Genomic DNA, 72,089 nt, shown 5'->3' with positions numbered 1-72,089 from the left:
CCAGCAAAGCAGTTTATGACCCGGGTCGACAGCATCACTTGTTCATTGTAAACTGTCCGGAAAAAGAAATGTTGATGTCGCGTTGTTTGATGTGCTGGAGTTGTGTGATTCATTCCTGAGATTTTGCTTAGTTTTGTTCTTTTAAATATGTTTATTTTCATTAGTATATTATTTTCTAATGTGTGGTGGTGCTTTTATGTATAGACAGATAACGTAGTTTTACAAACAAGCTAACGTTACAACCATTGTAACGTAACGTTAACGTTAAACAGGTCAATCATATTGTGGCACAAAAGAAAATGTAAAGATGGACCATAAAATATAGGTTATTTGCTTGCTGTTACCTCTAAATTTAACGTTGGAGTAACAGCCACATAACGTCACAGTTGGTTTCTATTAAAGACAACTCATAAGAATTTTTGAGTATAACGTAACTTTGGATCCTCTGGTTCAAGCGGTTACTATACAGGTTAACAGGTCTTTAACAATTATACAGTAGATCCCTGAGGTTTAAGAGGAGACCCCCACCCACATAGACAATCAAACGCATCATCTTCAACCATTATTCTTTTGTCTTTCAGCCATCCAGGGACCAGGGCAGCGTGTTAAGTTCAGGGGCTAGCTGGCCTGCTCTACCCCCTGTGAAGGGTGGCTGCTGGGATGCTACGGAAGAGCAGCAGCAATGGTGGCGGTGGGACTAAACATACCCAGGGTCTGCCACGACATCTCTCCAAGCCCCACACAGGATCTCTGTCTGCTGGATCCACCAAGACCTGGGATATGGGCCGCAGTTCTAAGATCCCAAATCTTCTGAGCAGCATGGGGCTAACCTCTCACCTGGTGGGGGCACCAGGAGTGGATCCGGAGTATGTAATGCATCTGGTGAATGATGTACGGGGGTTCGCTGATGTGCTGCTCAACCTCAAGGAGGCATTCCAGTGTGAAGGTGAGTCCATATAGAGCTGTAATGCAGAAGTGAATTTGAACACCATAAAATAACACAATTGAAGAAAGAAAACCCACCTTAGGATACGTGTTACCCAATAGCAATGTTGCATGTTCAGTGTAATCTATGGGTTATATACAGATAACAGTATCATTTCAAAAACATTGTGTGCGTCACTTTCCACTTTCTTACTTTTACTTAGGTTGGGATTTCTTACATATCTTAGACTTTCAACAAACCACACATAGTGTGGGGAATGTGTTGCATTCAGGGGATGGTTGAGAGAGCATTATCCATAACATAAGAGAATAAAGGTTAGAGCCTGCTGTAGATAGCTACAATTCTTTGCCAGCAAATTCCATTGTAGATACAATGGAAATGTATTGACAAGATGTCTGTCTTTGTTTGGCCAGTTGTCTACAGGAATCACAGTTGCTAAACACATCAACTGCTTTTTAAACAGTGTTTTACAGTAAACAATTTTCTTTGACTCCTAGGTAGTGCATCACACCAACACTGTCCCTGTTTTGCTTTGATGTCTTCTGTGCTAACACCCACAAAATATATAATTGCACTCATGGCACTGTAAAGGATTAAACATCCAGGAAGGCTCTGTGTGTTTTTGTGATATTACAGATAGCCCAAAGTTTGCCACTATGACAGACAACAAGTGTGGAGTGTCAGTATAGTGTGATAACAGCCTTACCGCTAACATGCTGAAGAGCTTGCAGTGTTGTTAACGTCTTTAAAACCACACACACACACACACACACACACACACACACACACACACACACGCCACAAGCACAGCAGACACCAGGGCAGACATACACAGTAGCATATACTGTATACCAATAGTAACTTACTGTATATTATGAATTACCTTTTCATTATTAGTTAATTTGGGTATTTCTTTTCTTTATGAATCATTTACAGTTTTCATAAATTGTCAAAGAAATGTGAAAGGATTGCACAGCATCATGAAAAGACCGGAATTTGCTCTTTGGTGTCTGTATTACTCTTTGTATTGTTTCATTGTTTCATTGAGAGAGGAATTTCCTTCTCTGGAATCAATAATGTGAGACTTCCACTGTTACAACTACTACTACTCCTGCTGTTAAAAGATACACACACACACACACACACACACACACACACACACACACACACACACACACACACACACACACACACACACACACACACACACACACACACACACAAGCTGAGGTCCAACTGCAGGTCTGGTAGTGGGAGTGAGTCGTTTAGCCATTCCTCTGGCTGGAGGAGTGAGGCCTCTGTGAGTAAGCCTTGGCTTGCGTCTTGCTGAGTGTTGCTCCGAGCCATCACAGAAACATTTGGGATATTTTCCTGCTAACAGCTCTTATTGAGCAGGTGGGAATGAAATCATACCATATGACCCTATAATGTCATTCAGCTATTTGTCATTTGAATTAGTGGTTTATTTTTGTTATTCTTTTCTCAGAGATACTGATGGTTTGGTGGAACAACTCATACAAGATGCTGCTACTATCATGTGGTCCAGTCAAATTAAACATTGAGTCATTTTCATTACTAATTGGTAACGAAGACTGGCGGACGATGGTCACAGTTTGAATCAAATCTTAGTTAACAACCCTCCGGGTTTTAAATGTACACTGTGATCTGAGACTGACACTAACGGTAAACCAAATATGGAACATCAACTGCTTTCCTTTAAGCTAGCAAACAAAGACATGTACTTTATCATCTCTGAGCTGAAACGTGATTTAGAGAGACTGACCAATAGCCCCATATGCTGTACATTCTGAGCATTGTGATCCTCCTGGCTCTTGTTTGCTGGCACTGGAGCAATCCTGGCTGTTGTCTCTTGAAGACAGACACGGATTGTCACCTTTTTTAAATGTTTTTTTTTTTTTCTTTAGCAGGGAGTTTTTTATGACCATGTTCACATGACACAGGTCTTCATATAGCCTTATGAAAAAATATTCCAATAACCTAAATGTTTTTGTCAGATTTAAAGTCCTCTATGACATTCTACATAATGATTTCATCATCTACATCTTGCCCAGTGTTTGTGCACATTAATGACTGCGTTTTTCGGTTTTAGGATTGCTGCCCACAGTGTTTAGCTTTTTGCTTAAAAAGATAAACAGCCTGACAGCAACAGGTCTCCATGTGGTTGAGGAAAGCTGCAGGAACAAGGCAGTGAGGGGAAGAGGTTAGCGAGGCACATGCCAGCTCTCGTGTTATTCTTTTTCATAATTGGAAAGGTCTGTCACCTGAGTACTGTGTGAAACCGGCACAATGCTTTTTGTTTTTTTTGCTGAAAGACTTGCGCCTGTTGGGATCTGGCAGATTTGCATTTCCCTCAGTGTGTGCCTCATAGCTCCTTTTTTATACAGAGAAAACTGAGAGGGTTTAGCTTGGAAGATGCTTATTTTTCCTCTCAGGACACCCACCAGTTTGTAGCTAGAGGCACATGTTTGGCTGACGGAGACCCACAGGGGAACTCCATCAGTCACTTTAAGCTTGAGTTAACTAGACCCACCACATTCGCACCGCCAACTTCACACTTATAGATTCCCCAGGGTTAGATTGGGGCATAGATTTACACTTTCTCTCATAACCGGGCCCTCAGTCACAGTGCTTGCAAGAATTGTTGCCCAACAATAGTCAAGCTGTCAAATAATGTAACCCAAGAAAACAATGTCAGGGTGTATGAGTTTTGACTGAGTCGGTGACCCCTGTCCCCATCCCCATGCTGTCCCAAGATGATCTTTGTCCACTCGCGCGTTCCAACACGCACCGTTGATCAATGACACATCAGCATTTCATCTGCCATATAATAAAAGAGAAATGCAATACAAATGTCAGAATATTTTCTTCATTTTTGAAATTTTCATTTCTGTATGGCTTTGCAGAAGGCAAGCTTGGTTAATGGTTTTAATCAGGAGGAAAAAGGAGTCCTCTACACACAGCCGACCTGCTGTCCCCCTCCCATCCCCCCACTCTTCTGCATACTCTGCATTCCTTTAGAACAAATGTTCACTTGTAGCTATAGTGCCTTCAATAATAGACTAATGGTAGGTGTGAGGCAGATTGACTATGAAAACTCTCCTAAAAATAATTCAGCTTAGATTTGTTGTCATAAATGCAACTCACCAGAGGCTGTATAGTCAAGGTTGTCTTTCATTTAAAATCTTCAGGTTGGGAAAAGTAGAAATTTGATACCTATTTCTATGAAAGTCATGAAAATATCTTGAGGGAGCAATTGCAGTCCTTGTAACAGATTAAACATGCCAGTATATTTCTGAGTCAACAATGAAGAATCATTTCACAAAATGCTACTGTTACGCAAGCTTGTGTACTAAGCACAAGCCCTGTTTCTTCATCATTTTACATCCTTCTGTTGCTTTTATTCATATGAACACACAGGATAACAGATCAAGTGTACATTGCAGAAATGTCTCCTATTTTACAAACAAAACACACTGTGTGGATAGTGTACAGGCCAACAGGCCTGAACAGGAAGAGGTTTTGACTTTAAATGGCTTTTGTTACAACAACAACAACAACAGACACCGTAATTCTCTGATAAGATCTGGCTGTTCTCCAACCACAACTGCATTGTTCTGTGTTTCACAGTACCAGTCTGTATCTGTGTTGTTGTCAGAAGGGCAGACTGTTTTTTTTAGAGCAGTAAACAATAAAATATTCAAGTGTTTGGTAGTATTTTACAAGGACTTTCTTACCTTGCTACTGATTGTAATATAGTTTATTCATTGATGTGTTTTTCTTTATGCTCAAAAAGGTTTGTATTGCAGTTATACGATAACTGGAAAAGTTGTGAGGTCAATTGAAAATGATAAAATCTATGCCCCTTTAGTAGGCTTATTAGAGTGAACGGATACTGAGGATTTGGTGGCCCAGCAAGATATCAAATGTAGACCTGTGGAGACGCATGAACCAGGAGCAAATCCACATTGAAATCAAATCCAGAAAGTGGGGATGGATCGGTCATACACTTAGGAAGGATCCGAGGAACATAGCAAGACAAGCTCTGGACTATAATTCCCAAGGCAAGAGGAAGCTAGGGAGACCTAAATCCAACTGGAGGCGGTCCACGCTTGATGAACTGACCAAGACAGGGACCTCCTGGCAAGAAGTAAAGACCCTAGCGCAGAGGAGAGTGAGTCAGAGATCCATGGTGGACGCCCTATGCTCCCAAGGGGGCCAAGAGGATTAAATGAAAAAAAAATTTGAGCATTATATTCCTTGAACCATTATATTGAGTGAACCTTTTCTTAAAGAATGAGGCCAATTTTCAAAAGTTAACCAATTTAGAACCCTGTTTACTGACCATAAAAGTCTTTTAAAAAACATATCCAGCAAAGCTACCACTAATCTACTTCTATCTCCCCTTCTTAGACAAGTGCCCCCCTGTGCCAACTGAAGTGGACACTTGCGGGTGGTGCCTTCAATTGAGAGAAGAGCTACATTCTAGTACATAATGGTTTAATGGCCTGCTGCTCTTGGGAGAAAGAAAGGAGAGATTTGTTGGGCAGTAACTTTCCCCTGTGATGCTGAAGGATGTTTTTGTGCAAGCTTGTGGTTGGGGTGTGTTTCCTGGGGTGGGATTTATGGTTATAGGCTCTGGATGTTTGTGTAGGAGATTGGTCATGGCGAGGGGTGGATTGGCCAGTGGAGCTCCTGCTAGCAGGGGGGACGTCACTGCTGGCGATTGGGCCGACCTGCTGAAATTTACTGCTGTGGATCAGGCCTGAGCAGAGAAGGGGCTGAGGCTTGTGGTGCTGTTTTGTGAGTGAGTCATTTTTTATTTATTTATTTATTTTTTGTAGAATACCAAAAACGACTAATGTTATGCTTACTCAGCTTTGAATTGAGAGACGCAACAAAAACACAATTATGCTTCTCCCAACACGTTCTTAGATCCCACATTTCACACGTCTCATAACGTTAGTAATTCTGTTGCCCAATGTAGTAGTCTCCAACACAAGTTCCCATACTGTAGTTGTAGTAAGTAACATTATTCCCTTCAGGCATTACAACATTACAGTTGGAACTGAAACAATTAGTTGATCAATCGATTTGTCTCAGCTTCCTGTGTATTGGTTATCCAGCTGTGATGGACTGGATTCAAGAATCCAGTGTTGTCGTGCACCTGCTGTCCCCCAAACATGTAATGAAGAAGTGTCCAAGAATTAGCCTGACGTGAAGCTCCGACCTCACAGAGTGTAGTTCACTAATAGCAGGTAGCTGTTTATGGAGTGCCTGCGGTTTACTGTCTGTGTGATGTCTAGGGCCCACTTTGTCTCCAAACAAGGCATGGGAAAGACAGAGAGGCACCCAGCAATGCTGCGTTTGTTTGGACAGGGCGGAATGGAGATGGTTTCCTGACCAAACAGTTCCACCTGTCGCAGATCAGGTTGCAGACAGCTCAACAATGCAGGCAGAGTGTGTTACAGTGAGTGTATAATGTTTTCTGGCCTTGTGCTTTGTGATTGAAGAGACTTGTGGATAATCTGAGTGTAGTTTATTTGGTCCAGGGCTCTCTGTGCGATGGACAAAAAGTGGCCATTTTCATTTGTAGGGGAGCATTTGGGGTGATGACTGAGTCACCACAGAGAACAATGTGTCACCATCCTGGAATGACGGAGATGAATACACACCTAAAAGAACCTGAAAATCATCTGTTGCTGCTGGTGTAAATCCGTCACCCTCCCTACTGCCAGAGAAGAAGAATAGGAGGAGGAGGAGGGATGCTGATGGAGAAACGTGGCCTCCTTGGCCTTTCAGTAAAGCCCTGCGGCTGTTTCCCAAGCAGCAATGTGTCACCAAGGCTTGATTCATGTCGAGCAAATCACGTCCAGACAGGCCAGTTGATTGCCTGTTGTTATCAGTGGGGGGAGTAGAGGCTGTAACCTCTGTCAGGCAACCTGAAGATTTGGATTAGATTAGTCATTCTCTGCACCAGACACACAATGAGCTTTGTTAGACACAGTGGGACTCCCACACACAACAAAATAATGGGAGACATTCATTTTAAAAGGCAAATGTTGAGCTACTCTATTGGGTTAAATTGAGTCTTAAAACCGCTTAAAAGTGATACTCCAAACACGTGTTATGAGTATTTAGCAATATTTTTGGGTTTCCAACATAATCCGGCACAGATTGACAGCAGATGAATGGATTATTCTGGATGAGAGTTTGCGAAGTTTCTCTTGACATTTATATGCCTTCTTTTGAAAACTGGTCATTTACAATCCTTCCAATCCAAGACCTTTCAAGTCTACAGGGGCTAAATAGTGATAGATTTTGGATGGCACTTGTTGTTGTAAAGTAAAGTAAAGTAAAGCACCCCAGTAGCAGAGATGTTTCAAACTTTATGTTTTGGTCGTATTGTGCATGTTGCATTGCAAACTAGTAAGTAAATGATAAATACTTGAGATGTTGGAGGGCCAGGGTAATAAGTCTTGTGGCATGGTCTCGTTGTAGTTGTCATGGAACACTGATGAAAACCTTTATTAGTGTTAGTATATTATTAGTATAGAAACCTTTTTAAGTTGCCAGACGGGTGACTGTTTTGTTATGCCACATTTCATTAACATCATTCAGTGTCTGCACAGTCAGCGTTAAACCCACTTACCATAATTAGATTTTCATCATTCAGTTGTGTATCAAAAAAGGGACTAGAAGCATGACTAGCATGATTGTCAGGTACATGTGATAAATCTGTTGCAACATCCCAGGTGAAACAATTAATTGAATAATTTTGGTGTTTTTCAAGCAAAATGCCAAACATTTGACCATTCCATTGTCTTAAATGTAAACATTTGCTGCTTTTCAGCAGTTTCTTTTGTGTTTTTTTTGTTAATATTATTGCGTATTGTTAGGCAGCAGTCTCAAACTTATATAATACTTAAACTATTTTTCATTGTGACTTTATTTTCCCAAAAGGTAGGGTTTTGATCTTGTAGAGAATAGATGAAGCAGACTGAGCGTGAAGTGTGTCCGGGACATCAGCTCATCCCACCACTGTAAAGAAAGACAAGGTAGCCTTGAGCTGCATTGGCGTTGGGCGGGGTGTCCTCCTGTAAACAATATGGCCCAGCTCCATGCCTCAGTGCTGATCTCTCTACCGAAACAATGGCGTGGCCCCTACAAAATTAGCTGCGAAGTTGTAGTGTGCTTTTTGACACCATTGTTGTGACAAAACCACTCACCACTGATTTTGACCAGCTTTCTCTCAGCTGTCTCATGCTGCAGGGAGCACACATCCCCTCACACAATTCAAAGGGCAGCAATGGTGGTGATCAGTATGAGCTGTCACACAAAATTTGACCTTGTTTTGATAACATTATTTCCATTTCTGATTGTTGAATACAATTCTTTTGTTTGAATTTTTAAGCTGGGTTTTTAGGGTGAAGAATTAATGATCTAAGTCGCCTAATTGAACACAAACTGTGCTGACATATACATGCACAATGTGGAAGTTAAGCCTTGTGCACACTTGTATTTGATTAAAAAAAAGTAATGTACGTTTTAACCCTCATGAAATCAGTTTTTTATTACCTTCGAATAATTTCTTTTCAAATTTTTGGGCAATTATCAATCATTTTAGCTTTTTTAGTGTGGACGTTTTTTTGCCTTAGACCCCAATCTAAAGTCATGGTCCAATTTTGCTTCGTATAACAGCAGAAAAGTGCATGCTTAGCCCAAATAGGCCTATGTTACAACTAAAACTAGTAAAGCATTTTAAATGTGTTTGACAGCTCTGCATAAAAAATACAGTCTGCATGAAGTATAGGGAATTCTTTCCCAGTACTTTTGAGGTGTTGTGCAAAATGTTGCTCTAGTTGATGCATGATAGATAATGTTTTCTAACCCCCAAGGTAGCTCTGCTCTCATTAGTGTGGACATGGTCTTTGTTCCTTGAATCTCGCTGTCAGTGTGTATATAATTAATTGAAATTGCTGGCTGCTATTTGTTTGTTTGTGCCACTCTATTACAGTGTTTTAATTATGCACAGTGGAGCATTTTACGACAGCTGGCAGTGGGTAACCGTAAACAAAGGATACAGCTAATACCAATACATGAAGAAAAAAAGAAAATGCCCTGATTGTCTTTGGTTCCAATCCAGCACATTGGCTCAGGACATCCTTCTGTCTTTGTTGCCGCAACATCACAGCTATTGTTAATTTTTCACAACTTGTATCCCCTTCGCTTCTCTGTGGAACATATTAGTCCAATTAAGTCCTTTTTCTTTTCAGAGAAAAGGGAAAATGGTGATCATAACCAACGTGCTGGGATTTCATAGAAGCACTTTCATTAATGCTCCACTTCTGTCGTGCTAAGTGGAGATTCTCAGGTGTGAACCTCATTAGGACTGGCTTTCATACGCTAATGAAAAAAACCACAGATGTCTTGGATATGAACATCTTCAAACACCACTAAGCTAACCAAAAATACCCTAATGTCCACAATTGATGAGAAGGAAGGTTAAAAGGAAGGGGAGGGTGCTTAATGAAAGCCCATTGTCAGTGTTTGGTAGGGTTGGGTTCCTCTCGCTTTGGGGCAGGATAGAAGGTGAGTCCCCCCTTCTCTACAGGACACATTGTCTATAATCCTGGGGGGGGGGAGTAGGATAGGGGACAGGGATTGGTTAGTTTCTAATCAGCGAGATAGACCCCGAATTCCTCTTGTGTCCTTTAATTTTGTGTATATTTTGAAAGTGTCTTTAAGTCTTCTTTGTGTTGTGTTCCCTAGTGATTCATTGTCAAAGTCTTTTCTTTCCTAGTGTCTATATTCATGTATATCTCTCTGTCATTCTTGTGAAATAGTGTCACAGGTGGCCAGGGCTTAGGCTATGTCTTAGTTGTAGATTATGTCTCTTCTACCATGTTTTACACCAGCCAATTAAATTTGTGTGTGTGTGTGTGTTTTTTTTTGAATAAGAGAGGCAGTCAAATGGGTAACACACCCAGTCTCTCATTTTCACACCCTCTGTAATTCCTTTCAACGTTCCAATAAATTCTGCCTCTCATCTCATGCTACTGCCTGGTGGGGTGGCCTTGATCAAAAACAGATGACTTTTTTTGTTTCCAGCTGGTGTTCCTACTACATCCAAAACAGTGAGTTGGATATGAACTCACCTATTGTCTAGTGCCAACTTGCATAGCAGTGTTTCCCACAGATTAGAAAGCAATCTGTGGTGGGGGGGGGGGGGGTTGTCGGTCGGTCGGTCGCCCTGTGCCAGACTGGGGGGGGGGATACTTTTCGCGGAAAATACTTTTTCAATACTCATCTGGATTGAAGCAGCAAACATTCAGTAAGTATGTTTTGTAATGAGTAAAAACATTACAAAACATTATTTATAATAAGTTAGCGCAAACTTGCGACTAGTTAACTTTCTAAAGCAGGCGCAATCGCAAGAGTCGAGTCGGGACTCCAATATTAACACACTAACAACTTTGTATTCAGAATATAAAATATATTTATAGCACTTTTTAATGTGTAATTGTGTAAAGGTGTTTGCGAGATACCAACCTTTCGTGAACTTGTGAATTTCGCCAGCCGTCTATTCCATAGACAGTGTTTTTATGGAGACAGATGCTAAGTGCACGGGGGGGATTTCCTAGATCAAAAGGAAATGCAGCTGAACGAATGCCGTGTGTTTTTAATGGCGTTTAAAAAAATAATAATTTTATAACGAAACGCAATGTGCAGTGGCAGGTGTTGATTGTGTGGCGCACCACCACAATATAGTCTATGTGTGGGAAACACTGCATAGCCTGGAGCTAATTAGCCTGCATCAGAGCGAGAGACGGACTATCTTCCTCTCTTGCTTGGACTAGATTCAAGTTTTACTGTTTTTCGTTTTAGCTTTTATTTTACCTAAAGAGCTTAATTGTCTGTTAAACACACTGCAACACTGATTTGAAAAGTGCTGTAGGAATGCTCTGAAAAAAAAAAAAATGAAAAAAATGAATACAGAGGACCTATAAAGTTGTAAAGAGGATTCATTAAAACACATAAATACAGAAGTATGGTGTACTACCCCTCACTGTTTTGGGTGGTTCTACAGGAAAGGCATGCTTTTCATAGCAGAATGCGATATGGTTTGCAAAATAAAGGGATGCATGAAATCTAAAAGCATTTTGCACATTCTGTTCCTCCTCAAGTGTCATTTTTTTGAAACCTCACTGGTAACGGAGAAAAAGGCAAGATCTTCCTGAAGGTTTTTTTGCCGCTCACATGGTCTGCTGATTGCTGCAGATAAAGTATGCTTGCATAATAGCTACCATGTGTGCCGCTTCAGTCAATTCTCTTAACATTTTATTTCTTCATCCTAATTTAGTATTGTCATACATAAACTCAGACTCTGCACCGCAGTTGTATTTATTCAGTGCTTAAGCAGTAAAAAGTTGAATAAATAAAGATGACATTTAGCGGTAACACTTAACCCTACCAGGACTCTAAGATGTTAAAAGACACAGTGGCTTTTATGTTTACTTGGATGTTTCTCTAAAGTACAAGTTTTGACTTTGTCTCAAGTTGTGACCACAAAAGACCAAAAAGCACGTCATCATTTCTGTATGCATCAACTCCACCTGTGTGAGAATGTTATAACCGTCCGTGACTGACAGTGTGACCTGTTTACATAGACGAGCCCTTTCCGTTGTGCGTGTTGTCACAGTCTGCCTGGAGGAAGCAGAAAAGAAGTTTCTTCACCGTAGTTTTATGCTGCAGCCACTGTATTAGTCACTGTCTCTCAACCACAACCATCTGCCACTTCATCTGGAGTCACAACCATGTACACAGATCAAACAAAACATAATATGTACTGTATTGATTGCCCTTTGGGAAATTGGTTTGATTAGACAAAAGATTACATCAAAGTTCCATAGTTTCAAAATGAAAAAAGTAGGCCTATTTGCCACGTAATGTGTTTGGCTAAGACAAAAAAAATGCCAGGAATGAATTTGACACTGGCTAACCTGTGACTCAAAATGTAGTGTGATGGTGGTGACTTTGACTAATAGATCAAAATGTGTGATTGCAAACTGTGCATGGTAGTTGGGTTTCGGATTTAATTGAGCTTTTGTTAGCCTTGTCAAGGTCTTCATACTTGCATGACTTAACCTGGCTAACATATGCGCATTCTCTCTTTTTTTTTTTTTTACCAGAGAATCTGGAAGGTCTTCAGGAGGTGGTGCAGGAACGTTTGGCAGAGTTACTCCGCGTCCTCAAGGCTGTCATCAGCAAACACCAGACCCTCAACTCAGTGGACATCCTAGGAGCCGCTGGCACGGTCATTGCCAGGGTCAAAGGTCAGTAATAACTCACTGGCATGCATGGACGAACACAGACATACAGGTAAAAACACTCAGGTGCCTAGATGATGCTCAAATATCTTGGCATGAAATGTCATTGTTGCATTACTGGTTCAGGCTAAGGGTCACGTAGTGAGTCTTTCAGACTAGTGTGGGAAATACCCTGCAATAATATTTCATTGCTCTGTTCTTGTTTAGAGTTGACTTAGAGATTTGTTTCTAAAAGGTCACCTGAATGAATACAAACAAAAGGACTAATGAGATCTGCTAGAAATGTGTGATCCACTGCAAGAGTATTTCTTCATTTGACTTGCACACAAGAATCTCTACATGACTGTAATTTGCATTCCATATGTCAGCGACTGTAGAGGCCCCTTGGCAGTCTGCTGGTTATTCAAGCACATCCACGCGTCTTCATTCTTTTCCCCATTTCATGAGGTGTGTAGTTGTCTGACAGCTCACCTGCCCTATCTCGATATCTGAGTTGTCACCTACTCCTTAAGAATGCATGTCTGCATTTGTAGTCCATGGAGTAGTGCTTTGACAATGTTTAGAATGCAAAGCGGAAACAAAAGAGATCCAGTCATGGATCAGCCAAAGGAATTATTGGCATTTTTTAGACTAACTTTAATAACAGGACAGACAGTGACGGATTGGAAAATGACACCATGGTAACACGCAGATTCTTACTAATAACTGAAGGTTTCTATCAATTATATGCATTCATAAAACGAGTTTGAAGACGACAGTTTCTACAAAGCCCAGTAAAACCCCAGTGGTATACTAAAGGGGTTTCCTAAAATTCCAAAATGTTCCTAGTACTATAAAATTACTTTTTGACGGTACAAATAGTGATGCACCAATCCAATACACCAGAACAAAAACTGCAGGACACTGCAATAAAAGTGTCAACCTTCGTAACTTATTGAAATTCTTTCCCTGCACTCTGTCCTCCTTTGCCTAGGGAAGATGCCTGAAGCTGACAGAGTGTATTTGTCTGTTTCTGTGCAGATAAACCTATTTGTAGATATATTTTATTTAAGAAAACCATGTTTTGGAACAAAAACAGCCACACCCGGTGGAAGATCCGGGTAACACTCTTAGAATGATGGTGATACTGTACAGTCAGTATGGCAGAGCAGCGTGCCATCGTTGCTATTTAATAAGGAAAGCCCTGTTATTGAATCTTGCCGTAAATACAGTAGTTGCATATCTAGTTGACAAGTGGAAACTTGGAAATGTGCCTGTCCAATAAGGGGTGCCAACGCACACCCCGGCTGGACCGTCCCTAATGGCCAGTAGGTAACTCAATACGCAGTCAGTGGAGGATTGAAAAGGAAGAGGCTGAAAGAGGAATGAATCAGTGAGACATCAGAGATGAGGACTCAAAGGTTTGGATGATAACAGGCCTTGTGCGTCTCCGTGCCTTCAGAGTGTGTCGTCTCCTCACTCATGTTGTTCTTTGATGTTCATGACACCTGGGGCATTTGGACAGCTGCCAGAGTTTACCGGAAAGAAGTCCTCCTCCCGCCGTCTCCAAACACATGGTTGTCGAACTAGTCTGAAATGCCAGGTATCCACTCAAACTATTCTCCTACTATTGTTTTTTTTTTTTTCCCCCACTCTTTTAAATTAACCAGAAAATGTAGAGAACATGTTCAGCTCCACTCAGCTGTATGATACGATTTCATGTTAGACAGAGACAGCTATTGTTATATTGCCCGTACTTCCTCTCTCTTGTTTATGTCATCAAAGATATGATCATTTCAAAGACATTGGTTCAAACCAGACCCAGACTAGGTTTCTTTCCCTGGTCACATTTTGAGAGTGTTACTTTTCCTCTCCTCCTACTGAGGAACTGCAGGGCAGTCTTGTATGCCACAGGCACTTTTCTTTCTCTATGCAGATGAACCTATTTTAGATTTATTTAATCTAAGAAAAGCATGTTCATAATAGACACTCTTTTCTTGGGTTATTGTCTTTTTAGTAATTCTATTTTAGTATATTTAATGTCCTATCCCACCAGATAAATCAAGTTATGTCAAGCCAGAACTATCAGAAAATTATCAGACATGCTTTTAACTCACTAAAGACATTTTTTAGGGGCTAATTGTCCCAGTTACGGCTCAACTGTGACAAAACAATGGCCCCTGTACTTGAATGATGCAGTTTCCATATTTCAATCGTGACAAGGGGGCAGAGCTCTGGAATCATTGTTATGAGACCCACAGGATGTCCTGAGGAAGAAGTCAGCGCAGAGTTGTACGCTAGCATTCAGGGCCAGGGAGGTGCACGGCAGGGAGGCTTGCACCTCGCCGTCTCCCCCTTTTGAGTCTCCCTGGATTGTGGGGTTGCTTCTCCATCCCAGGATGCCATGACCTTTTTATGCTTCGTCATAGGTTGGAAAGTTACAATTACCCAACCACCACTGACATGGATTGAATTTGGTCTCATGAAGAGAAAATGGAAGCACAAAAGCTAGAAAGCAGACTGGAAACTGGAACTATTTAGAGCTTTTTTTTCTGGCCCCAGTTACTAGGCAATGATGCGAGTTTAACAGAGAAAAAAAGGTAAGTTTTGTCAAAGTTTTGTTTCAGAACTGATGTCACAGAACTCAAGCTGTGTGAGTGTTTCCTGTTGCGGGCAGACAGGAAGTACTCCGCTTAGTCGGATTTCACTGTGTCTTTGGTTCCTCTGATTGCTCTCTGCAAATGTCTTCTTGCTAAGTAAACCGTTCCCTGACAAGGAAAGCTCTGTGCACACATTCTCAAAGATTTGTCATGCTTGGATGGCCTTACGGTTCTGAAATAGGTGGACGTCTTGCTGTCAATAGATCTCAAAGTACAGAATGTGTATGATTGATTGCTTTTTTTGTGCATGATCAACATGGAAGATGGCCTACGGATTATAACACACTGGAACAAAGGGAAGAAAATTTGGGATTTTTTTTTTAATCTTACAAAACATCCTTGAAGATCCTTGAAGCTGTACAGAAGAAGGCATTACTCATTCGGTTGGAAGACATGATCTGTACACAGTTGTGGTTTTCATAGTGTTTTTAAAACTCTTGATCCTGTGTAACCGCTCAGGGGCTTTTTGTGTGTCGTCGAGGAGAATGTCAACATTTACTTGAAACATCTTGTAGAGGCGATTAAACCACTCCCCCACACAGTTAACTATGGGCTCTATTACTCAGCTCTATTCTTGTAGAAAGAAAAGAAGAAAAAAAAACAATGCATTGAAGCAAATGACATGCATGGTTTTTAATCCATTTTGGTCTTTTGTCCATGAGTTAATTATATTGGTGGGACCTCATCATCCAGCAAATACAGGCTTAGATGTGTTAATACATTTGTTGAATGATTGAGTTAAGATAAGCTGGTCTGTAATACAATATATATATTTTTTTATTTTTATCTTTTTTTTTTTGTTGTTGGCATTTTCAGCCTTTATTTTTGACAGACAGCTGAAGAAATGAAAGGGGAGAGAGAGGGGGGAATGACATGCAGCAAAGGGCCGCAGGTCGGAGTCGAACCCGGGCCCGCTGCGTCGAGGAGTAAACCTCTATATAAGGGTGCCCGCTTTACCAGCTGAGCTATCCGGTCGCCCGTCTGTAATATAATTTAATTTTGGCTATGTTCTTGTGTATTTTATCTCTCTCCACAGGCCTTAACTTCAAGGAAGTGAACCCAGAAAACACAAAAGCTATATTTGGCGAGATACACACATCCATTGACACTTTGGCATTCACATTCGGCAATGTGTGAGTACAATGTTTGTATACCTTTTCAACACCACTAGATTTGTATTACTTTTTGTGTGTAAGAAAAGCAGAGCTGACTTCAGTCAATCTTTAATCTTAAATCTTGAATTAATTGTCCTATGTTTTTGAATTGTAGATCTTCTTTTTGTTTTGCTTTTTGAGTTACCAACATACTTTGCAGTTGCATTTCTCAAAGCTGAATAGATTGCAATTTTGACCATGTCAAACTGTAATTTTGACATACATCTACACATCTTCCCCTCAGAGTTTCTGACTTCCTTATGGGAGATGTGGACAGCGGCTCAGGGTTGGGGATCCCCCAGACCAGGAGAAGCAGGGTGAGACACCATCTTTCTTTTTCCAGTTTTTTTTTAATTTTTTTATCAAAGCTTTGTTTTCAAACATGACAGTTTTCAAAAGGGTGCACTTAAAGCAGTAATTTTACTACGGCTCCATTTAAAAAAAAAAAAAAAACATAAAGACTTTCTGTACTTAATTGGGGTGTTGAAAACCCAGCTGCTTCTGATGTCTAACTTTGATTGCATGCATCCTTATAATCTGAAATGTCTTTTTCACAGTCTTTTGACAATGTCTCTGTGGTTCCTGAGGAATATGTTTCAGAGAAAAGTGACCTAGTGGGTAAGTGTTATTCACATTCGGTCATATACCTCTGAGCAACGTGGGTGCAAAATAAATGAATCCTGAATTGTAATAGGTATTAATGTCTGCTCTACAAGGCATTTAACGGTTGCTTTTTAGCCCAGGGCAGTCCATAGTGTCAGCTTGTGAGTAAGCTGAGTGATTTAAGCCCCAGACTCAAATTTCGACTTGAATGCCTGAGGTAGACCCGCCCTAAGCCTCTGCTTCCACCCCTGTTATTTCTGCTGCTTTTTTTTTAAACTAGCTGCTCGTTTTCCTCTCTCTGTCCACATATCTGGCATTCCTTGCCTGTTTAGGAGTAGTTCCATGTGGGATGGGAAACGCATGGGGTTTGTGGCTTTGGAGAGGTGCACCACAGTGTAACCAATAAAACGAAAATCATGATGTTGGACTATTTGATAAGATGCCTGGCACTGTCACATCCTCCTACACTGTCAACGTTAACCTAAATGTGTTTTTTCATTTACCCCCCCCACACTCGTCTGTTGGGATAGCAGAACTGAGACACAGCAATCCAACACTTTGTCATTTTCTTGATACTATGTGATTCTACTTTGTTTTGATGTGTGTGTCTCCTCTGCTGTCTCTCCAGGCCCAGAGGTGGCGTTGGCACGGGAGGAAGAAGTTGACTTGACCCTGCTAAAGAATGAAAGCGGGGTGGAGTCTGCTCTGCTCTACGCCAAGACCTGGTCCAAGTATATCAAAGACCTTCTGGCCTGGATGGATAAACGACTGGCTATGGGTGAGCCATTGAGACTATTGACAGTGCACTGGGTTGCAAAACAGAGGGTTACTGCTTCGGGACATTATACTAGATGTAGGGAAAGGATGTGATGATTGATAACTTCTGAACTGAAATTTTCTGCAAAAAATGTACCCCATCTTGTATTAGAGTGCAGTTTAAAAAAGACAAAGAGAGTTATGATTGAGAGATGTCGATTTTATTTCCTTGAAAATGAGTTTGTTATTTTAAAAATGTGACAAGGGGGGGCCTTGTATAAGCTGAAGCTTCTGACCCTACCCTTTGGTTACGACCAATAAAAAAAATTCATTCATTCATTCATATCTGTAACTTGTATTGGACCCAGGACTGAAGCAACGTTTTGCAAAAAGACCCCTGAGTCATTAAAAGCCTTTTGACTGTTAATTGAGGTTGTGTTATGTTTGTTTTGGACCAGAATTACATATGTATTTAGTTGAAATACACAGCACATGTTTTTATCCCCAAAAATACCCAATCATTCTTTGACAGTGATTACAGACATGAATAATTCCTCATCGTTTTGTATAACTATTTGTCTTTCAGATATTGAGTATGCCAAAAGTTATGCCAAAATGGCGGAGTCTGCTAAGACACTGGCCAGTCAACAGGTAACAGAAAAGCATTTTTATATTAATTAATGTATTTATAGTGTGTAATTCATATAGAATTGTTAACCTCATGTCTTAAAATAAATACTCTAATGTAATAGTTTTTCCGTCATTTATTTCTTCATTTTTCTAAGGACTACATGCCATTCAGTGATATCTACGTTTCAACATTCAAGAACGACATTGAATACAAACAGCTATTTATTCAAACTGCACTGGCTCTTCAGACCAATAAATTCATACAGGTAAGAGTGACAAGAAGAAGTAGACTGTAGTCCACATAGGGCACTTGCGTCTGTTACCTTATCTGACTTTAAACCAGTTGGTTTCTGACAAGGAAAAATAATGATCTTGGATTCATGTCAGCATTTCACAGGCGCTGACATGTCTCATGGAGCAGAGGCATGATGAAGACACATTTAGAGTGCACATAAATAACAGACCTATAGTGAAATACTCTGACTGGGGAAAAAAGACTGCAGGACTGTGCCTCCTGTGCAAAATGTAGCACTCTTAAAGTACAACAAGGCCCAATTTTTAACACAATGACACATTCAAGTCAGTAATTTCTTCAATTTGTTATCTTTATTTGTAATTCTTGTTATCGCAATATTCTCTAGCCCAAGACTTCTCGCACTTTAAGTCAGAAAACCTTCCTGTGATGCTCTAGTCAGTAGTAAAAACTTTTAAAATTGTGTATCTCAGTGTAATTGTTAAACCTCCATCTTTTTTCAGCCTCTTCTGGCCCGTAAAAATGAACTTGACAAGTTGAGGAAAGACATCAAGGAGCAGTGGCAGAGGGAGCAAAAGAAAATGGTACCTAATGAGTTCCTGTTTCAACACACACTCAAGAAAAATGCAACCTGTCTTCCTTTGTGCATTACAGACAAAGCAGCAATCCACAGTACATATAGTTACAATGTTGTCAGCCAGCCAGGAGATTGTCAGATACGTAAATGTCAGTGTAGCTAAATTCATGGAATACAATTCGGCAAAAGCACAAAATAGATTTTAAATTTTCATCATCAGTGATATATAAGAATATGCTTTTTGGATGGTAATAACAAACAAGTTTTTTTTCAGTTTTGCTCTCTTGGCACTGTCTGTTTCACACACATGCAAGACTAATCAACCACAAAGGCATGCCCGATTATATTTATACCAACCCTCTGCACACCTATGTCACATTTTAATCACATGGGCTTTTGTGGTTCATCTTGTGTGGTTTTGGCAGCAAGAGGCGGATGCAACCTTGCGTAAGGCACGAGTGCTGAAGGCCCAGAGGAGAGAGGAGTACCAGAAAGCCCACTCATCTACCAACCGCTCCCAGGAGGAGCAGTCTAATGCTGCTAACAAACAGCTTGAGAAGAAGAGAAAGCTGGAGGAAGAGGCTCTGCAGAAGGTAGGCAGGGGAGAAGTTAGGGGGAAATAATTGGTATGATAAATAGCATCTTATAATGATTCCTAAACATTGTTCAGCCTACTCAGAGCACCTGATAGGTGCGGTTTACCACACCTGGGCAATTTATATTGGCATGTGTCTCTAAAACCATTAGTTGTCCAAATCTGTCTTTGCAGCAGTGCATTGTAGTTGAATTCCTGCACGCTTACTGTACTTATCATTTCATACACATGCTCATACCATTCTCTGTATCCATTGTTGTGGTCAGGCGGAGGAGGCCCAGGACCAGTACCAGAGCTGTATGGCTGACGCAGGCGTCAGGAGGATGGATCTGACCAACGTCAAGAGCACCATCCTCACACAGATCCGAGAGATGGTCTTCCAGTGTGACCTCACACTTAAAGCTGTGAGTGGACAGTACATTATTAGGATATTAGCAGTCAGCTAACAAGCCAGGAAACTGGATTGTTCAATAACATTTAGTTATTATGCAAAGCACTTTGAATTGCCTTGTTGCTGAAATGGCTATATAAATAAAGCTGCCTTGCCTTAGTTTTTTTTTTTTACATAAATATTTTATATGTACAATGCATTATAAATTGTAAACAAATTAGTAGCCCCACAACCAAAAATGTAAAGACAACATTAAAACTTCAATTTCAATTTAATTAAGATATTTTGATACAAGGACTAACACTAAACAACATCACCAAATTTATGTTTTAAATGGTTTGTTAACATGATATACAGCAGCCCTATATTTAAAATCAGAATCGGTTAAGAAACACAAATTGCTGATTTTTTGATTACTCAAAATCTTCCATAATGAATTAGAATATACGTACTTAATTTATATGATCAAAAATGATTGATGTCAGGCTGGTAGCCTCATGTGCTACTTGTACTACGTGCTGTGCTTCTTTTGGGCTACAATTATGTTTTTAATTACATGAATTTTAAGATTGCATAGAAAGTCAAGTTAAAAAAAATGTGCTTGGTTTAACTAAGTTATAGGCTGACAAAACCAAACCAAGCCATTTGACATACACTGTACGTATTGTTTTGATTGGAGTGGTCAAATTGTGTCCACAGAATTGAGAAAACCGATGATTCATCTTTTATTAAATAATCTGTCACTCTTTAGGTGACAGTAAACTGGTTTCAGATGCAGCAGGCGCAGACTGTATCGCTCCCTGCCCACTACCAGGCACTGAGTGAGAGTGCCAAGTTGTACGAACCGGGTGAATGCTACGCTGAGTTCGTCCGGAACCTGCCCAAAAATCTGCCTAAAGAGCGTATGCACTTAGACTCCACCTCCTCTGACAATACCAGGTATCAAGGAATGTGTATATATACAATAAGACACTAGGAATGGTCTCTGTATTCAGGAATAATGTTGATGAAAGTGTTTGTTTGTTTGGCTTTATTAATTTTTGCAAAACAGGACATCGGCCCCTATAAAGTCAGACTTCTTACTCACTTTTGTGCAAGTATTTTCAGTGATTAGCTTATGAAATCTGCATGCTACACTCCTATGTTTTATTATATATAATATACATTTATCCTATGTACTTGTAGTTTAAACACAGTCACCGGGCCATCACAGGGCAGGTTGTTGCACATTTGGCTATAATATGAAACAGTCAATGTTAAATAAGTCCAGCTGAGGTTAAAGTTTCAGGATTAAAGGTTGTTTTCGATTGAACTTCAGCTTTAGAGAGTATTACAAAATATCTTTAAGTAACTCCTTCCTATTCCGAAGTTCTTCATAGCCTAGATCAGCAAAGGTACCAGTGAGTCAGAGAGAGAGAGAGGCAAGGAGAGACAGAATGCACGTTGAATTTGTTGCCCTTCCTCAGGAAATATCTGTGGCGCAGGCTGAATGCAGCAGGGGAGATTGTGAGCGTGAGAGTTTGGCTCTGGGTTAGAGCTGTCCCAAAAAATCTACTTAGTGTCAAAGCAGTGTCAGAATCAGCTTCCCCCACACATACACCCTCGTTACCACTAAGAAAGTAAACAATGCTTCACTTTGTTAGTACCAAGTTAATAGTAGGAATAATGATGATGTAGCTCTATAAGGTACAGTAAAGCTTAAATCACGTCAAGTGTTGACAATGATTGAAAAAAAATGCCTTTGTTGCTTAGCATGTCAGTTTAGTGCTTGAGACAAGTTTGTACTTCCACTAATGTGAAGCCACCGAAGTGTTTGACGTGGCATTATATGTTGCAGTGGTCTTCTGGCTGGGTTAATTTCAGTTTCTGTTCCTGATCCTTTCTTTCGGTCTTAGTTATGCCCATGCGCAACTTTCATTTCTGGAAATTCTTTGAAGTTTCTCATGACAAATAATTGTTGACGTCTTGACTTTTATAAACATCTGTTAGCAATTATGAAATTAGAAAAACCTCGGGTCTCCAGACAGCTTAGGTCAGCCTGTAATATACAAAAATGTACGCCCTCATACAAGGCACGTTTTCTCCAATGAAATAAAATGGCTTGCTAAATACAGCTGGGTCCTACAGGTGTGTGTAGTAAAGAGATAATATAATGCACTAAAGAACACGCTTGTTTTATTTATACCACTCTGCTCCAAGTAGTTAAAAATGCATGGTTTCTTGGTGGTGGGTGTTAAACAGATAACGTGCCAGAAAATGAATGCCCAAAGTCTCAGTGCCTGGAGAAGTAATGGTTGAGTCACTGGTGTTGATCTACAATCTTTTCAAATACACACTGTGTAATACAACAATACTGAGCTTTGGGACAAAATAAATCTTTCTTAATGGTAAAGTCTTCACACGTAACCTTAAACACTGACTTTATTTCCCCAGGTTTGTGTTCAACAAAAGGTCAGTGGGCAGCACTCATTCCTCCCATGGCAACCTGTCGCAGGCATCAATCACCTCCGGTGATGTGCTGAGTGGAGACGAAGCGGAGAGTCCCCTACACCGGGCTGCAAAGATCAGCGAGCCGAGGTCCAGCAGCAGCAGTACGGACATACAAGGTGCTCACTCAGTTATAAAGGGCACTATTGTGAATTCAAGTGATCACAAGCCAAACAATGTATTTTTCTATGAGCCTTTCAGGGACTTGTTCTGAGTCATGGAAATGCACCAGGACTAAAATCAAAACAGTTGTGTGCTTCTTACTCGTCATGAGTCTATAATATCTGTCTCTCTGAAAATAACTGAAACTGACGCTAAAAATATCACTAAACAGGAAGCTGCCATTCATCTGTATTTCTTTGTTATTCTGTCTGTGTGTGACTGGTGGTCTGTATGTTTTCTTGCAGCGCTGAGAAGCCAGGTCACGCTGAGAGCCTGGGCCTCCAGTAGTCAGGGGAGCCAGAGCGGGATGTGCAGTGACTCGGAGAGTGCGGGAGGCAGCAGCGAGTCGAGGTCCATGGACTCCCCCACCGCCAGTCCAGGTAAGAGGATTTTCCATTAAACTTTTTATTTATTTATAAATGATCTTGAGTCTAATTTGCACATGCAAATGGACATTTGTGCAGATGAAGCTCACAAAATCATATTGGAAAAACACCCAAATCATCCCACTTAAAAGATGATAAAAACATATTTTAAGTAAGATGATAAAGACAGTAAGAAGATAAAAACAGAAAAGAGAAATTAGCTTAGGTTCTGTATTCAAATCACAAAGCTAAAGTAGGATGAAGGCGCTCATAATGTATTTCTTCTTATTATAATCTTTTTAGTGCAAGTTCCTCATTGCACACCAGACCCACGCACTACTCATCACTTAGTGCACTTCCCTCTGCAGCTGAAACTACTTGCCACACTGTGCAAAGCTATGACTTATTCAACACTAAATGTACTGATGTATAGCACTATAGCTTATCTGTTCTCAGCAGTGCACTGGGAAATGGTCCTTCTACCAATCTGTGATAAAACTTTACAGTTACAATTAGTCACTGAACATTGTTATGTAGAAAGTCATGACTTTTATATATATATATATATATATATATATGTGTGTGCAGGTGACTTCAAACGACGGCTGCCGAGGACTCCCTCCACTGGGACCATGTCTTCTGCCGATGACCTGGATGAGAGAGAGCCACCATCACCATCAGACAATGGTGTGTGTGTGTGTGTGTGTGTGTGTGTCTGTGTGTCTTTACGACTGTGTCTGTGTGTCTTTACGACTGTGTCTGTGTGTCCCTTTCTCCTCAGGCAGATGCATGCTAATGTGTATACCAATTTTGGGCGTGTATCCGCAGTCACAGCCACTCAGCTTACACTTCCTGTATCTATGTGGAGAAAGCAGAAAACCAGTTCTTCTATTCAACCAATTTTATTTAACTTTGTTTTTTGATTTTGTGAATTGATATGCAATTGTGTGCATAAGGAAGTACAATTATGCATAAAATATCAGCTCCCTGTATTTTTATAGCAGAATATGAGTTAAAGTAATTGTATATGCCTAAAGGTATTCTGTTATTTCATCGTGTGATTAAGTGCCCATGTTTATTTTATCCCAATTATCATATCTTTATTTGATCTTTTCTGTTGTGACTTTTTTTCACACTTCTACAGTTTCTGAATTGGGCTATGAATTAATGTGTTAACAACCAGGAAATGAAAACTACTCCAAGCTACCGTTTAGTGACGTGACATCAACAAGACCTGTCACTTCTCTAATTGTCCTCACAGAGGTTCAGTTTTAGTCACCTGTCTAGTAAGTTCCCTCATCAGTGCCTCTGATTTTCAGGTCTGGCAGAGATGGTGACCGAGACAGCCAGCTCTCCGGGTCCCTTCCGAAATGCTCAGATGTCCAAAGCTGCTCAAACCCATAAACTGAGAAAACTACGAGCCCCATCTAAGTGCAGAGAGTGTGATAGTTTGGTGGTTTTCCACGGAGCTGAGTGTGAGGAGGTACAGTACATATTCTCTTTCTTAAGCTAGGCAAATGATAATGGTGTTGTGTGTTGATATGCCGAATAGATTGGCAGGACATTCATCTTGTTCATGATGCATAAGCTGGTTAATTTTATATCAGCCCAAGCATCTCGAACATTGCAGCAATTTCAAATAACCATTTAACTACCTTAAAGAAGTATGTAGTAGAGATGGTAAATGTAAGAAGACATAGCCACTATGTGTTGCCAGTTGGCAGTCGACTTGTATTTCAAGAAAAAAACATGGCGCAAAGACCAAAAACTGATTAAATGATAAATGTTGTTTTTGTAAGAATTTGTTTAATCTAATTTTTTAAAAGTAATTATCAATCAGCCACTTCATCTGTTCATGTCTCCTTTTCTTTGCCAGTGCTCCCTGGCCTGCCATAAAAAGTGTCTGGAGACGCTTGCTATCCAATGTGGCCATAAAAAGCTGCAAGGTAGACTACAACTGTTTGGTATTGACTTTACCCAAGCAGCAAAGAACAGCCCAGATGGTATCCCTTTTATCATCAAAAAATGCACGTCTGAGATTGAGGGGCGAGCCCTTAATATCAAGGTAAACTTACACAGTGTATTTGTTTATGTTTATCTCTTGATATCTTGGATTGAAGTGCTTTTTCAAGCCATACACGTTGAAGATATTTTATTATCTTACCTGGATATGTCAGGATTATCCGTTATAGTAAAAATGTACCAATCTGTGTACCTGTTTATGCTTCGCAGGGGATTTATAGAGTGAATGGTGCGAAATCCCGCGTCGAGAAGCTCTGTCAGGCGTTTGAAAACGGGAAGGACTTGGTTGAGCTGTCTGATCTTTCACCTCATGACATCAGCAATGTCCTTAAACTCTACCTGAGACAGGTGGGTCTTACATTTTTACTGAACAGTTAAACGGCTGTTTAAAATTAGTGGGCAAATCATTACATATTGTGGTATGTAGCATTGCACAAGTTACATTCTTTTTTAAAAAAATGGGTTATTTTAACAAAGCAGTTGGTCAAAGATGCTGCTTAAACTTGGGATGTAGCTGTTGACCTTTTGGCTTTTACTCTTACATTTGTACTTTGAAACAATCATTTTATTAATTATACATTCACTGATGGTTTCTTAACACAACAGTTCCCACTGCTAAGAACACAAAACACATCACGGTTTCCCTTCTGTGTACAGTTACCAGAGCCATTGATCCTGTATCGATACTACAACGACATTATCGGCTTGGCCAAAGAGTGCCAAAGAGTGACTGCGGAGGAGGCTGATAAACCTCAGAGCACCCATGCAGTAGAGAAAGGTGGGACAAGCATCCAGCTCAACAGAGTCATTTTCAAGATCCGAGACCTTCTCCACCAACTGCCTACTACCAACTACAGGACTCTGCGCTTCCTTATAGCACACCTAAACAGGTAAGGGCTCTAAACAAACACCCGGAGCTAGTCCATTGTAAGGATTTCTGTCTGTCGCTCTCTGCACAAATGTACTGATGCACAAACTTTTTCATAACACACAAAGGGAAACAGAGACTTCCTTTTAGCACAGAGGAAGTATTACAAAATGCTTAAAACTCATGCTCTATTCATAGTCTGGTTTTCAAAACTGTCACCAGCACTAATATTTTTAGATTGAAGATTCTTTGCTTGGGTCTCTAATATTTACATTTGATGATTTCCATTGTATTTGCTAGACTAATTGCAGATGCTTTAAGATCATCACATGTCACAAAAGTGCTTTGGATTGTTAGCAGCTTGTTCGGTGAAACCTTTACTCACATCTTGCCATGGAAACACTGACCAGCTAATTTTAAAATGTTATAAAGGGGACAATATTGGTCTGCAGAATGTCAATCTATCTGTGATTCTAAGTCAATGTACTGTCCCTTACAACCCAGATAAAATACTCAAACAATACCTTAAATATGTCTTTTATAAATTTAAACTGATCAATACTCTTTACTACCTCAGAGTGACTGAGCAGGCAGAGGAGAACAAGATGACTGCGAGTAACCTGGGCATTATCTTTGGCCCCACACTGATCAAGCCACGTCAGACAGACGCTGAGGTGTCCCTGTCCTCCCTGGTAGACTACCCCTACCAGGCCCTTATGGTGGAGCTGCTGGTGCAACACTTCCAAGCAGTCTTTGATGCATCACTTCTGTCTGGCTCTGACATCACCACAACTGGCCAGGCGTCCCCCAGACTCACCCCTCAAGAGAAGGTGCAGCGGCTCAGCAGACACTCCACCTCCCTGATGGACATCAAAGAGGTGAAGAGGGATTTAAGGTTGCGATTAATGCTGCTCTCATATCATATTGTACAGAATGTGAGCAGTCAAGTGGGAAAAATGTTTTATTTTAAAAGTTTTATACAGCCTTTTGTGGCTCCACAGTGAGCCGCACAAAGTCTGATAAATTGCCTCAAGTGATGTCACTTGAGTCAGCGTTGGTTGGGGCAGAGGACTACAGGTTAAATGAAATGAAAAGCAATCCAGGGGCATGGAGTTAGAAATAAGTGAGGATACCAGACCTCTGTAGCCCGCTCCTCATATCTGTTGATGTCAGCTGATACTAGCATAACACACCTGAATCTCTGAACGAACTGTTGGAAGTCGAGTAGTATTGTAGGGTTATGTAGGCGCCAGGTTTGGACTAGGAAGATGAATCCATGGAATGAAAAAGGTGACATCTCTGGTTGTGCTGCATAAAGGTTGATTCTTTTTCCAAACTGTCCATCGTGAGTCCGACAGTGTTTATAGGAGTTAGCACGGCTAAATCGGAGTACTGTTTTGAGAAATATAAAATGAAATATGTATGTTATTGTTGTGATACGAAATGTAATTATTGGCATTTACATTATTCAAGCAATGTTAACTTAATTGAATACTGATTATTATGCGATTCAGAGATTGTAATCTAATTGTTTATCGTGTCCCTCCAGGGAGCCAAAGTGTACAAAAGCTACTCCTCAATAATCCCGTCCTCGCACATCATGGATGAAGTTCAGGAGGTCCAGCCAGGAACAGAAGGGACAGAGGTCTCAGCCCAGGACAGACTCAACGGGATGCAGACATCTAGTGAAGGAGAAGTTCAGAGGTCAACCTTAGTGTTTGGCCGTCCCAGCACCACCATCCCCTCCACCACCGCTGTGGCACCAAAGGTCCAGCTACGCAGCCAGCGCACCAGACATGTGTCTCGACCGATCAGCATGCCGCTTGAACGCCTGCCCACCCCCGCCCAGATCAGCGAGAGGAATTACTGTAACACTGCTGCTAAAGTTGATGTAAGCTCTGTTGAGCGGGACCCCGTGTCTGAAACTATACAGGAGATACCAGAGCCAGAAAAGGCTCGCCAAAGTAGCTCGTCAAGGGTTAGCACCTACTACATCACTCCTTTCATTGACACGCAGTCAATGCAGAGGAGAACGTGGGACAGGAAGTACAAGCACTATGACGTTACACCTAGGACTGCTATGATTGTGGCCAACCTGCCATCCGCCAGCTCTGGAGTACAACCTGTGAAGGCAACGTTGCCTGTCACTGTAACCACTGCCTCTGTGGTCCCTACCACAAGTATTGTGAGCACCATATTCTCCAACAACCCCTACACAGTGCCAGTCAAGCCTGGCTGGACTTCTAAAAGGGAAAATGACACAGATCATTCGCTTAGTAAGTCTAGCAGCTCTCCAAACCTTCCACTAACGCTCAGGGCACCGAGAACTCTGCAGCCTCCTCCTGGAACTTTCTACAAGCCCCCTGTTTCCATTAACAGCAGAGCTAGGACGCTTCCAAACTGGACTACAACTGTTAGCACCGTCACCACCACCACCACCACCTCATCACTCACCCCCACAAACCCTGCCCAGGTAGTTACCCAGTCCCCTGCCCTTACAAGCCCCCCACAGACATGGCTCCAGACACAGGACTCCACTGACAGCGCCATTGACCCCGGGGGCTCGACCTCGGCTACCCTTTCGCCCCCACAGTCCCCCCCCCCTAGCAGCCCTGACGACCTCAGCCCCAGTGAGACTAAACCCGTCTACCAAAGACTGCGACCTCGGCGGCTGCAGGAGCTTGAACACAGAGAGGCCCATTTTGTCTGACGCCAAAAAAACATATTATATCTGTAAATATTAATGTATCTGTGCCATAGTGTATACTGGGGAAAACATTTGTTTTTATCATACAAATTGAGAGTGGGGAAAAAATGTAGGCCTGTAAAAAATAAACCATGAAAGTGTTATAAGTACTAATATATTGTATTTTACATGTTCATGTCAAAATGTCAACCGTGGTTGGTCTCTCAAGCATTCAAAACAAGCAAATACTACAAATATGATGCCAACATTGAATGTTCAGTGTCCTTTAAATAACAAATACATGAATTGTGTATTTTTATGTCAAAGAATATTTGCCAACCGCATCTGTCTGTAAAGAATTATAAATCTATCATTCTCGTTTGAAATGAACCTTTAAGTTCATGTACAATGTTTTATTTGTAATGAAATTATATTTTATTGTAATCACACAATGCACTTAAACGTAGGTTCAAATTCTATTGTTGCCTTTAATGTTCAAATTTGCTTAATTTTGTATCTTATTCCACAAAGAACTGATGGAAGTATTTTTAACATGAGGTTTTCAATTTTAAGAGTTCAACATTTTTACCTTAAAATTTGTCCTTTGTTGCCTGTGTTTGGTACATCTTTTCTCAGTATGTAAACCTTATGTATCTGTTTACGTTTTTTATATTCATTTATACATACTGCATGTTTGTCAGTAATTTTGTCTCATCGCATAGTTGTGACTATACAGAAGGAAAAAAGGCATGTAACAGTGCTTTCTGCAAATTAAAAAAGCATTTTAAACTGTAACTTCTGTTCCAGTTGAGTTGTTTTTTTAGCTTTCTGTTCAGTGCCTCAGAGAAACGGTGAACCCAGAGAACCATTATAAGTGTGATTACCTTATGTGTGTTATTTATGCTATGGATCAAATCACTGTCCCTTTTTTAAATGACAGTCTTTTGTGTATTTCAAACATGTATACAATCAGATTCGTGGTTGTATTGGACAAATTGGAGAAAGAGAGTGGAATGGTGGCAGATACTGTATAGGGCTGCAACTGCTGATTATTTTCATTATCTATTAATTTCTCAATTGATTTTTCTTGTCTCTAAAATGACAGAGTATTATGAAATAATCCATCACAATTTCCTAGCGCATAAAGAAAAATTACATGTTTTATGTGACCAACAGTCCAAAACCCAAAGATAACGAATTTGCAGAGAAAAGCCGAACATTCTCACATTTAAGAATCTGGAAACTAGGAAGATTTTTGGGGTTCTCTAATCCTAATCACATCCTCAGTCCGTTAACACAGTAAACACATTAATGAAGTAAACAGCGATGCATAACTCGTATTCTTTCGGATGTTTCATACACAAATGTTTTAACAGTGGCGATGTGGTGTATTGTTTAGGGTCCTTGTCACAGATCGGCATTGCAAATTGAACATGAAGCTCGACTTGAATCGCCTTCTTTTGACTGAAAGTACTGCCAAACAACACTTTTTCTGCTCACGAGTTCCATTTTCACTTTCTCATAGCCTACTGCATTGAACGGTCCACCTACGCAAACACCTTCCCGCAGTCAACGGCGGCGTCATTACGTCGACCAGCGTAGCGCAGGTAGTGCAAGCTGTACAAGGTTCGGTGGAAAAAAATTCTAAGGTTCGGCAGAAACTGAACCCCGTCAAAAAGCCCAATATTCGGCCGAATCCGAATCCTGGATTCGGTGCAGCCCTGCTGGAAACAGAATATTTTGCTTGACAAATTACTCAAGCAATGGACTATTAAATTAGTTGCCAATAGTTTTCTGCTCATTAACTAATCGTTTCAGCGCTATTCTAATGTTTGTTCAGTGCCTCAGAGAACCTGAGTTGCAATATATCTGAAACCTTTTGGGATATTGTTTTCTGTAGCCCTGTAGACATACATTCATGTATTATTTAGTATTGATACTTCCTGTGACATTGCATCATATTGTTTATTTTACCATGGATGCAGTCAGAGGTTTTGCTATAATTGGCTGTATTTGACAAATCAGAGAAAAGACACATTGGAGTTATGTGACGTGGTATACACCAAGCTCCCTTAGCCACTGGGTTTGTGCAGGGTTAAGCCTCGAGAATGCAGTTTTAGAGTAAGCTGTGTCTGTTGTACACACAGTTCACAGCAGGTCCAAGTGGTTGTAATGTCCAACTGTCAAGGTTTCAATTCTCCCAACCTAATCACCTGCTACACCATGTTGAGCTGCTCAGAGGAGTGAGTCATTTTAGACGTGTGAAACAAAAACGTCTTATCTCTGAGGCTGGTATCTCTTATGTAACTATGTCAAATCTCTTGTGTAGATTTATTTTGTAGGTATTTAGTTAAAAGCCTTTCTTGCAGAGTGACAATAACTGTGCAGGTAAATCTTGATCATGGACACTTTGACAATCATTTTAACTTCTCGCTGTAACCCCTCTCCACCACAGGACCGCCTTTTCTCTCCACAAGTATCCCTCTTTTCCTCTCTGATATCCCCCTAATTCTCCCTCAAAATGGATGACTGTTGTCTTTTTTTCTGCCTGCCCATGTTGAGCTGGGAGATTAGCGCAATCAGATTAGGAGTGCTGCTGACCTGCTGCAGGCAGAGGAGAGAGAGTGGGCAGCTTGGAGTTATACAGAGCTCTTTCTACCTTGCTCAATGTTTTCCACTACTTCAGCTTGTTTGTGAACCTGTTTCCCTAGATGTCGTACGACTTTTATATCATTCCATAAGAGGTAAGAATCAACTGCTTATGTTCCTTTGTTGACAAAATAGGATGTGCTCTTAAGATCTTGTAAGAGCTGACAGACGTGGTTGCTAATTACTGTTTTTCTAATGCCTAGATTCTAATATACTGTAATGGTTTTAAAAACAGATCCTTGTGGATGCTAAAATATTTCTACGTTTCTGCTAATCTTGTGTAATTACTGTTTGAGTAATAAGGTGATTTCAGAGAAGTCAGACATAATCATAGCATTTACTGTCTCATTATAGTCTTACAGTCTTTGTCTTCTTGTTTTTCTAGACAAGTATTTATGTCCCTGCATCCTTAGCCTGCGGTAATCTAGTGGACATGTCACTCCGAACAAATTACTTTTCATGTCCGACATTCTCATCTGATTGGCATTTGAGTGTTTGTTGTTGCTGTCAGTATTCAGTTCCAAAATGAATTTGTCTTTTGGGATAAGTCTGTATGAAAGAACAGGTACAAATTGCATTTATCAATCACATACCAACTCATGTTTATATGTTGTTAATAACGGTGTTGGACTATATATGTTGATAATGTTATAGCAACATGTATTTTCCTGTAGAGAAATCCCCTCCTTTTGCAAACATGTATACACAATATACCTTAAAGCTGGCAGTGTTTTGCTCAGGAGCACTTCAGCAGGGTGTATGCTCTCCAAGTACTTTGAAAGATGGTATGTCCAAGGTTGTAGTTAAGACCACCTTAAACAAATCCAAGTGAATGCTAAGGCCAGGTCAAAACCAAAGCCAGAGTAGGTTCATTTCAAGACCAATGCTAATAAATAGGTCTTTCCTGATATATATATATATATATATATATATATATATATATATATATATATATATATATATATATATATATAATAGTTTTAACATAAAAGCACAAGTTTCTTTAGAGACTGTGAAAATACACAAAAAAAGCAACATATATAATAGTTTTAACACGTTTACCATTGGTCAAGGGATTGACCTGTAGTAGTGGATATCTTGAAGTGCCATTTCATTTTTCATAAAAGCACAAGTTTCTTTGGAGACAGTGAACAAAGACTAAAAGAAGCAACAACAAAAAGATAAGGGGGCGACCATGCAGAGTAAAATATATCTTAAAATGTTTTAGAAAATCATGCTAAAGTCAGGTCAAACACAAAATGTAAGTAGTCTCAAGACCAGATCTAAGAATCCTGGGTCTTTCTGGGTCAATCTGGTCTACATTGTCCAATGTCTTTGTGAGAAGTTACCAACTGAGAGTGTCATCACTGATGGAGTTGTGTATCTGCAGGTTTGTCACAGTCTGATGACCCCTTCCAGGGGCAAAGCTGCGGAGCAATGAAGACAGGCTCTCAAATCCGCCTGTTGCTGTGGAAAAACTGGACCCTCCGCAAGAGACAGAAGGTATTATCGTTTATGTAACTGGGGTCGGACAAAACAGTTTTTCTTTGTGTATATATATCCTACTCTACTTGTTTCTGTCCAGGTCCGCTTCCTGGTTGAGATCTGCTGGCCTGTCTTGTTATTCGTTGGGCTGGTGTGGCTGAGGAAGGCCAATCCACTGTACCAACAACATGAATGTAAGAAAAAGCCTCTTTATTAACAAGCTATTTTAATCATCTCTTCTTCGAAAAATCAAGAAACAATTCTAATGTGAAAGTGATGGAATTCTTTTCATGGAGAGCACATGTTAACCTTTAGGCAACTCTTTTTTTTTTTAAATCACTTCACAAGACCTCACGTGTTGTCTATTTCTTCAGGTCATTTCCCCAACAAGGCCATGCCTTCAGCAGGGATTCTGCCCTGGATCCAGGGCATCTTCTGCAACATCAACAACCCCTGCTTCAGATATCCAACCAGAGGAGAGTCTCCAGGCGTTGTCTCCAACTATAACAACTCAGTGTAAGCCTAATCATATCACTCTCTAACCTTGTAAACCTCCACATTACCAGAAACCTCATAAAACTGTAATTTCTTGAATTATTTATTTTATTATTTTTTTTTATATACGTTTAAATATTTATTTTTCGCATTTTTAAAATAGATCGGATTTCAGCTGGTATGATAATAAAACAATACAGTATAACATTCTATATAATCTAGAACTAAATTCAACTAAGTCAGTGTGTTGTTTGGCTTGTTCTAGATTGGCACGGTTCTATGTTGATGTCCAGGAGCTTCTGCTCAATGAGGCAGAGGTCCAGCAGCTCGGCCAGCTTTGGCATGAAATGTCTTCCTTCTCAAACTTCATGGAAACGTTACGCACCAACCCATCTATGGTGTCAGGTAAAGCTCAAATGTGAGAAATGGTTTAGACAGCAGCGCATTCGTTGAGTGTCTCTCAACTCTGTAATCAGAAGAGAAAAAGACTGTTGACAAAACTCTTATTCTGACAGGAAATGTGAGCTACACTTTGATCTTAACCTTTTTGTCTTGTTTTCTGCACATCCTCTTTTTGTTGCTGTTTCGTGTCTTGTGTTCGTCATGGCACCACCTCACTCTCTACTTTCTTTTTAAAAGATCTTTCCGACTTTCAATTTCTCATTTTTATGTATAATTTTGCTAAATTAGTTTGTGTGCATTAGCAGCAGTAATCTTTCACCATCATTTGACATGATACATGTTGCATTTCCAACTACTGAATGTAAACTTTATACATTTGTATTACTGTTTGGGTAACCACTTATCCTTTATTGTAAAAGTGTGACAGTTACACAAAGTAATATGGTATTCAGTTTATTGTGGTCATAAATACACACAGGAATGTTCATGGCCTAAAGGCACACATAAAAAGCTTTTTCTTTATATGACTTCAGTTGAAATTAACTGAGCCTTCTGGCAGGGATATGCGTATAAACACACATCCTCTTGCTCACTGGACTTTCCCTGAAACATCCTGAAAATCGCTGCCAATCTGTCTTGCTTTGAATCGTTTCCTCTGTGTAGTCCAATGCTGGTCGGGTCAATATTGTCTTTAGTGGTTCTAACATTTCACCCTCTCTGCTTGTGATGTTTCTTCTAGGCCGTGGGCTGAAGATAGATGATATTCTGAAGGATAACGAGGTTTTCACGGCCTTCCTTTTGGAAAACGCCAACCTCCCGGAGTCTATAGTCTACCAGCTCGTCAATGCAGAAATACGACTCGAACAGGTGCAGTTTTGAGGGATGAGTGGGGAGAGTTGAAGCTTAGACTGATATTCAATCAACGTGGCTTATTTAAAAAGAACATTGAAGGCAAACATATTTTTTTCCATGGTTTAAAATAAATATTTCGAGGTCATTGTAATGATATTTCATGACTCTTTGACACACAATTAAGCCAGCATTCCACTTTTTTCTTTTGTTTTTATATTCCCCAGTTTGCCTTTGGTATCCCAGAGCTGCAGCTGAAAGACATAGCCTGCAGCCAGGCCCTGCTGGAGCGCTTCATCATCTTCCCCAGTCGCATGGGACTCCACGGGGTCCGCAACGCCATGTGTGCCCTCAGCCAGCAAAGGCTGCAGAAGATAGAGGACGTCCTCTATGCTAATCTGGACTTCTACAAAATCTTCAAACTAGTGAGTTGTGCTTTGACAGTGTCCCTGCTAAATTAATAAACAAACATTGGTACGCAATTCGTTGTATTTCATGTATTTCTATTATAAATGTTTATAAATTGGTTATATTATACTGTATTTCTGATGCCCTTTGTTGCTTCCTGTTGTATAGTGGATGTTGTTCCTTACATACATCCTACCTACATCCCTTCCTCCCTGTTTTTACTTTCTTTATTCACATGGCAGTCGTTATTTCTACTAAAGAAGATCCGCTGAGGGTTGCATTTGTCGGAAAAAAATGATGTCCCTCTTCCTCTCCTGGCAGATGGTCTAGCAAGTGTTAATTTGTCTCTCAATACTCTCTCCCTTTCCTGTGGCCGGGTTGGCTCAGTGGTAGAGCAGGTGCACATATACTGAGAGGTTTATGCCTCGACGTAGATGTCCAGGGTTCGAATCTGACCTGTGATGATTTCCTGCATATCTTCCCCCCCTTTCTCACCTAGCTGTCCTGTCAAATTAAAGGTGGAAAAGCCCCAAAAACAATCTTAAAAAAAAAAAATGTGTCCATTGGGCCAACTGCAGAAGTCAATATTTAAACACATCTTTAAATTTATGTTTCATTTAAAGTAGTTTTTAGAAAACAGTACTTAGGATACATTATGCATATAACAATAGGATAATGCATAATGTAAGTGCTATAAGTGCACAGGAGAATTATTGCATATTTGGTGCACTAGCTGGTATTTCTGGCAGCAGGACAGTGTATGTAGGAATGAGTTAAAATACACTACAGTTTGTGTGTTCATGGTAATGAATGGAGATGTCACCCAGTGCAACAGTGTGGTTGACTGATGTGCTTTTAATCATTTTTGGACAACAATCGAGCTCCAAGGCACAGAGCAATAACATATATGTGACTATAGATACACAGATAATGGGATTTGTTGACTGTAAGAAAAAAATGAAATCTCCCCAGACTTATCTTTTAAAGACACACTTCCCTTCATATTTTTTAAGACAAATCAGGTAAGTTTACAGTGAAAATTTTGCAGAGAATGAAGATGGACAGTTAAATACAGTATGAATCCATGAATTAAAAGCTGAGTTGTGTCCAGTGCAATCAGCCTGTTAATGTTGTCATAAATTTAAAAGGAAACTATTATCAACAGAGGTTGATAATGGAGAGGAAAACATGCCCCACTCACCTTCATAGAACTGTTTTCCCCCACTGGTCTGGAAATACCTCGCTGGACTTCCTTACAGAAACAAAATAGTGTAAAGTTGATACTGTGATATTGTTTCTTTAACCGCTCTAGCAAACATTCTGGATTGTGTACATGTTGCAAATGTGCCAGTGATGCTTTGTGCTCAGAATAGTGATTTTTTTGTTGCGTGGTATGTTGTCAGATGGCTCATTGTTCTATGTAGAGCTGCTTGTGATGCCAGGACTGCATGTGAGGCCTAGGGGCTGATTATAGCTTGCAGGGGACTCTGCCAGACCTGTTTACTGAATCACTGGCTTTATTTTGGGGCTTGGAATTTTCATGAGCTCTGTTTCCAATTGTTTACACATGTATTTACGAAAAGCAAGAAATGTATAGGAGGCAGAACAACGGAGCTTTGTTTTTGTTTTTTGAGTGGCACCACAAGTCACAGATCATCCTTTTAATGAAAGGAAAAGACATTTGTATTTGTTATTCATTTGAATTTATGAATATATATGTGAAATATATCCCCTTTCAGAAGTAGATGTATCTCAGCATATTTTATAGAAGAATAAAGAAAATAAACATCAACATTAAAAGAAAGCAGATACATCAACAAACTTTACTATATTTAAACTCTTTCCCCCTTGACACCTTCCAATTTGTTCTGTATATGTGTTAGTGTTCAGTCTAAGTGAGTGGCTCAGGGTGTTGGCATAGCATTATCCCTCTTGGCCTGTTTCTCTAATGGGCTTAGCTAGATCCCGCCTACAGCCTGTGAGGTATTCTGTAAGATGTGATGCTGCGTCTCATATAAATACATTAGCAACATGTGCCAGTCCAAAGAGCACACCTGGTTATTGGGTTGTTAAAAAGCCTGACTGAAACAGTAAGAGTATGACAGGGCTGCAGGGTCTTACTTCTTTCTTCAGGACATAAAAAACATTAGGAATCTGAATATTAGAGAAGCTGGAGTAGATTTTTGGACATGAAACCCATAATCAAATAGCTAAGGGTGAATCGACTTGAGTATTTGTTACATTAAATAGGTACAGCCTTAATAGATGTAATGGATGTTGAAGTGATAGGCTAAATGACTACGGACAACCGAAATCCACAGAGTGGTTATTGATTATTAGCTTGACTATAACGTTTTTTAATCAGTTGTCATTCTCTATTGTTTAATTTATTTATCTAGCAGTAGCATCTTAGTGGTGATCTTTGCATTTAACCTCTTAGCTATATTAAGCCCATTACCACACTGCTGACCTCTGCCTTGTAATAACTTGTTACGCTCCTAACTCCCTTCTCCCATCCACCTCTTAACACCCTTCCTTTCTATTCCCTCGCTTTCTCTCTTTGCCCCTGCACCGCCTCCCTCCTTCCTTCATTCATTGAAATGCAAGTGCGAGGAATGCAGGAGGAAGGATATCACATGTGCGTGTTTGTCTTTGCATTCGGGGTTTCCGTAGCCCTCAGCACTCTGACCAGGCCTTTTCTAACGCCTACGGCCAATGGTTTCTCAAGATGAAGTCATTAAAGGAAGTTTAGGGAAAGGAGGTTCCCATATCGAACAACTGATAGATTTCAAGTTTGAAACAGGTTCATTTCCTCCATACATACAGATTAGACACAAATGACACGGCAAAAAGGGAAGGCCTGGCTTCATCTAGCAGATTGCAGGTTGTACAGTCTGAGTACAGAAACAGGATTGCTGTTTCACTGGTTCCTCTAAGGTCATCACAAGGACATGACTTAAACAGAGCAGCGATAGTTTTGATACAAAAGAACAACAAGCAACTTGTGTTTAACCTCTCAGTTTATTTGCATTCATTTCATTTTTTAAACACTGTATGAATATTGTTCACTTGACTGATGCATGTTGTGGCTTTGTTTCCCCAGATGCCTAAGGTTATGGACAGCAGCTCAGAGGGGGTTGACCTGCACTTCTGGGGTCGGGTTCTAAATGCGACGTCGGACAAGATCCGAGTTGTAAGTACTCCAAAGTCCATCAATCCCTTTCTGCTCTTGCTCCTCTCTTCTTCTCCTCAGTCCTGCAGGATCAGAGGCACCAGTATTTTTAGCCCTGCAGGAAACTCGCCTCTTCCGCTGCTCCCAGTTGGAGAATCGCTCACAGAGGAGGCTGAGTGATGTGCTCAACAATGTGGGGTGTACATGTGTGTGTTAACCTACATGTGAACTGTACAAGAACTGATATGTCTTTGTAGGCTCATGTCTGGTGTGATGTCTGATATGTGTGTGTGTGTGTGTGTGTGTGTGTGTGTGTGTGTGTGTGTGTGCGCGCGTGCGTGCGTGCGTGCGTGTGCATGCACATACAGATTGTGTCTCAAATGACATGTACATATAGGTGTGCATGTGTTTTTATCACTTTATTTATTTAATACATAATCAATACAAATCAGAATAGAATAGTACAGAAATTGAATATAATAGAAAAGCATACAATAGATACTGTAGAGGAATAGAATAGAATACTGTTTGACCTGCTGCCCTCTGGCAGGCGCTACAGGTCAATCAGGACCAGGACAAAGACTCAGGAACAGCTTCTTTCTACAAGCCATCACCACACTAAACACACACACTCACTAGCACCCCCCTCCCCGGCACGCACGCACACACACACACACACACACACACGCACACACACACACACACGCACACACACGCACGCGCACGCACACGCACGCACGCACACACACACGCACGCACACACACACACACACACACACACACACATTCACACCTTCACATACGGACCATGTGCAATAACTAGTACTTTTAGTGTGTATATTTCTTTCTATTTATGATTGTATTGTTTTACTATTTATTTTGTGTCTTCTTATTTAGATTTGTTTACTGGGTGAACTGCTGCTAAGAATTTTGTTGTTCATTTTTGTACAATGACAATACATCTTCTGATTCTGATAGAAGAACAGACAAGAATGGCTATTGTAGATGACTAGAATACAACAGAATTGTAAAGAAATAGAATAGGATAGATAGTGTAGAGATATACAATAGATATTGTAACAGAATAAAATATAATATTGTAGATTTTGTAAAAATATATATAATAAATATTGTAGAGGAATATAATAGAACAGAATTGAATGGATATTGTTAAGAAATAGAATAATATGGATATTGTAGATAGAATATATATTGTAGAGGAATAGAATACAATTGAACAGAACAAGATAGAATAGAAAATAAAGATATTGTAGAGCAATTGAATAGAATAGATTGTAGGTTTAGTATAGATTAGAGATTAAAATAGACATAGACAATAAAAATTTTTAGTAATCTTGGTGTGTGCATTTATGGATCACATCCAATTTGTAAAGTTGCATACTAATTCAGATACACAGACACACACACACACACACACACACGACTGGGGTTGTGTTGTGTGTTTCGGCACGTTCACTGTATGTCCCAGGGGGTAGTGTATCCCATCATCGCCTTAGGCTGGGTGAGAGACAGAGAGAGGGGAGGGTGGCTTTCGAGAGAGAGACATTCCTTTGAGGTGACACATCCTGTAGGTGGGACCTTCGTATCACCGTGGTGACAGAAAGGCGAGCCAAATGCTCTTATTACTCACCTCTCCTTCCTTTCCTTTCAATTTTGTGTGTGTGTGTTCACACGGTTGCTTTGGGCATTTTTAGGCCTTTATTTGCACAGGACAGATGAAGACATGAAAGGGAAAGAGAGGGGGAATGACATGCAGCAAAGGGCCGCAGGTCGGAGTCGAACCCGCGGCCGCTGCGTCAAGGAATAAGCCTCTATATACGTGCGCCTGCTTTACCAACTGAGCTAACCCGGCCACTTTGTGGACATTTTAGGTTGATTTCATTATTATTAGATTATATCATTGGATCAATGTGTTAGTATCTTGCCAACAAAAAGACTCAAACATAAAACTCCAATTACTGGCAGCCTCCTTGCTATTTCTTCAGAAAGGAAATGATACATACCGGGTAGAAATGCACTTGGATGAGGCTATTTTTGTTCCATCAATAGGAGGATATTTAGTCCAACCTCAGACTGTCCTCATGATGTGCGGAGAGGCCTCACTACAACATGTTTGCTTATCTTTCAAACTATTGTTTTCTAGTGATCGTTTATGTAATGCTATTTATACAGTATGAATGAAAATGATGGACTTAAATATCCCTACCCTGTAGATAATTATCGGATAAAAAGGTCAAATCGCTCAAAGCTAATTATTTACACTTTTTAGCAATACTTCATTGCTTCATACATTCCTGTTGGCGATAGGATGATATTTAACCCTGGTTGGCAACATTGATGACCAGACATAAGTCGAAGAATATCAAAGTTACAGTATATAACATAACATAACATAACTAGTGTGTAACTACTTTTTATCAGACTGGGGTCAAATCATTTTTGGAAGTGAATGAATTGTAATTTAAAGTGTGGTAGCACCTGGTGTTTTTGGTGTTACCAAATCAGGGTAGTTATTAAAAGAGCAGGGACTTTTCAATCACAGGATACAATTTAAATAAGATCGCCTTTTTAAAAAAAATACTTTTGGCACTTTCTGGCACTTTACAGTTTAATTTTGTGTAACTGCACACATTCATCTTATGTCTAGTAAACACCAGTAACTATTTAAAAAAAAAAGTGTAAATCTGATGCTGCCAGGTTTTTATGTGCCATTTATCATGTTTTTTGTAAACTACAGTAGCCTACAACAAGCTTTTGGGGTGGTGGTTGGCCCCCAGGTGTGTCTCTTTTAAATCACGGTGCTCCATGCTAACACGTCAACACGCTGTGTTGAGTAAATTACATTTTTGTGAAGTTGTTTTTGACATTTGATATATGATTCCAAAAATCACACATTTAAAAGGGTTCTTTTTAGCCATGTTAGCGGCATGGCTCTAGGCATGGCAATTTCGGTCTTGTTAGTTGATCCACCACTTTGGTCCAGACTGAAATATCTCAGCAACTATGGATTGCCATGAAATGTGGTTAAGACAGTCAGAGGATGAATCCTACTTGCAAAACTCACGATAATCCCATTAGCCCAAATTGTGGCTTGTGTTTGAGGCTAATTAGCTTATTTTAGCATGCTAACACGCTAAACTAAGACGGTGAACATGGTAAACATTGTATGTGCTAAACATCAGCATGGTAACATTGTCATTGTGAGCACGTTAGTGTGCTGACATTAGCATTTAGCTCAAAGCACCACTGTGTATAGGCTCACAGAGCCACTAGCAGGCTGTAGCCTCTCAATCCTGTTAATATATAAATTTGGATTGTGGCTCAGTGTTAGCACTGTACCCTCATTGTCAGACGGTCCTGTCTTTGAATTTCAGCACTGATGTTTTCAGTGTTTAGTTTGTACTTCCCATGTTTTAAAACTCAAAATTCAAACTGACCTATTATCAGCCGTGTGACACACATAATAAAGCTGAAGGTAGAAGGTTTTAAACTGTATCATGTTAACCGGTACGTTGACCACTGAGAGAATCTCTTTCAACTGGCCCTCTGTGTAACTTTTTACAGCTGATGGAGCGGAAGAGCTCTCAGGAGCTCCTAAAGGCGGTTTCTTCTCTGTTTCAAGCCGGGGATTCCTCCTCATTCCCCCAGCTGATGTCCACTGTGTCGAGCCTCTTCTGTGGATACCCAGAGGGAGGTGGCTCCAGGGTCCTGTCCTTCAACTGGTATGAGGACAACAACTACAAGGTGTTTCTGGGGGTCAACGGCACCAAGAACCATAACTATGTGTATGACGACTCTGCCAGTAAGTGAAGAGGTGTTGAACTGCAATAGTCTCTATAGTATGTAGTATATGGTATGGACTTTATACTTATACATAGCGTATACTGTAGATGAATTGTTATTTAATACAGGAAGTTAATGTATTTTCCCTTTTGCCATAAGGATATGAGATGCCTACATATTTATATATGTATCTCATATTATTTTAATCGTCAGTTCAAATAATCATTGGTTATTCTATTTTGTCTCGATTTTATGCTAATGTACTTTAGAATGATTTTTAAATACTTTTTTTCATATCTAATTAATTAATAGTAACTAATTTCACCTTTTTCTTTTTTTTGGGGGGGGGGTGAACACCTTCATGCACACATTTGGGGTTTATATAACTACCAGCACAAACCCTTTTTTTCAATCCATTTATTATGTTTGTTTTTTTTGCTAATTGTTTGAATAAAAAGTAAACTTTAATGACATGAAATACAAGTTAATTAAACTGCCACTTTGGAAGACTACTACTAAACTTCAACAAGGGAAAGCAGCTGTGAGCAGCTTCTCTATTTCTGCAAATTCACGCATTGCATTGTGGAGCAATAATCCCCAACAACAGAACAACGATCATTAGTCAAATTTACATAATGAATATTGAAAACCTGTTTAGAATGAATAAGTAGTGTTTAATCGGTACACATCTTTGACATCACAGCTTTGTTTATTATTATTTCATCAATTATTTTAGTCCAGAAGTGTTACCACGGATCGAGTTTGCCATATAAGAAGAGTCTAGAAATCTCCACCATAAAGCTGTTTTATAAGCACTGATTGACTAATTTAGCATATGTGACTGCTATCGGTAACTTAATTGATAGCATCTGAATGCAACCCAAGTGTGGAGGATATAAGAAAGTTTAATATGATATATGCTTTATCTCTTTTGTTTTGTCCTTTTCTTCTTTTATCTACTTTTCTTCTTCTTCTAATCTCACTGTTTTTGCAATTCGTCTACCCTAAGGTCCGTCCTGCAACGCCCTGATGCAGACCCTGGAGTCCAACCCTGTCACAAAAATTGTGTGGAATTCAGTCAAGCCCCTGCTGATGGGAAAGATTTTGTACACCCCCGACTCCCCTGCCGTCCACAAGATATTAAAGAGTGTAAGAGGGACCACCTCCAGCCCGACCCCTCACCTCTCTCTTTTTCTCTACTGACTTTTTCTCTCCTTCTCCATTTCTTTCCCCACTCTATGTATCTGTTTTTATGCGTCCAAACCCCCACCCTTCTTAGGAATGAGCTGACTACTGAAGCAGTGGAGGGTGGAGGGATAGGGGGGCAATCTACTGCAGAGTGAGGGAAGGGAAGAGGAGGGGAGAATTAAACAATAAATTAAATGTGAGGGTGCAGCACTGAAAGGAAAAACAGAATGTTTGTCAGTCTGTCACATCTCATTCAGTGGTCCTGACACAAAAAGTCCTCAAGAGGAGTTTAGGAAATTACCTAATGTGACTGTTCACTTGTGTGTTAACTATTTTGAAGAGAATTGCAGTTTAGAGCTTAGATACATGAACATTTCAGGTTTCATGGATCTCTGTTCTGTCAACTGTCTGACTATCAGAATGAGAATCAGAATCAGTTGATTTTAGCACACAAGTTATATGTAGATTGTGCTTACTCACTGCTGCTTTACACTTTACATCAATGTGTATTGACTTGATATAGTGTTCATTTGTGTGTAATGTGTGTGTGTGTGTGTGTGTGTGTGTGTGTGTGTGCAGGCCAACACAACATTTGAGGAGTTGGAGAGGTTGCAGAACATGGGCAAGGCTTGGGAGGAGTTGGGACCTCAGCTCTGGACTTTCTTCCACAACAGTGTCCAGATGCACATGATCAGGGTAGGAATTTTTGACACACCTGCAAACACCGATTCTCATTCAATTAAGATGCAAATGATAATAATTGTTGGCACTACACACATCCAATAAAAGTGCCAACATCAGTACATTTGAAAGTATTTGAAATTTAGTGTTATGCTCAAATTTAGTACAATAGTAGAATAAGCCTTACTTTTAACATAGCCAGTGTTAGAAGCAACCAATACTAAACAGGGGTACCAATCTATAACATGAGATGGATATAAGTCAAAATCGAGCAACAAATTCTTTAAGGAATTTTACAGACTGCAGGCAACCTACCCAGCTAGCTGGATGCACTTACCTCTACCATGTACGATGACTCATCCAATCAAAAGTTTACCAACAGCAGCACAATCAGCCTTCAGTTTGACCATGCAATACTGTCAAACATGATGCTGCCATTTTGAAATTGCATTCAATTACGTAAAAAAGGAATTATTTTTATGACTTGAAACCCAAAGGCATTTTTTGATTTTCCATAACACACTATGCAGCTAACTAAATTGCACTTGTTCTTGCATATGTAATATGTCTTTATTACACGCAGTAACTATGCTTCTGGCTCAATCGCTGCAGGACACGCTGGGAAACCCGACAGTGATGCACTTCATAGACAACAGTCTGGAGGACACTGACTTCACTACCAAACACATTCTTAACTTTCTGTACAACGGTCCAGAGGAAAACAGGGATGCGGACATGCCCAACTTTGACTGGAGGAACATTTTTAACATTGCCGACCAGATCATACGCACGTTCAACAAGTATGGAGAGGTAAGACACAAGTTTCTATCTATCTATCTATCTATCTATCTATCTATCTATCTATCTATCTATCTATCTATCTATCTATCTATCTATCTATCTCTATCTTTGTCTGTCTGTCTGTCTGTCTGTCTGCCTACTGCCTATCTATCTAGTCACTGTCTGTTTTTTCTTCTTTGCCCCATTCGCTATTTTGCCGAATGTTGCACATTCCCTATTCCCAGAACTAAGTGTTCAGCCTTTTTTGTAAGTCCAACTCTCAGCTCTCCAGACAGGTACATCAATCTTCCAGGTCTGCTCCCAGGAGATTGCAGCCAGGCCCCTTTGAAACAGAGCAGACCACTTAGCATGGCTATAGAGCCGCTCTCCCATCCTGTAGGCTAATAGGTGGGGAAAACAAGCCTGCTGTCACCCCCCTCCTTTGCTCTCATTGTGGAGCCAGTGATGAAGTGGAGAGTAGGTGGGAGTGAGTCACCCCCCCTATGAGCTCAATGCTGTTTTAGTGTATGGCCCTGGATTGAAACAGCCCCCTGTGCCTGCGAAATAAAAGAGGGCAAATCACTCTATCTCTCTCTCCTCTCTCGACTGATTTAAAGGGGACAAGGGTTGCGGTTTTGGAGAGAGCCCTCTCAGTGTAGGTATCTCAATCTGTCCTTTGTCTCCAAGTTCAGCATCGAGACCCTTCAGAGCCCCACAAACAAACCCAGGCGGTTTAGCCAATTAGATATAGCTGTCAGCTAGCATTGGACCATAGGATAACTGCTGCAGTTAGCATTAGGTTCTCTCACTCTGCCAGGGGTATGTTTCTCACACTAATATGCCATTGGAACTTCTCAGCCCATCTCTGAATGAACATTATTGTGCTGTGAATGTATGGTCCCGTAAAGATGAATAGGAAGTGATCTCTCTTTCTTTGAGCACTCTCAGGGTATTGTACAGTAATGTGAATGGAAACATTAGACACGGTGTACACAGGGGTGTGGGGGGTTAGAGAGCACCGTGTTTGTGTGTGTGTGTGTGTGTGTGTGTGTGTGTGTAGGGTGGGATTTTCACATGGCAATTATGTGTGTTTCATAGAGAGAGAGAGAGAGCATGTGTGTGTATGTGAGAACGTGAGTCCAATTGTTTGTGTGAAGATGTATGGTGTTGTGCTCATGTGTGTTTAGATACACGTGTGCATGTCTGAGTGCATGCATAATATTTCCTGTGTGTGTGTGTGTGTGTGTGTGTGCATCCCTGCAGATTTGATAGTACTAGCCCAGATTTTCCCATGTCACCAGATCATCTCAGTGAAAGATTGTTCTGTTAAGAGAAAATTGAAAATAACTACATACAACATTATCAATAGGGCCAGGTAGGGTTTGAAACTTATCTGGTGCCAAAACAATACTTGAGTTTAGATACAGATCCCAAATTATACTTTTTTTCATTGTCCTAATACCAAATATTAACCTTAACAGTTTGAGGAGTATAATCATGTTTTCTTTCTTTATTGTAGTTTACAGTACATTAACATTGTGCGTAAAATGTAAAGATTAATTCAATATGTATATATATATTCTTGGCAATGCTTAATTGATTAATCGTTCAAGATAAAACTTAATTGATTCCCAGTGGGGATGTAAAATGTAAAATAAATAAATAATAAGAGGTATATAAAACTAAAATAATAATATAAAAAAAGCTATACAATAGCATTTAGGGACAAAAATTAGGAGCTAAACTGACAGCGGTGTGGTTAAAGTAACAGTAGTGTAATTAATAGCAGCAGAGTCAGCAAGTTTATGTTTACAGTGTACACCAGAATAATATATGATGTGATTAAGTAATGGTAATGGTATCATAAATTATTATTATTACTATAAATTGCTGGCTGCAAAAAAAGCAGCTTTATAAGAAGAAACAAACACACACACACACACACACACACACACACACACACACACACACACACACACACACACACACACACACACACACACAAACTGCATATGAAAGAACATTGCAGTTAAAATGGCATTCTATGTTACTGCTGTAGTATTTAACATCTTCTCAACATCAAACCCACAACACTCTTTACTCCTCTGATTATAGTGTATCAATCTGGATAAGTTTGTGGCTTACACGGATGAGTCCCAGATGACCCATCAGGCCTTGTACCTGCTGGAGGAGAACAAGTTTTGGGCAGGCGTGGTCTTCATGGACATGTTTCCGTGGACCACAAGTGTACCCCCGCATGTCAAGTACAAGATCCGCATGGACATTGACGCAGTGGAACGCACCAACAAGATCAAAGACAGGTCAGTTGCAGCTGTGTGGAGTGATGTTTTGTTACGAGGACTGCCCAACCTCTTTTACTTGTGACCCCTAAAAATAAAGCAAAGTAATGTAAACAGTCATGTATTTCACAAGACAAATTAGAAAATGAATGTTTTTTGTGTCGCAGAATTTTTTTCTTCTTTTTTCCTATCCAGTTAATCGTGCTGTGACTACTCAGATTTATCTTGCAACTGATTGGACAGATACCGATCCCCAATTCTTTAAGGGCCGTGGTTTCCAAGCCATTAGTGGAAGCTAATTTATCACACAAGAAATTAGGGTTCTAAACATTTTTTTAGCAAAGGAAAAATGGCTAATCATACGTACTCTTCAATCCTTTTCATTAAAGCTGACTGGTATGCGTACACACAGGAGTTATGAGTAGGATCCAACCATTTGGTAGTCATGTTTAGACTACCAAATCCCAAATGCCCTTTCATCTCCCATTCATAAACAGGCTGTATGTTGTCAATAGCTCCAGGGGTGAACTAAATGTTTTAGCTGTTTACAGCGCACCAGCAGGCTGAAATGGACTCAGTGGGAGTCGTGCCCCTATACAATTGAATAATCAGATTGTAAAAGTGCTTAGCCTCAGACTTATCTGCTTAAGTAACACAGTGTGTATGTGGTGTGTGTGTGTGTGTGTGTGTGTGTGTGTGTGTGTGTGTGTGTGTGTGTGTGCGTGCGTGCGTGCGTGCGTGCGTGTGTGTGTGTGTGTGTGGGTGGCTTTAGAGACTTTGGCTTCAGAGTGTTTTATTATTACAATGTTTTGAATGGAGACTGTGATTTGGATTATTTCATACAACAAATACAAAGCTTAAATAAATTGTTTGTTTAACCGTTTGTGTGATGAATGATCTTGTGGTCAAATTTTAACCAATAAGATCATTAGCCACCTCTCACCTCCTCCTCTGTGTCGTCCTCTCAGGTACTGGGACCCTGGCCCCAGAGCAGATCCCATAGAGGACCAGAAGTATATCTGGGGAGGCTTTGCCTACCTGCAGGACATGATTGAACACGGCATTATCAAGATTCACACAGGCAAAGACTGGCCACTCGGCGTCTACGTCCAGCAGATGCCATATCCGTGCTATGTAGATGACCTGTAAGTGAACCAGATTCCATGTAATAGCAGATCATTCACGCTTTATCCAGAAAATTCTAAATAATTGTTTAGATAACAAACTAAACTAAACTGAAAGTGTGAGAGATGCATTAGAGAACAGCAAAATTGTGGAAAATCTTACACACTGTCTAACTAGCAGCTGCTTTTTTAAATATAGGTAATACAACATTATGATGTAAACAAACTTAATCATTTATAGATGTACATGATATTCACTTAAATAAAGTGACAGTGTACTGTAGTTTTTTTTTAAATTGTTTTTATAAAAACCCTGATTTTAAAACCACAGTATTTAGTCTATCTCCACACTGATTGGCCCCACATTTTACATTACATTACATAGCTGATCTGAAACTGAAGGATATGCACTCTTTATTATTATTATTATTATTATTATTATTATTATTATTATTATTATTATTATTATTATTATTATTATTATATATTCAGGGCACATTTTTACACTTTTCTGTGTATGTGAAGCTGTAATTTATTGATACATTCATTGATTGACTCTCTAACTCACTGATCAACTGTTTGAGATGTAGAATTTCAGTGTTACCCTCTCAAAATGCCAGCACAATCAGGACACGTGTACATCCTCCCAGAATTTAGGTTACCAGACAAACAAAGTATGTTATTGTTTATCTGAAGTTTGTTTTCAGAATATTCATCTCAGTGTCTACGGGTCAAATTTCTTGGAAGTGGGGTAGGAGCTTAAATGTGTCAATGTGTTATTTTTGATATCCCCACTGGATGGCACCAAAGTCTGAAATTTTCAAATCTTACAATCTTTCCCCCTTGAATCCACCTTTTCAATCATGTCTTTCTCACAATGTTACGTATTACCAAAAAGACCAGAAGTAAATGAAATAATCTAGAGGTTAATATTCCTGTTTAAGAACAACAGCAGCCATCATACTTCCCATGGGTTTTATGAGGTTTCTCAATCAGGTTTTGGGGTCACATCCTTACTTTTTTTTCTCTCTTCGCTCCTCTCTTCTCCTCCAGCTTCATGATCACACTGAACCGCTGCTTTCCCATGTTCATGGTGCTGGCCTGGATCTACTCTGTGTCCATGACTGTGAAGAGCATTGTGCTGGAGAAGGAGCTGCGCCTCAAAGAGACTCTCAAAGCCATGGGGGTGAACAACGGAGTAATTTGGTACACGGCTTTCATCGACAGCTTTATCATGATGACTGCAAGTACGGCGCTGCTCACCTCTATCATCATGGTGAGAAAACAGGATAGAGAAGGTGAAATAAGGAGGCCATGTTGACAGAGAAACTAGGGTCAAGTTAAATTTGCTGGTTTGGGGGGTTAAAGTTTTGTAGCGTACAATAATTCCCTCTTGTGGATGAGTTTAAAAAGCTCTATTCATCTATTCATGAAGAGAAGTGTTTTACTCATGCAGCCAATGGTTGAACTGACTCGGTTTGTTAACAGCAGTGTTTCGATCTTTAAGTGAAAATCTCCTCAATATAATCCCACATATATCTTTTTTTTTTCTCTCAGGGTGGAAAGGTGCTGAATTACAGCAATCCCATCCTGGTCTTCTTTTTTCTGCTGACTTTCACCGTTGCCACCATCATGCAGTGTTTTCTGATGAGTGTGTTCTTCAACAAGGCCAACCTGGCAGCCGCCTGTAGCGGTATAATCTACTTCACCCTCTATCTGCCGCATATCCTCTGCTCTGCCTGGCAGGACCGCATCACCAAGAACATGAAGTTGGCTGCTGTATGTTTATTTTGTGTGTGTGTGACGTATTTAACATAAAACGCATATATACTGTTTAAGCACCATCATTTGCAAATGTAGGGAGTATTTAAACTAATTTTATGTTTTTAAGGGAGATCACATAAAATATCATCACAACACAAACTTTTCATCAAAAGTCTCTTCTGTTGCGACAATATAGGCAGCTAGGTCAACTGATGTATATCATTGTTTTAACCACTAGTGTTGCCGAAGACAAATCATTTTGCAGTATTATTTCTTTATGTAGATATTCTGCAATGTATGCATCCCCCTGCTTCTGTAGAGCTTGCTGTCTCCAGTGGCCTTTGGCTTCGGGACAGAGTACCTGTCGCGGTATGAGGAGCAGGGTTTGGGTCTGCAGTGGAACAACATCATGACCAGCCCGTTAGAGAAAGACACCTACTCCTTCCTCACCTCCATCCTTATGATGGTGTTTGATGCTGTCCTCTATGCCGTCCTGGCCTGGTATCTGGATAATGTCTTCCCAGGTTGGGCTGCTAATATACTGAATGATTAAAAAAAAATATTTTCGATTTACAGCATTTTACCTCTTTATAGATACCACAAGTTTATTACACTGAGGATTATATCAAATTTCTCCTCCACAGGACAGTATGGCATTGGTCGACCATTCTACTTCCCATTTCAGTCCTTATACTGGCAAACATCTGCACCCTCACACACAGAAATGGCTGATCAAGGTTAGTATCACTGACTCTAAAATCTCTTACATGCCTCATAGGTGAGGAGCAGCCCTGTGACTGGAGGTTTGTCACTCTACTCAGTTTTGCAAGTAAAAACCTGAGTGAATGCCTGCCCCTTTACTTTTTGCCAAAAAATAACTGCTCTCCGGAAAAGCTTAGGATTCCTGCTGGAAGATTGTAGTTCTATTGGAAAGGTCAATATAAGGTTTATAATGAGTTGAGACGCCCATGAGAAAGAGTTTCTCCCTAGCCCCCTCCAAGACTCCCACATCAGGAAATGAGTCAGCATCTTGGTAGGAGACAGTTCAGTAGAGTGCAATCTTGCCAGCAGAGGGTCAGAAACCATCCTATCCAACAAATTAATATTTGAATTAAGAAAAAAGCTAATTTTCTAGAACCTCCAGAGGAAAACTGTAACTGCTGCTCTAGACCTTAGATCTAAATTAGCATTTTATCATATTTCATAAACATCTCATATCAAGCAGTTATAAGCTAAAACATAAACATGTAAGCAGGGTGCAAGTTTCCATCTAATTCCCATACAAACCGTGTACCTGCTGGATGAGAGTGCACAACATGTCCTCTGGTTAACATTTCACACTGATGGCATTAACATGCAAGAAACACTGTAACCATCAATAGCAACATACACATACATGCCACATTGTAGTCCACTGTGAGAGGGGAACTTTCCACATGTGCTAGAGAGAACTTTACTAAACACATCCTAACTAACTGTCTTCTTCAGCTCCTGAGAAACCTGAACCAGACAACGTTGGGAAGGACGTTGAAGGCAGGAGCTCCCCAGAGACATACACCTGTAATGGTTCAGCCAGCAGGAAAGCCTGTAAGCACCAAAGTAAGAGGGATCAACTGGAGAGAGAGAGGGAGCTGCTGAAACGACAAGAGAAAACACCAGTCCAGGAGGAGGAGTGTCAGGACTTAGGAAGGGAAGGTGAGGACACAAATACAGAGCAAGCAGTGAAAGAAGGACTAACTGGAGATTGGAAAGTGACACCACACTGCATGTGGGGAACACACTGAGGACATCTGGTGGACAGGAAGGGTAACACACCACACCTGGATCTACAAAACAGAAAGGGAACAGCACATAAAAGAGATTAGGCAATACTAGGGGGCAAAACAAAGAAAAGGTGGGGTTGTGTCCATACTCATTATGATTCAGAAGAGTAACTGGCAACTATTGCTATTAGGGAGACTGCAAGTTTGATGTTGCATGTAAAACATAAACCAGAGTAGGAGATTACTGGACAACCTTTATCAAACGTGATACAATCTTCAAACCTTTCTATTGTTAATTGTACCAGGCCTCAGTTAAGCTAGTGACAGGAAGGGAAAGGAATATTTACAGTAATGACATGTGATATTCTAGTTATACCCATAAATTGGTGGACTTAAACATTTTTCTTTTAATTAGTTTTTTGTTTCAAAGTCTTTTCATTTATATTAGCTACTGAGCCAGTATATAATCGATATGCATCTATAAAGGTGTCTGTGAAGGTTCTCAGTCATCCAGGTCATAGTTATCCAGGCAAAGGTTAAACTCAAGGCCAACTGGACTTGGTTAAAGGTGTTCCGAAGACTCGATGAGACTCAGTTCTGGACTGAACAGAAAGTAAATACCGAAAAATAGTTAAATAACTGTGTTTTTCCGTACCGTTCAGAGAGAACTGAAGAAGTCTCTCGAATGAGAGACAAAACGTCTTCGGAGCACCTTTAACCAAGTCCAATTGCCCTTGAGTTTAACCCTTCCCTGGATATCTATAAAAATGTTAACTTTGTCTTTTTGTTTTCCCATGCAGGCCAGTTGTTCTTTGAGACCGACCCATTGGGCCTGGTGATGGGGGTGCAGATTCAGGACCTGGTGAAGGTGTTTGATGGAAGTTCTCGTCCAGCTGTCAACTGTCTCAGCATCAATTTCTATGAAGGCCAGATCACATCCTTCTTGGGTCACAACGGCGCTGGAAAAACCACCACTATGTAAGCTAGAAATAAATTGTTACAAGTTCCAAATCTCTTTAATCACACAGTGGAGTAAAGGTTCAGTCTCAAAAGATGTACATAAAATCAATCAATCAATCAATCAATCAATCAATCAATCAATCAATCAATCAATCAATCAAACTTTAGAACACTTTAAAACAACCAAAGTTGACCAAAGTGCTGTACAGAAGAATATATAAAGACATAAAGTACGTAACTCACACAGGCATACAATACGAACAGAATACAAATAAAACAAGTTAAGAGACATAAAACAAGAGAAGATCGCCATACAGTTTAACCATACAACGTCTGGTGTCAAAGGCCAAGGAGAAGAAGTGGGTTTTAAATCGAGATTTAAAAACAGACAATGAAGAGGCCTGTCTAATGGGCAGAGGAAGATCGTGCTTATGATAAAATAACAAGAAGAAGTTATATGCAGGCTCAGAGGTTGGCTGGTTCATATATCTATTAAAAAATTCTTGCAAGGTGATGATTTTCTGAAGATCCTAGCACAAAGTTGGCAACTCCTGTGTCATGGCATTGGTCTTGAATGTGCTTCTGCTCTGTCCAGGTCCATCCTGACTGGCCTGTTCCCGCCGACATCTGGCACAGCTTACATTAATGGAAGTGACATAAGGACTGACATGGACACCGTCCGCTCCTCCATGGGGATGTGCCCTCAGTACAATATCCTCTTCAAACAGTGAGTTACATTAAAGATGCTGCTGACAGGACTGGAGTCACTTCAGTGCAAATATGCATGAAAGTCGAAAAAATAACATGCATACAGTTATTCCAACATGTACTGCAAAAAAAAAGCAAAATAAGAAAGGAACAGACTTTCTTCAAATCAATGCACATTCTTCAAACATCGACTTTGACAGCAGTTGCTGAAAGCCAGAGTTACTGATGCACTTTCCCGTCCAGACTTTCCCAGCTTTTAAAGCAACCACTCAAAAAACTGTCAAAACAAAAGGTTACACTCTTCCTCTGTAAAATCCTTTATTACCACTGCCCTGTTTTTGTTCCAGTCTCACAGTGGAAGAGCACATCCTGTTCTACTCACTGCTGAAGGGTCGGACTCAGGAGGAGGCAGCAAGGGAGGTCGAGGACATGCTGGTGGACCTCGGGCTGCCTCACAAGAGAGACGACGAGGCTCAGAACCTCTCAGGTGGACCACTTGTTTCTCTGTTTGTGAAAGTAAGCGAGAGATGATTTCATTCATTCCTCTATCATCGTTTCTGCTCTGAACAATTGCGTCTCACACCCTCTGCAGGCGGTATGCAGAGGAAACTGTCAGTTGCCATGGCGTTCGTTGGAGGATCAAAGGTCGTGATCCTGGACGAACCCACCTCAGGAGTGGACCCCTATTCCAGGAGATCAATTTGGGACCTCCTACTAAAATACAGGACTGGTAAAAATGCCACTGCCGAAAACTGTCAATTAACCCATTAAGCTCCCCGTTTTAGCTCCCAGGTCAATATTTTACCTCTTTAGATTAATATTTTACCCAACCAGTATACATGTCACCCTTAAGGTCCACTTTTTAATGCTACACTGAAGACACTGAAGAATGAAATTAAATCATTTGCAGCTTTACAGCTCTCCTGAGGCACTTGAATTAAGTAGTGAACTGATCAAATGGAAAAATTCAGCTACACTGCTACAACAAAAGCAAAAATTGCTGTCACAAAATCAATAATCTGTTGGCAAAAGCACTTTAAAGTTATGGTAATTTATACTTTTTGTTCATCTAGAATGGGCTCATTTGATTCAAATGACAAAAATAAAAAAGTACTTTTACTATTAAAAGTTTGACCCTTTGTGCAGGCCGGACAGTGATTCTGTCCACTCATCACATGGATGAGGCTGACCTGCTGAGTGACCGCATCGCCATCATCTCCAAAGGACAACTCCACTGTTGCGGATCTCCCCTCTTCCTCAAGAACAGTTTTGGAGTTGGCTTTCTATTTGACACTTGTACGGCAGATGAAGGATCTCAAGAAGAAGGAGGTAAGCTTGATCTTTTACAAAAATCAACCAGAACACCAACTACAATGTGCGTTTTCTTTGCCCTGTCTGTTTATTTAGTACCCGCTTTTCTTACGTCAAAGTTTCAGTTTTTTTCAGGATTTTTAGAATTTTGTGTTTTTGCTTTGCGGTTTTCCATCAGAATGATTGCGACTGTGCCTCAGACTGCTCCTGTACCTGCTCCATCTGTACCAGTTACAAAGATCAGTCTCAGAACCAGTCCCAGCAAATAGACAGAGTTCTGGATGGTAAGTGTATACTGCTGTGCATGTGTTCTCTTGTACTTGTAACTTATTGAGAAACATTTTAGATTTAGACCCTATGAGTAAGGGGCATTTGTAGAAAGTGTGGACATTTTGACTAGTCCTTATTTCTTCTTTCTTTATTAAGAGCTGTTTAAGGGGGATTTAGGGAACCCTATAACTAGGGAATTAGGGTTAGGCTTGGTTTCACACATTAAGTATTTCTCTATGTATAATTAATCATTATAATGAAATAAGCAACAATCAAAGTTCAATGGCAGAAAAAAAACATCCTTTAATAATTACTAACAAAGAGTTTAACACTTTTAACTTTTAATTCAAATATTGCTGAATCCTCCCCCTTTTAAGACTTGCCGATGTAAAACCAGCAAGAAGATCACAGACGTAAATACAAATACAGAAATCTCCAATGTAAAACAATCAAAACATATTTCCCTATCGCTCATATTGAGATGTTGATTGAGAAAATCAGTTTTCAGGGCCCCTTTACATCAGTGAAGGTCCTTACAAGTATATCAGTACAAACCTGTGTGTGAGTGTCAGTGTGCACTAGTTGATATTCTCATGCCTGGCCCACTTAACCAAGTTGTAAAACAGATACAGAAACAAAACACACCATTTTCTCACATTTATAATTCAGTGTTGATATTGACCCATGTGCCTTTTCCTCCTAACTCTGCCTAAGGACACTATATTTTAGATGCAATGATTCAAGCACAAATTCACTCATGCCTTTTAGTGCTTGAATAATAGTGTTTTTTTTGTTTTGTTTCTGGCATAATAAGCAGTTCCCCTTCTTTAGTCCTTTTCTTGGTTTCTGCTATTTTTGGGAATATTTTACTCTTAACTACGCTACTCCATAACTGATGATTTTCCATCTTCTTCCCAGGAGATATAGACAGCATCTCTAGCCTCATCCACCACCACGTCCCTGAAGCCACATTGATCGAGATGATTGGCCAGGAGTTGACCTATCTGCTCCCTAGTAAGGGTTTCAAACACCGAGCGTATGCCAGCCTGTTTAGGGAGCTGGAGGAGACGCTTGCTGACATGGGCCTCAGCAGCTTTGGCATCTCTGATACATCACTAGAGGAGGTAGGGACATCGCTTGCTGTCTCCGTCTGTTGACATCACTAACAACTTGTGTGGTGTTTAATGCTGCATTTACATTGTCTGAAAAAGATGCTTAAAAGAACTTCCAGGATATGACACCAGCTTTCAATTTGGGAAGTTGCTTTTATAATAAGCCCGATTTACAGTATCAGCTTTGTGAATTCTGATTTCATCAACAAGAAAACACCCATAGTCAGGTTAAATAAATAATAAATAAGATAATAACTTTTACAATTACAAAGCAGAACTCAGCAACCACTTGAATATGTTCAGTGGATGACTCTACAATCTAACTCTCGCCTGCTGTACACTGTTAAAAGTCGACATCTTTACAAATAATTTTTGTCTATTACTGCGTCCATTCAGTTTTGTTTTCTTGAAACATTATTTGATTATTTTAGTGTTTCCTATACAGATCCATTTGATTATCCATGGCTACGATAAATGGCAACATCCTGGTTTGAATCTGGCCAGGGACCTTTATTGCATCTCTCTCCCTCAATTCCTGTTATCTATCTACTATCGCTGTCTAATAGAGGCATACAATGTCAAATTAATAAATAAATTTCCCATAAATGAGTCAGTATCTTGAATCAATACATAATAAGGCAGGTTACTGCATTAGAAAAAAGTTGATTTTTATTGGAAACAGGTTGAAGTTATCACGGTTATGTTTTTTACTGGGATCTTTAAGTTTAATAAAGTAAAAATAAAAAATGTATGTTATCTTACTTTTGAACTTAAAGGAAGACGCGTGAAAAGTTTTGAAAGTTTAGGTTGTTAATTTCTTTCTTTCCAGATCTTCATAAAGGTCACTGCCGACGGAGAAGCAGCGAATAATGCCTCCACTCCTGGTAAATACCACCACTGATATTCCACATGGCCTTTTCTGGGAATTGAATCTCTGACCCGCTGCTCTTTCTCTCTAATGTGCTGGGAATGTCTCATAGCTGTTTTTATTGCTTCTGTTATTGTTGTTAATTCCCTAACTTTAATATTAGCTACTTGTCTTGTATTTACATATGGTGTGATGCGTCATTTGTCAGTTTTAACACCCTAGTTTGTGTGTGTGTTTTGTGTCTCACCCGTGCACTCCCACCTCTAGAACAGTGGATGTTACAGCGGATAAAAAACGACAGCAAAGTTGGTGTAGAGGGAGATGAAGGTCAGAAAGCCGAAAGGAATTCTGGAAATTTAAGCTTTTCCATTGAATCTACCATGAGATATGAACCTTTTGGATATGATCCTATGAAGTATAATCACAGAAAAGTACACTATTCTGACATTTAAAATGCTTTTCTATGGCCAATTTAATGGCATTAATTATAGAAAGCCTCACACATCCGGTACTCCAAGCAGTTTAAAGGGATATTTCATCGTTGGAAAAATGAATGTATCTTTAAATTGGGTCACTTATGTAGTAGAAATGTGAACTTTTTTGAAATTGGTGGCTTCTAGGCCGAGAAAAGCCAGAAAATGTGTTTTTGGCTCATGTGGATGAAAGACATCAAATCCCAGAATGCACTTGCTTCGCTGCTTTAGAGTCTACTCCCAAGCCACGCCTACCGTTTACAGACAGACAGACAGACAGTGAGGCAGTCAACTCAACTCAAGTGTGTTTTATTGTCATTTCGACACACGAAACAACCGTGGCTCAAGTGGTGTTACACATTTCAAATATATAAAAACGACATTATATAAAAACGACATACGAAACAGGCTACATTTAGTGCACACACATTTATAGGCTCCGTGAAGTTCAGCTAACACATAATAGCATTAGCGCTTGGTAGGCTGTAAACACTGAGTATAAAAACATAAAATTTGCATAGAATGTAGAATGGTCGGCATTTAACAGTCACAAACTCCACCAGCAGTTAGCAGTTAGTTGGATACAAGCACCAGTCCGTGTTAACACAGCCCACCTCCACTAGTCTTACCCGGTGGCCTGGTAGCTGGATAGTCCGGTACACTGATGTTCAGCCATGTTTCCACAACAACAAAAACACAGCAGTCTCTGAACTCGCGTTGGGAGTTTTGTTGAAGTTGTCCAGTTTGTTGTCTATAGCAGACACTTGCAAGCAGGATTGATGGAACAGGTAGCCAGCTAGCGTTACCTTTCCACCTAGCTAGCTCATAGTCCAGCCCCATCCAGCCCTCGTTCTGCGTTACACCGCTGAGGATGTCACCTTACCGGCTAGCGGCATAGAGCGAGACCGCAGGCTCAGCTGCTGGTCTCCGTTGCAGGCGAAGCTTGCGCAGTGTCTCGAGTATTCCGTCTGTAATAAAGTTTCCTTCATATTCGCCGATCTGTACCAATGTATCCCGGAATGCACAAAAAAGTTTTCTGCTGAGAAGCCAGTTTAGCGAAGATTCAAGATGGCTGACGCTTGTTTTGCTTCGGAAAGCTTTGTGTAAAGACGACAGTCCAACCCCCTATGGGCGGATTGAAAACATGCGGAAGTAGCTCCTACTACTGGCTGTAGTCCATTGCCTCTGGGCAAAAAATCTTCCGATGACGCAAAAATCGTCGTTTTACGTCATCGGAAGAGTTTTTCCAGACCCACAATACAGAGATCTCTCGTCTCAGGGGGACATGAGGGAGGGAAGCACGGTCATTCGAAAATACTACTGTGTTTCTACTGATACAAAGCTTAATGCTAAATCGGTGAAGTATCCCTTTAAGTGATCCATGTCTGGAATCTAGAGCAGGTGCTCTGCTTGTACAGTTAAAAACAAAGCAGGGATTATGATGTATTCTTATTTAGAAAGGTTTTTCTTGTTTGGTCTTTTTTAGCACAGCTCTGCTTTAATTTCAAATGCATACATTTACTCACATTTATGATTTGCCAGCTGCATAGAACAAATCAGAAACCTCAGATGAGTTTACCGCTGCCTCTCGAGCAAATGCTTTGTCATCTATAGATATGTAGAGAACTTACCACGTTTCCTTTCTGATCACAGAACATAATGGTGTGATGCAGACTAATGGCATTACCCATGGTGCATCAGTCAACAGTGCAGGAAAGGGCTCCAGGCAGGTGAAAGGGGCCTCTCTGACCTTAAAGCAGTTCCATGCGCTGCTAGTGAAGAGGTTTCACCATGCCATAAGAAGCCAGAAAGACTTCCTGGCACAGGTACAGGGACACAGTGATGGGTGGATTGATGGCTTACTGTTGACATGAAGGGTTGACAGCTGCATTATGTGATGTATGGGCTTATTGCAGACTGGAAGTTGTGAATATTTCTTTATAATTGTAACCTTGGTAGCAGATGAGTGTATGTTATTAAATTAGATCTAGTAAAAAGTGTAATGCATAGACAAATGTGTGAGTATACATCTTGTATGTTTTGTAATTATATAAACGGTGTATATATTGTTCATGATAGACTTGTATTTTTGCGGATTTCAGATCGTCCTTCCTGCCAGTTTTGTCCTAATAGCTCTGATCTTCACGAAAGTCGTTCCTCCATTCGGAGAATATCCAAGTCTGACTCTGACCCCCTGGATGTACGGACAACAATTCACCTTCTTCAGGTCAGACCCATACAGTATAGGCAGTTCACCAACACTAGCTTTAGACAAACCATCAGTTATATAAACACTGAGGTATCTGACGGATTGGTGGTGATTATATTGCTTATATTTTTTCCCGTCAGTGGCTTTAACTTGATTTTCTCCTTTACATTTTCTCATCTCTATTTAGTAACGAGCAACCGTTTGACCCCAAAATGAAACGCTTCACCGAGCGCTTACTGAACAGACCAGGCCTGGGGACACGCTGCATGGAAGGAGAGCCACTAGAGTGAGTATCAGGACTATTAATAGGACAGGACAAAATATTACCATTACAGTACAGACTACATCTCCTTTTCAGAATTCAAAATGACTGGTACAGAAGTCCTGCAACATGCATTTAAACATTTGGAGTTTGTGCAGACTGAGGATATTTAAGTAAATAAAATGCTGAATTATTACCTGCTGACATTAACCTCATCTGAAAATGCTACTGAAATGTGAACATCCAGTATACTTTCACATTATCATTAAAGCACCACATAACTGGCGACATTTCTTTTAGCATTGCTTCACTTATCTCCCCACAGAATGCCCTGTAGTAACAGTACATCAGAGTGGGAGAATCCTGACATCTCTCCTGTGGTCAGCAACATCTTACAGAGTCCTGAATGGAACCAGAGAAACCCGTCTCCTTCCTGCCAGTGCAGCACCAGTAAGAAGCTCACCATGATGCCCATCTGTCCCATCGGAGCAGGAGGCCCGCCCCCTCGCCAACGGATCGAGGCCACGGGAGACACGATGCTGGACTTGACAAACAGGAACATCTCTGACTACCTGGTTAAAACCTACCCCAGTCTCATCAGAACCAGGTGGGTTTAAATGTCATTTACATCTGCATTTAATTTATACAAACAGCAGGGATTAAAGAAGATGTTAAAACCCTCAAAGGGCTTAAAAATATGTCTCAACTCAAATAAAGTGGTTTAAGGTGACAGAAAAAAATATGTCTTCAAAACTCTACAGATGAAGTTGCAGCAAACAAGATACACATATTATAAAAATGCCATAAACAAGCTGATTGCACTGAATTTTTTTGGTATGACCACTTTTTTACATATAATTGACCTCTCTATTTAATTAAATTCTGTGTTTCATTTCACAGTTTGAAGAGCAAATACTGGGTGAATGAACAAAGGTAACAATTTGTGCTTTATTATTGTTAGTCTCAGTCTCCCTCTTGAGTAGTTGATGCGGGATACTGAAATGTTCTCTGTCCGCAGATATGGAGGTCTGTCAATAGGAGGACAGCTTCCCATCCTAGATGTTAACCCCGAAGACATCCAGGATGCTTTCCATCAACTGGGACAAATGCTCAACATCACAGCGGTACTCACTGTTTTTGTTTTGTTCATGTGCGTATTGTGTAAAGTTATTCAAGTTAGTTTATATGAACATTTTTTTTCACAGGGTTACTATTCTCGACTTGCACTGAGGGAGACAGGTCCTTTCTTACGATACATGGAAAGTGAATTCAATATAAAGGTATGTGTAGGATGGATGCAGGAGTGGGTTTTTCTGCAAATAGCAAACCAGCCGGTGGCAGAAGTGGAGAGAAAAACACCTGCTGGTTTGTCGTCTACCTCTGGCGCTTTGCTTTTATATTACAAACAGTCTGTCATATCACAATGATGTTCACTTTTTGACTGTAAATGCGTGCTTTTATATTTTTGCTTTCCACTTAATGTAATTAAGGTTTTAATGGAAGGTCAACTTGCTAGTCCCTGTGTTGTAGATCAGGACTGTCATTATCACAGAAAGTTGTGAGATGTGTTAAGTTAACTCTGTTTTATCCTCTGTCAGGTATGGTATAATAACAAAGGCTGGCACGCCATGGTGGCCTTCATGAATGTGGCCAATAACGCCATTCTGCGGGCCTTCCTACATCCATCCGCCAAACCTGTCGAGTTTGGCATCACCGCCATCAACCACCCCCTAAACCTCACCAAAGAGCAGCTTTCTGAGGTCACAGTGTAAGTGTTACTCTTATACTTATTTATTATGTTTATTATATTTATTTCTTTGAACATAAAAAAATACAATTATTATAAACGATACGTGCACAAAGACATTCACATATATACACACTTTTACCTACCTATACTCACTGTACTTGAATTTAAAGTAAACAAAAGCTTGTGCAGGGGAGGTAGGAAACTCGAGGAAAGATAAACTTTTTATAAAAGAATTACATTTAATAAAAATGAATGAGGCACAGAAAGGCTACTACAAAAAAAAAAAACAAGAAGAAGAGAAAGCGAACAGTTATATCTTATTCTAGTCCGACAGTCAACACTGTATATTCCAACTAACTACATATTTATACTTACAAGAGTCTAGTATTTGTTTAGTGTTGTGTAGTCTGAGTTTGTGAAGAGACATATTCTGGAATTCTATTTAATTTAATTGTATTATTATTTTTATTTTCTACATTGAGCAGTTACAACTCTCACTCTGACATTTTAACACCAGTTTCCCAATTTTTTATTTAAATAAACTGATATTCATAAATCTAGATCATTATTAGAAACAAGTTTACATGACCTTATCTTAAGATGATTTAAAGTAAACTAAAGATGTGATTTTACATGAATTACTTTTTTCTTAATTCACTTTTGAAAAAGTTCCACCTGACCCTACATATGGATATTACTGTCTCAATTTTATTTTTTCGCCATGACATGTTATTTGGCTTTAGCTCCATGCATTTTGATATGGATTATTTTTTTCTCTGTAATGGCTCAATTTGCAAATACTTATTATTATTTACTATGTAAATTAATTACCTTCCCAGACCAGAATGTACTGTACACACTTTATCTGCTTCTTCCCTCAGGTTGACCACTTCAGTAGACGCCGTGGTGGCGATCTGTGTTATTTTCGCCATGTCCTTCATCCCTGCCAGCTTCGTCCTCTACCTCATCCAGGAGCGTGCGACCAAGGCCAAGCACCTGCAGTTTGTCAGCGGGGTCAGCCCTTCAGTGTACTGGGTAGCCAACTTCTTCTGGGACATGGTAAGTCAAGCAAGGTTGGAGTCAAAATAAATTATGCATTATCGTAATGTTGAAATTGATGAAAGATTTTTTCAGTTTCCAAATCATGTTAAGCCATTAAACGTTTATTTACTTGTCATATTAGTGGATATAAACTCAATTTAAACAGATAGATGTTGTGGATTGTTGTGTTTTGCATCTGGTAAGTTTTATATATTAATACGTTTTTCTGTTTATTATCACGTGTGAATGCTTTATTTCTCCCTTAGGTTAACTACTCTCTCAGCACTGCCATGGTGGTTGGCATTTTCATGGCTTTTGATAAAAAGTGTTACACATCACCATCCAACCTGCCAGCACTGATAACACTGCTTCTACTGTATGGGTAAGACTTTGCTTAGTTTAATTTGGTTAAGTGTTGTTTTTCACTTAAAAAAATAAAAACAATAAAATACAAAGAGGATATGAAAAGGTGACACAGTTATAGTGTGAGAGCACCCAAGGGGCCTTATTAGGACATCCCACCTCTAAACAAAAATAACAAAGAGAAACTCATTAATAACCCAATTCAATAACAAGTAAATTCACAGAGAAAGAACAAAATGCATTACAATACGATACATACAAATGACAAATAAATGACCTTCATGACATGAAGGCAGGTGAAAAACAATAGTCAGATAATAACTGCTATGACTGGGATTGTTTTTTGAAATATTTCTCTTTTCTCTAACTTATAGGTGGTCAGTGACGCCCATGATGTACCCCATGTCCTATATATTCAACATCCCAAGTACTGCATATGTGTCTCTGTCCTGCATCAACCTGTTTATAGGCATCAATAGCAGCGCCATCACCTTCATCCTCGAGCTTTTTGAAAACAATCAGGTAACGGCATATAGATAATAAAACATTGCTAGAAAAAACTCAACTTTCTTTAACACACAGCTGAGACATGTTTTTCTGTTTACATTAATTATTCTGAAAGGTTCTTAGTGCACTAGAGACGGGGTCATCCTTAGGTTCCCAGCAGGAGCGATTCTAGGATCAGGCCTTTAGGGGGGCTCAGTCCTTTATGAGAATGTGACACGGTTACAATGCCTTGCAAAAGTGTTAACCCCCCCTCTAAATCAGTAATTTCATTAGCCAATAATCTCTGAGCTAGCTACTGAACAACAACGTCAGCTAACGTTTTTTGACTCTGTTAACACTATGATGGAACTAAACCTGCTAAGTCACAGTAATACTGACCAATTTGACACAATGTTCTAACATTCAGCAATTTTAGTTGCTTACATTTTAATATGGGTTCTAATCTGTGCCATGAAATTACCAACTTCTTCTCTGGGTACTTCCAACGTTAAACTTCACAACCGCACTCCTGCTCTCCCTCTGACAGATTAGATAGAGACTCAGCCAAAGGCAGGAGCACAACTACCTCCGATTGGCCAACACTATGTTAACCCTTTCCTTGACTGGGTTACAGGTGCGTAGCATCGCTGAGAGCGACACAGATATTAAACCCTTTGCACCTGTAACTGTTTGTCCTGTCACTAATAGACAAGTTCGCAAACTCTAACTTGAAGCACTACAATTTATTACATTTTTTAGGGGGGCTGAATTGATATTTAGGGTTCCCAGGGTCATTGTTGTAAGAGATTGGTAAGTTTGCAGTTCAAATTGCAAAAGAACAAAGGAAGATGGGCGGCTTCAAATGTAGATTGAATGGTAAAAATCTATTCAGCCAATATGGAGATATCTAAAGTCTAAAGTCAAGAAAACTGTCTTTTTGACAAATTTGAGGGCATATAGTATGTTTCGAGGAGTATAACTTAAGTAAGCTATAAGCTGTAGGTGGGGGATTTTAACATTAATGACCAAGGAAAACACACATTGAACATATGACTTAGGGAAAAGCATTGCTGAGGTCCTATTAAGAGGATATTGATCTGGGGAACATAGGGCCCTGGGAACAACCCCTAGAGAGCAGACATATGATAGTTCGGAACAATCAGGTTAATGTAAAAGCAGACTGACGGGGCAGCACATTCAAAATGAGGTTTGGAATCAAGTCAATAGGCCTTTTCACAGAATACATTTTGTTTTGTCATAGCAGGAAATGCACAAGTGTTACTAATAACATTAATGATAGCTCTATTCGGTTCAAGTGTCTCAGTAAGCCATGCCAGTGTGACAGTGAGCCAACATGCACAACCCCAGGACCCTGAGATGGAAGCAGCTAAATGGAATTCACCCATCATTCATTTTATTATTTACACCGGTGTGTTTCCCACTGTGACATGTCAAAACGTCTTCCTTGAAAAGGGCCTAAAACTATAGAGCAAACACCAACTATACAGTAGGTACGTACACAAGGACTGATTATAACGTGATGCAGCTGGGAAAGCAGAATGGCTGAAGATGAGTCACAGGTGAGCAGGGCAGGGGAACACACTGAGGGTGCCTGTTGGATCGGTGAGGAATGGCTGGGTCTGAACAACAACAGGGGTAGAAATAAACAAAAGTAGGGGGAAATGATACGGATGCTGCTGCTGTCAGGTTGACTTCCAACTCAAAAAATGAGATGGTTCTTTTTGCCAGATGGTTCTCTCCACCGCACATCTGTCCTCCTCTTCTCTGCTCTCACTGATGAATCCCTCAACAGGTGAGTCATGAGAGAACCACTGGAGTGACTCATAAGTTTGTCATGTTGATATTTCCAAGATTCTAAAAGTAAGTTATTTATACACAAGGCTTTGCTAACAGCCTGATCTCATATCAAATGTATAATTACCAATAATAATAGCCATGTACTCCAGTTTTATATGTAATTGATAAACAGGAGGTGCAGCTATGTGATTTAAACATGCATGGATGGTGTGTGTATTCCCCTATTTTTTTTAACAGGGACAATGTACAAAGAACTTTAAGCTTATATAAAACAAGGAGAGATTGATCAATTGCTATTTCCCACCCCTAGTCCCTGGGCAGGTACAGTAGGTAGATATTATTTATAATTTAGTTAGAATATTTTATTTTTCTAAAATAGATTTAGCTGAATATTTGTGAATACTGCAGACTGTATGTATTGGTATGTATGTTTTTTTCAATCCTGCACTCAAGTGAAATGTGCATTAAATGTGTATGTGTTTGTGTGTTGCCAGTCTTTGCTGACATTCAATGAGTGGCTAAAGAAAGGCCTGCTGGTGCTACCTCACTTCTGCCTGGGGCGAGGACTGATAGACATGGCCATGAACCAGGCTGTGACTGATGTTTATGCCAGATTTGGTAAGTACTTATTTAGCTGATAAAGTTTCATGAGTTTTACATCAATATGTTGTAATATGTAGCACAATTTCCATCACTAAACATATTTAAAATAATATAATCAGAAAATCCTGCTATTTAAAATGAATCAGTGGCATATGTACATTGGGTGAAAAGACCATTTTGCATACATTTTCCAGTGTAGATGGTTTACCAAATTTTACTAAATTGTACCTTATGTAATCAAAGTTCTAGTAGTTTATACTCTCAGGTCTTGAGTTGTTGCTGTCCTGGCTGTCTGGAAAATGATTTTTTGTACAGCTTGTAACGTATAACAAATACTGACTTAGTACTGAACAAATGGTTCACTTTTTGTATATATCTGTTTTCAGGCGAAGAGTACACACAGAACCCTTTCCGGTGGGACTTTTTGGGGAAAAATATTGCTGTCATGGCAGTGGAAGGCTTTGTTTACTTTATTCTCAATCTTCTCATCCAATACCGGTTCTTCTTGGACCACTGGTAAGTTACTGTCTAACCACAGATCGTACAAGTTTACATACACAGCGTTTCAACCATTACACCAATTAAGATTAACAAAACATATACCCACCTATGAACACATAAGATGCTTCTCTATAGATGATTTTCTTGCTCCTTTCAGGTTATCAGACTACAAGCAGACTTCAACACAGGATGAGGATGCTGACGTGGCAGCAGAGAGGCAGAGAATTTATAATGGAGGGAGCAAGACAGACGTCCTGCAGATCAGAGACCTCTCTAAGGTAAAAATCACTGGTTCGCCCATGTTTGTTATTTCATCATGATAATTCACTTTCAAGTTTTTCAAGCTCAGCTTTATTTTCATTCATCCTTTCATCCATATCCATGCAAGTATAGGTTGAATGAAATGTAGAAGAAGAAAACAAAGGAATAAGTTACAGAATTTGTGCGCACATCCACAAAACCTCAGTGGGATAGGCGCTGGATACAAAAAACAACAGGTCTTAAAGAAATAGAAAAAATACAAAATAAATATTAAAAAAATACAAAAAAAGGCAGAACATGGACACAACAATACACAGAACAACAATAAATACAAAGTAATTAACATATAAGCTAGTCCCTAGCAGACCTGTTTAAATATGTAACTACACATATAATAAACATTAGCTGAAAAATTAAAAGAATCATTGTCTGTAGGTATGAAAGATTTCTTTTTTTTTAAAGAATTAGTTTGACGGCATTTTCGCCTTTAAAAAGTTGTTGTTGTAAAAAGATGTTTTAAAACGTATTCAGAAATGGAGTCAGTTATCATTGTTTCTGTGCCTCCTCTGCACAGACGTATGTGGGCAGGAAGAGGGCAGCTGTGGACCGGATATGTGTGGGAGTCCCTGCAGGAGAGGTAAAGTCACTGAGTTCATTTACATTGAGAGTTACTATTGTTACTATTGCTTTATTTATATTACTCAGGTTTTCTCTTTTTGTGTTTGCTTGACTAAACCTAAATACTGATTAAGCTGCCACCCAGATTGTTAGAGATGCAATTATATGCAGTAGTTGCAATAATATGCAGACACCATACTGAAGTACTGTATATCTTGTCTGATTTTGTGTTTGTTTCTGTTCTAATGTGCTTGTGTTCTTTATTAACACAAACATTTCTAGTCATGATATGAAACCAAATAGAATATTCCAGTTTCAAAAGGATATTAGTAGTCATTCTCTCTAATAGCGAGTGTGCTTCAGCACTTTATTGTCAGTATTTCAGCAGAATTTGTCCTCGCATTGAGAGCCTGATTGCCTTTTGTCCGGTTAGTGCTTTGGTCTTTTGGGAGTTAATGGAGCTGGAAAGACGACAACCTTCAAAATGCTGACTGGTGACACAGATGTCAGCTCCGGTGAGGCTACTGTGGCTGGTTACAGGTACATAAAGTCCATGGTCGATATAACACAAAACTTTGCTTTTGGTTTATCCTGCTGCACGCAGTTTCAGATGGGAGATGACCAGAAACAGTCCAATGACTTAGAAAGTTTGAACACAGGAAGGTCAATCTGTCATAATTCTGTTTGATGACCCTATCTGACTATAAAACCAACCCATGTGGTACATTGAGTAGGAAAAAAAACAACAGCTAGAAACTAGAAAAATAAATGAATTTTTCAAGCCAACTTTTTGAACATACCAAGTTTTCCTCTAAGAAACTCTGATCACTCATCTATTAAATGGCAGTAAGTTATGACAAAAACAAATGTGTCCATTAAATTCAATTAACAAGAAGATTAAATGTCATTTTTGCGGTGTTTATGTATGGTTTGGTTCTATTTTTTACATAATTTTGTTCAGAGGATTCAGCTTCTTCTCAGATCTGGATGACATGTTATAACTACTGACTCCTACTATTACTGCTTACTATTGGCTCACTGCAACGAGTGGCACCTTATGTCCTGTTTTGTAGCATCCGGACAGAGATTCTGGACGTGCACCAGAACATGGGCTACTGCCCTCAGTTTGATGCCATCGATGAGCTCCTAACTGGCAGAGAGCATCTGTACCTCTACGCTCGTCTCAGAGGGGTACCTGAGTCTGAGATCCGCAGAGTGAGTAGGTCTCCAGCTGCTTTACATCTTTAATTGTCTAAGGATGTTTCATTCTGCTGTTTGGCTCAGCACTGCATAGAGAGCTTTATATCTGTTGTGGTAATTTTGTTTTTGTTTTGTACATCTCTCAACTGTTGCTCCATGATCGCTACTGTTTGATTTGTCATTTTATTTGGCTGCAACATTGTTATGAAGGGCTCAGTTAACCGTAGGGGTTGCCCATCCTAAAAATGTAATGTGGATGGACATGTCTACCAATGCATATTTCCCCTTCCCCCCCGTAGGTGACAGAGTGGGGTATCCAGAAGCTGGGTCTGACAGAGTATGCCGGCCGCTGTGCAGGGACATACAGTGGCGGCAACAAGCGCAAACTCTCTACAGCTATTGCAATGATTGGTTGCCCAGCACTGGTGCTGCTGGTGAGTTATCCAATGATAGGGAGCTCATGAGCCCATTGTTTGGGGTTTTTGGGCTTTATGCAGGGATTTATCAATGAAATGGTCTATGGATCCAGATGGGAAGCCATATGGGTTCAGTCAAGCCTGGCCTGGAATGTTTTATACATTGGCAGGCAAATGCACAGTTCAATTCAAATTGGCATACATCTGAGATATTTGCCATATGCTGATAGAGATAAGGATTTGGTCTCTGTTCACATGGAATTATAAGAGAAGATAAGTGACTGTATTGTCATCCATCTATATACAGCGCAGTACAGTACATAGAGGATCAACATGTTGTTTCCCTGGTCCCAGTGCAAAACTAAAGAATAGAAAAACATAAATACAAGTAGTGTAAATACAAATACAGGTGGTGTAAATTAATGTAAACAAATGTAGTAAGTAAAAGCAGTTTTATGTTCCCTGAGGCTATTTATGTAGTATGGTGCAAGTATGTAAAGTGAGGTAGGGTATGAAGTGACACATGCTTGTGTGTGTGAGAGAGAAAGTCAAGTTTATTGTTTGTTTGTGCCTGTGTGTGTTTAGGATGAGCCCACGACGGGGATGGACCCCCACTCTCGACGCTTCCTGTGGAATGCCATCATGAGTGTCATCCAGGACGGCAGGGCCGTGGTGCTAACATCACACAGGTTCAGCCTCTAATAATGAAATTAATCCACTGCACACAAACACAGTTAACTATTCTGCCAATAAGGGTTGATGAAATCATGACTAGACTAGCATATGCTTGATTTTACCACAGAGATCTGTGGAATTATGATGCATTGCTCATAGACATAAATTGCAGCAGTAAAAATAAAGATGGATTATGGTTGTTTTCCACTAGTATGGAGGAGTGTGAAGCCCTCTGCACTCGACTGGCCATCATGGTCAATGGGACTTTCAAGTGTCTGGGTACCATCCAGCAACTCAAATACAAGTAAGAGGTTTTCTGTATTTCATCAGGCTTGTACAGTGTGTGGGTAGTATTTTAATGTTGATTGATGATTCCAAACCTTAAAAACACAATAAATAAAGGCTTCTCTCCATCATGGAATAGAAAACTTTAACAATCAAAATATATGTTGCAAAAATAATTGTGTGGATATTCTGTGGGTAGCCTTAATATACGAAGAAAGATACATTCAGACTTTGAAAATGATAAAATGATGAACCATTTTGGGGCATAAAAAGACGTAGTACAATTTGTGGGTATTGATATAAAGTATATTAGAGGTAGAATAAAAAATCGTCACGTTCAACCAAAGACAAAAAAAAGAGATCTGAAGTAGGTGTAACCACAGTCACTAAAGTGTAGGAGAATTGAAATGTATCCTGAATAATGTTTAATATCTTTACATTGTGTTTTCTTGATCCAGATTTGGTGACGGCTACGTAGTGACCATGAAAATCAAGGCAGCTAAAGTGGGCTTGCCCCCAAATCTGGAGCCTGTCGAGAGCTTCTTGGAGAGCAGCTTCCCCGGCTGCGTTCAGAGGGAGAAGCACTACAACACGCTGCAGTACGAGATCGCCTCCTCCTCCCTGGCCAGGATATTTCAGCTGGTGGTGGCCAATAAAGAAAGGCTTAGCATCGAAGACTACTCTGTTTCCCAGACAACGCTGGACCAGGTAATTATGAACTGAGAGTCTCAATCTCTTGAGACTTTTTTTTCTGATAACGTGTGAAGAAACAATTGTCAGTCACCTACCGATAACTTATCAATCTAAAATAATATACAAACTTGTACAATACAATTTTGATTTTGAGTTTTTAAATATTACATGTAATCATTTTTTAGTCAAAGAAAACCTCTAAATCAATTAATGCATCCTCCTCTTTGAGCCGCACTGTTAAACATGGAAACAGTAATGCCACCTTAGACGCCACCAGAATAAGACGACAAATCACACCTTCATGCTGCAGTTAAACATATAAATACAACTTTTCAACTTTCCACTTTCTGTCTTATACAATATGATTATATTCAATATTTAAATATGTTGTACTTCTCTTTAAAGACAACTGTTTATAAACTTGACATTTTAAATATATTGTGGCAAACAATATACAACAAACAAACAAATTATGACTTACAATCCTTAGCAGATACATAATGGTCTATAATGCCTTGGGGCAGTTATAAAAGTGTTTTATTTTTTACTGAATCGGTTTGTCTGTTGTGCAGGTGTTTGTCAACTTTGCCAAGCAACAGACAGGCGAGGACGAAGACATTACATTACACAGACGAACAGCGGGTGGAAGAAAAGACATCAAGATCTCTCCAGCGCAGAGGAAAACATGAAAATGTTACCGGTAAATATACAGAAACACAGATGTAACGGTGTCACTCTGCAGGGCAGCGATATTACTTTTGACATTCTACAATTTAAAAGGTACTTTCAATATTTCACTAGCCAAATTGCTTTTTAGAGTAGAGACAAGCATGGCCAGTTAACCTGCCAAAGTGACTGGTAGAACAGTTAATGTTTCCAGCCACAGACAAACTTAACAGGACTTTATCTTTCACAATGTCATCAAAAACCAAGCATGTCTGACACATTACTTAGACTTGAAATGATATGTGTTAACAGCAGTTTGATGCAAAAACAGCTGGTTCTTTATCTGAAATATGTAAACAAATTGATTGACTAGCTTGTGTAAGTCAATCCAATCTGTACATATATGTGTAATGAATACATAAGCACCTTAGAAGCAGTATTTCTTTTATGTTTACATTAACGCACACACCTCAATTTTATGTGACACATGTAAACAAATGTCATTAATGTTGGTTGTCTATTTGTTTTCCAAAACACATTTACTAAGCAATGGTGAATGTGTTATTTTCAGTCATTCACTGTTGTACATTTAAGTATTCCTTTGTCTTTGTTTCATACATCGCCATGTTATGCTGTTCTCCAGTGTCAGTACAAAATAGCACAAAATATTCTTCTTGAAGGATTACATTTGAGACAGAAGGTAATAAGATAAATATAGCTGTACTGTAGCTAAAAAGGAATTATATTTTGTATCTGACAAAAAAAAACTTTAACTTTCTTTATACTTTATGCTTTTGCCTAGCTGATTTGTACTGCATCATCAGTCCCAAATAAAAATGAAGTTTCATAATGTAGTGCAGTATTTCTTAAATATATTTATATGTATTTCAGCCCTTCCTTGCTTCTTTTAAAGCTGCTGGATGCTATTGTGAGTTATTTAGTGAGGAGAAGAAGAGTTGAAAGGCATTTCAGTCTGGTGACTGGTGCAGTAGCTCCACTGACCTCCATTGAAAAGCTAAGAAAGCTACTGCCGGTCAGTGGAGTGGCGGAGAGATAGCTTTGTATCGAGGCCAAGGCAACACTGTGCTGAGTGGCTTGTCACAACCTGGATTTATCTGACACACGGTCCAATTACTGTTCTCCTGCCGCAAGTGATGGTGTCATTGCCTTAGGCCACCCACTAGCCTGAATTTC

At 39.8% G+C, this 72,089-nt stretch overlaps 2 protein-coding genes across 3 annotated transcripts in view; both read left to right on the top strand.

Moving 5' to 3' along the window:
- The window catches only part of LOC144526668 (rho GTPase-activating protein 29-like), a 29,501-nt gene extending 224 nt beyond the window's left edge, over nucleotides 1–29,277 (top strand). Inside the window, exons 2-22 of one of the 2 annotated variants that reach the window (XM_078264281.1) lie at nucleotides 582–946; nucleotides 12,157–12,300; nucleotides 15,970–16,066; nucleotides 16,332–16,404; nucleotides 16,645–16,705; nucleotides 17,319–17,468; nucleotides 18,033–18,097; nucleotides 18,232–18,342; nucleotides 18,833–18,913; nucleotides 19,332–19,499; nucleotides 19,768–19,905; nucleotides 20,644–20,831; nucleotides 22,326–22,498; nucleotides 22,787–22,921; nucleotides 23,495–23,593; nucleotides 24,226–24,389; nucleotides 24,783–24,971; nucleotides 25,139–25,276; nucleotides 25,586–25,818; nucleotides 26,374–26,674; nucleotides 27,346–29,277. In XM_078264281.1, the coding sequence (XP_078120407.1) occupies nucleotides 661–946; nucleotides 12,157–12,300; nucleotides 15,970–16,066; nucleotides 16,332–16,404; nucleotides 16,645–16,705; nucleotides 17,319–17,468; nucleotides 18,033–18,097; nucleotides 18,232–18,342; nucleotides 18,833–18,913; nucleotides 19,332–19,499; nucleotides 19,768–19,905; nucleotides 20,644–20,831; nucleotides 22,326–22,498; nucleotides 22,787–22,921; nucleotides 23,495–23,593; nucleotides 24,226–24,389; nucleotides 24,783–24,971; nucleotides 25,139–25,276; nucleotides 25,586–25,818; nucleotides 26,374–26,674; nucleotides 27,346–28,506 (4,155 nt within the window). In that variant the 5' untranslated portion in view covers nucleotides 582–660 and the 3' untranslated portion in view covers nucleotides 28,507–29,277. Of the gene's footprint in view, nucleotides 1–581; nucleotides 947–12,156; nucleotides 12,301–14,570; nucleotides 14,874–15,969; nucleotides 16,067–16,331; nucleotides 16,405–16,644; nucleotides 16,706–17,318; nucleotides 17,469–18,032; nucleotides 18,098–18,231; nucleotides 18,343–18,832; nucleotides 18,914–19,331; nucleotides 19,500–19,767; nucleotides 19,906–20,643; nucleotides 20,832–22,325; nucleotides 22,499–22,786; nucleotides 22,922–23,494; nucleotides 23,594–24,225; nucleotides 24,390–24,782; nucleotides 24,972–25,138; nucleotides 25,277–25,585; nucleotides 25,819–26,373; nucleotides 26,675–27,345 lie in introns of those variants that run through there. The other variant, XM_078264282.1, reaches the window with a different exon arrangement.
- A 3,291-nt stretch (nucleotides 29,278–32,568) lies between these two features.
- LOC144527057 (retinal-specific phospholipid-transporting ATPase ABCA4-like) lies at nucleotides 32,569–71,716 on the top strand. The gene is given in 50 exon segments (XM_078264921.1): nucleotides 32,569–32,634; nucleotides 32,717–32,810; nucleotides 32,991–33,132; nucleotides 33,377–33,516; nucleotides 34,253–34,380; nucleotides 34,590–34,787; nucleotides 37,874–37,963; nucleotides 41,528–41,765; nucleotides 42,756–42,895; nucleotides 43,514–43,630; nucleotides 44,228–44,425; nucleotides 46,511–46,716; nucleotides 47,664–47,840; nucleotides 48,873–49,095; nucleotides 49,377–49,598; nucleotides 49,903–50,107; nucleotides 50,228–50,320; nucleotides 51,072–51,278; nucleotides 52,147–52,324; nucleotides 52,902–53,033; nucleotides 53,362–53,501; nucleotides 53,607–53,744; nucleotides 54,161–54,294; nucleotides 54,296–54,343; nucleotides 54,504–54,609; nucleotides 55,514–55,719; nucleotides 56,537–56,591; nucleotides 56,843–56,902; nucleotides 58,702–58,874; nucleotides 59,151–59,275; nucleotides 59,445–59,543; nucleotides 59,845–60,126; nucleotides 60,420–60,452; nucleotides 60,538–60,643; nucleotides 60,725–60,799; nucleotides 61,118–61,287; nucleotides 62,151–62,328; nucleotides 62,577–62,692; nucleotides 63,048–63,195; nucleotides 65,472–65,595; nucleotides 65,967–66,096; nucleotides 66,239–66,359; nucleotides 66,917–66,979; nucleotides 67,394–67,500; nucleotides 68,034–68,175; nucleotides 68,460–68,594; nucleotides 69,162–69,265; nucleotides 69,463–69,555; nucleotides 69,995–70,244; nucleotides 70,802–71,716. Coding segments are annotated over 50 exon segments (6,972 nt in total). The 3' UTR covers nucleotides 70,919–71,716.
- The last annotated feature ends 373 nt before the right edge of the window (nucleotides 71,717–72,089 follow it).

This window comes from Sander vitreus, chromosome 12 (assembly GCF_031162955.1).
Source record: "Sander vitreus isolate 19-12246 chromosome 12, sanVit1, whole genome shotgun sequence".
Classification (NCBI taxonomy): domain Eukaryota; kingdom Metazoa; phylum Chordata; class Actinopteri; order Perciformes; family Percidae; genus Sander; species Sander vitreus.
Note: the sequence above shows the minus strand (reverse complement) of the source record. Positions and strands in the feature narration are given on the sequence as shown.